Here is a 71,734-nt window from a genome sequence, read left to right as displayed (position 1 = left end):
TGCCCCTGCATAGAGCAGAGGTCAGAAGTAGGAGAGAGTCAAGCTTATGGTTTTGATTTCATATTAAAATGTTTTATTATGGCTTCATTTCATGTCCAGAGATCTACAGTTGAATCACACATCATTCAGCCTCTTAATTTCCTGTAATAAAAATGTAAGTGCTCAGATAAAGAAGTTCAAAGACCTTTTCCTGAAAACCATGGGGGTGAGGGAGAGAAAAATCTTCTCTACACTTCTTCCAGCTCTTAAACTGGTCTACAGTGTTAGATTATTTGTTCGCATGGTGTCCTTCGTTGTCACCATCTTCCAATCAGAAGCTTTTGAAGTCTATACTTTAATATATTTAGTAACTTGACGAACTCCGTTTGCTGAGCTGGCTGGAAGAGGCGCGTACCGCTGTGTTATCCGCACCCGGTGTGAGTGGAGCTGCCTGGTTCAGCGGGTCGGCGCAGGGACGCTGGGAACTGCCCGATCTGGTCACGCTGCATGTCTGCAACCTGCCGGGAAAGCATTCGGTCACCGCCTCGGTGGGACGCACGGACGCTAGGCATTGCCCACGGAGAAAAGGGGAGCTTTATCCTAAACTTGAACGGCTGCAGAACCGAGGCAACGAGGAGCGCCCTGGACAGCCTCGTGCCATACATACGACTGTTTACCTTGCATTCCTGTTTGCGTAACTCTGACTCTTCCGAAGGAGCAAGCCGTTATCGATCTCCATTGACATCAGAGACGCGTGTCATTTTAGAAAGGACCGCGGTGCCTGGCTGCGTTTGCTCTGAGGAGCTTGCTTCCTCCCGCAGAGCGACGCGTTTGCCGTGCCACCGGTAGGCATAAAGGCGTTGTGTGGTTACTGAGAGCCGCGAGGAGCCACCGGAGCCTTTCACTGGATTAGCCTTATTGAGGACAGTCAGTCGTAGGGTTAGTTTAACAGGAATGATAAACAAATTACTAGAAGTCTCTATTTCTACAGCGTTTTCTGCCTCTGTTGTCTAAATCCCGCAGAGGCCCCCGTGAAACACCAACACAGTGACAAGGGAGCGGCAGCAAACACAAAGCACGAATAAAGAGAATGCTAAAGCTGGGCTGCATAACCCTGCTTGATGTGCGGTCTCCTCTGATATCACAAACTTTTTCTATTAGGAAAAAGAAGCCAGAAGCCTTTGCCTACCAAAAAAGAATCTTTGATCTAAGTCTTTTATGTTTCTCTCTCCCCCCCCCCAACCCCCTTTGCTAAAAGGAGCCATGCCAGCATTATAGAAATAGCATCTGCAAAACAATTTGCAAGCTGGTGTTGAATACATCTTGCTTTTCAAAAAGCAAATCTTTCACATAATGTCATGTGGTGATTTTTGTGATGTTGCATTTTTTAATGGCCTATGTGTAGAAGATAGACGTCAAAGACATCAACCCAACAAACAACTGTAAATATTTGCCTTGAGAAAGCATGTGGTATATCCTGTAATTCTTGGCTCAGCCTCTTAATCTGGAGGCAGCTTAATTAGTTGTTAGCGGACTAAAGCAAAGAAAATCTTTTAAAAATAAATTAAATAAACAACATGGGACTTGATTTTTATGAAGTGCTATAGTTCACAGTGGCTTTTGCAGAACCGAAGGGTGCTCACCACTTCGAAAACTGGGCCCTGAGCTCGTGGTTTGAAAGTTAAAATTCTAGCTAAGTTCTTGGCTCTACATAAAATCACCCAGTTAAGGGTTTTCAGAAACAATTAGCAATTGGCGCAGTCTCCTAATTCCATATTTACTTTCCTGAATATGTGGCCATAACTTCAGAAATAGTGAATTTCCTTCAGCTTCCGCTGCTTTTTGGTCCTAAGGAGGGGATAATGTTTTGGAAGACAGAGGCAAGCTGACAAGGTGCTCCAGGAAACAGTTCCCTTGTGTGAAAAACTCGGATGTCTTGATATTTGTTTTCATTCTAACAACAGCTTTAAATATAACTAAGGATAGTGACTATGCTAACAATCCCGTTGACATATGGTTCCAAAGAACAGGTCTATTTCTTCTTTGCAGTGAGTTCTACAGGTGTGAAAAAAAGACCTGAGCGTTATTGAGGGCAGTTTAATGGGATCAGTATTCAGCATTCAGCCAGGATTTCAATTTCTTTTTTAAAATATTAGACCGTATAAGGAGTGCAATAGAAAATAAAGTATAAAATGTTAGTGGTGTGATGTCATCTGGAATACTGTGTTCAATCTTATTTCAGCAAGAAATACTTCATAAATAAAGGTGGCTAAGAGATGAGTGACATGTTTAAAATGGCTAAAGGAAATACTTTTTGCAGTGCAACACAAATATTCCATGGAACTCATTATCACAAGATGTTGTTGAAGCCAAAAAGAGTTAGATGTGTATCAGCAATAGCCATACGTACATTCGATAGGGCAAGAAAAGAAATTATAACTTCTCAGGCTCCAAGGCATAAGACACTATTAACAGATGTGGGTTAGAAAACAACTCTGCTATGGATGGGATCTCCTACGAGATCCTTCAATATCCCAAACATTGAACTGGCCAACGTTAGGGAGAAGATGCTTATCTGCCGAGCCCTTATTCAATGTGGCGATTTCTGTACCTGGATGAAGTAGTAATTTCTTCAGAAAAATAACACAATTAATTTACTGCACTTTGAGCAAATCTACTTTAGATTAGCCGCCCACGTTTCCTGGTTGGGAGCCCAAGACGGCTGCAGGAGGGCAGTGCTGGATGAATTTGTTGTCACAGAAGTTTGTTCTTTACCTAACCAAAAGGGGTTCAGGTCGTCTCTGGTGATTTACGGTGATATTTACACAGAACAAGCCACTTCTGAGCACATGGGTTTTGTGGTGGCTTTTTGTTTCTCTTTTGAAAACAGAGACCATCACATTAAACCCTAATTTAAGAAATTTCACTAGCAGTTTTGCCCGTGCTGTTAACAAACTGGAGATGCAAATATTGTTCCCACTCCCTGGCTCCTGAGGAGAGCGTTTCATTGATATGTTAATATCTTTTCTCTTCTTTCCATGACCTAAGATCTAAACAGCCACAGTATTAGATACAGTACTCGCAGGAAACAAAAGTAACATGTCATTCTTAGTTAGAAACTGAGCTTTTTCTAGAAATGTTTTCTGTAGGGACAGTTGGGCTAAGAAATATTTTCATGTGGGGGAGTTTTTGGACAATAATAAATAACATATTTTTATGCAAAATAATATACTATTTACAGCTGTGATGCTCGTGTTGCTATTTGTCTATTGCCGTTCTTACTGACATTACAATTGAAATAGTTGTAATATAAACCAGGGCATAAATGTTAATTTTTACTATAAGTCTCGTAAGTCTGAAGTGTTAATATGTGGGAAGAAATCAACTATCAGAAAGCAGGTTGCTTATAACTGGAGAGAATTCAGGTGTTATCCTGCAACAAGAAATAGGGTGGATAATTAGAAAGCGGTTGTGAGTCCTAAATGGGACAAAATATTTAGCTGGAATTCAGGAGACCCTGCATTGTTCAGAATATAGAAACCGCACTTGGAATATACCAACTAAAAATTCATTAGAAATAGGCTATTCCACAGGGTTTCTGATCAGAGTTAGAATGTCTGTATTCTGTTCTGTGATACTGAATTAACTCACGATCTCGAGCGAAGCATGTTATCTGTGCCTCGATGTTTTTACCTCGGTCATGCGGACTTTGGTATCTTCCTTGATAGAACTGCTTTATTAACAAATTCTGCATAGCACCTTTTGAGGAACTGGCGTCTGCTGCCTGTGGTCGAAGCAGCTGACGTAGAATAAAAATGCTGAAACTCAGTAGAGCTTCAGCTAAACAGCAACTCCCACCTTTCATGCACGCAGCTGAACAAATTGTAACATCAGTGGGAATTATGAAATTTCCCTTCCGTAGGCAGATGCAGTAGATGACAACATGTTTCAAATTTTCCCAGTGAAAATACCCCAAAATATTTTAGATAACAGGAAGTATTTCTTAGTCAGAAATCTTGCCCAGACACCAAACAGCTTTTAACAAACTATAACGCTACCCATTCTACAGTCATTGACACACACCCTGAGCATTTTTACTGTAAGTCATTGCTTGAGGGGTTTTTGTGTGAGTTTGTGTGCAGGCACTCCAAATGAGTCATTACGATGCAGAATTAAAGAAAAAAACAAAACAAAACAAAACAAAACCTGTTGAATCTTTCTAAATGGTTTCACACGATGTGTATGAATCAAATCCATGAGCGCGGCTCCTGTTTCAAACCTCCTCTAGAGGTAAACAAGTAGAGCGATTGGTATGAAAGAACTTTAAACTATGTAGAGTGAGTGATTCTCTCATCACACACTCCTCTGAAATCAGAATGTGAAATTTCTGCCTTAGATGAGGTTCTGCTTGGTCAGCAGATACAATAATTAAATGCAATTAATCAATTAAGATAAAATAGTCACTGTAGGAGCCTCACGTGGCAGTTGCATGAGCACTTCTGTACTTACATAAACATATAAACGCACTTATATATAATTGCCAAGCTGGGGAATCAATAAAAAGTGTATTTTAGCTGAGGCATAGCCGGTGGGGTGGCGCTGCAGAAGCAGGAGTATTCAGACCCCATCCCGGGATTAGGACAGGCTTTCATTTACGTGCTCTCCGAGCGGCCGGCCTGGGGTAGCAGCGAGCACCACCTGCTCGAAGCACAGGCTGCCCGACACCTCCTTCCCCAGCAGGATCTGATAGATGCCGCTCCATTGATTTCTGAGTAGTAAAAAAATAGCCCGGGACGAATTTGAGTGTGTTTCGCACAATTATGCGGCCGGCGCATCTCTGGGAAGTGGCACGTCGCAGTGTTTCAGTACCAGTGGGAGGGCTCACGAAGCAGGCTGGGTGCGCGTCCCTCCAGTGGGACAGACTTATCGGTGGTGCAATTTCTGTGATTTCATCAAAGCTGTAACAGAGGAACGCGTTGCCATGACTCGAGGCGCGCTTGTGTGTACCTCGGGTTCTCTGTTACACACCTTATTTATTCACGGTTTCAGTTTCTGATGTCCCGGCAGAGAAGAATTTCTTTACTTATCCCAAAACACAATTATCCTTGTTGTAACTGAGAAAAGCGCCCTCAAGAAGCAGCGTATTTTGTTTACGGAGCAGGCTTGCTTTTTTGCTACGGGAGGTATTCCTGAAAATATGCGATCCGAAGGATTACTCTTTTAGAACCAGTGCCAAAAAAATATCACTTAAGCGAACTTCAGGATCCACAGAGCATTGAGAATTGAGGCCCTTACCGTTTTGATCCTCCACTGACCCACATTGTATGAGTATAGCAAATATTTAGTTTATGGGATTCAGGTATGCAAAAAAACCTATGAGCACTTCAGTGTATTAACGCTGGAGGGAAAAGAAAAATAAAAAAGGAAAAGCAGATCTCTGTGGCGATACTATTACAGAGCACAACTGGCCGGACACCTTCCAATGCCTGCGCTGAGCTCTTCTCTTGCTGTGTTTACATGCAGTTATGCTCAAAAAGAAAACAGCAGGGGTTACAGGCCTTTTTTTTTTTCTTTTTTTTTTTTTTTTTGGTGTGCATGTCAGCAGCTTCCATTCCATGGTTCCCACATATGTCATTTTCTAAAATTAACAGAGAATTGCAGCTAGCATTCTCTTGACCAAAGTCTGAGGTTTCCACAGAAATTTTAAAACCACTGAGGCATATTTTAGTCTGTTAGTAAAATACGAGTCATCTCATTCTTTTTTTAAATAAATAAGCCATAATATTATATGAGAATCTATCTGAAGAAGGGCACAATGTCCCTGAAACATCTTTAAGCAGCATTATGGTCCTGTACCAGGCTGCCAAAATGGTTTATAGAGCTGAGTCCTCCAGGCATGGCCCCAACTCCACCGAACGTTCCTGAGGACGAGAGATTTACGTGGGGACACTGTGATGTGCAGATCCACGCAAGAAAGGTCCGATCTGTGTTGTCACCAGCTGCCTAGTGGCTGTACACCTGGGAAGTGAGAGAATATTCACACCCTTGGGCAACTGCTGCTTCTGCAGCAGCCCTGGGGGGCGGGGGGGATCGTTAAATGAAGTTTTGTACTTTAAAAAACGCTCGGTTGCTCCTCTCCGGTTCCTGTGTTTGTCAGGGTCCGATGAACGCGGTGGGACACCAGTAAGCTTCATGGCTGCCCAAGTCCTACCGCCAGCTGTGGGGCGCCTGGGCTGGGGGTCCCCGTGAAGCCGAGCCCGCGTGAGCGTGAGCGTGCTCGAGGTAGCTACGCTGCAGCCCGCTGGCTAGACAAGCTCCGAAATCCACCTGCTCCTCCAAATCTTTTAAAGATAATATTGAATTTGAAAAAAGCTGTGACTTGCTTGGAGTCTGTTATTACAACGAGCACGTGAAGTCATCGCAGCAGGGAGCCGGGACCCATACAAGTAGAGAATATTAATATCCTCCTAACCTTCTTTTCTTTTGACTTTTGCATTTTATCTCATGTTTTGCTCAGTGTTTATAAATAAAAGCCAAGCCCAAGTTCTATTGTTGCTTTTTAAAATTCACAATCCCTTAAATTTAAAACGTTATCGTAAAATAATTGGATTTGTGAATAAATTGTTTGAGGTTTGCTTTACATTTATCTTCCTGAGGAATGGCGTTTATCAGCTCCTCGTGAGCTGTCATCGCCTTCTAGGATCTGCTAAATACACCATGTTCAGGCTGCTGCTTCAGCAGCCTGCTCAAGGCTTGTCCACTGGAATTAACAGATTCCTCGAAGACATTTAAACCTCAGCATTCGAAACGTTTAATGCACCGAGCTGCCCGGCTGGCTGGGGAAAGGGGCCCACGAGAAAAGCAGCAAAATAAAAATTAAAAAAGGGTGTGGGGGGGGGAGCAGCTCTGTTTTCTTCAAGGAAATAGGACAGAGACAGTTTCTTAATTGTTTGCTTGTTTATTTATTTACTTCATACCATTATTTCCTTGAGGGGAAAAAGCTGCTAGGAATGAATTCTTATTCAAACCTCCCAATCAAACATGTGCACTTTATCATCCTCCCTCGGTTGGGTCGATGTGATAGGAAGAACCCTCAGGACAAAGGCACAGAACAAAAAAAGGCATTTGGAGAATCATTAAACCACAATCGAGCCTAATTGCTTCGTATTGGTTGAGAAAACATCCCACGTATTTAACTTTACCAGACAGCTGGTATGTGGAACTGGAAACTGTTCTTCAAGAGGGTTGGGTTTGTTGGGTTGGTTTTTTTTTTCATTACACCTGAGAATTAATATTTTAAAGCCTCCGGAGTAAATTTCTCTCTCAGAAGCAGCAAAATAAATCTGTAGCGAGTGTATTGCAAACTCCTCTAGTTCGTGATTGTGGCTTTCCAGTTCTGCTTGGGGACTTTGTGTTGGGCTAATAAATAATAGTGGAACGACATTTGGCCTTAAATATGTATTTAAATGAGTCACCTTGAATGAACTAGACTGCTCTTGCTTAGAAGGAAGGAACATTTAAGGAGATGTTTTTCGACGTGGCTTGGGCAAGGCTTTCTTCTCTGAACTGTAATTTATGGGTGCAAATTTCAGCAGCCTGAACCTTACTTTATCTGATCTGTATGTACATTCCTGGGGCGGGGGGGGGGGGGGGGGGGGGGGGGGGGGAAGGTGACTACTCAGATTTTTGCATGTACAGGAAAGTGGTCTAAAAGAAAGCAGTAAAGAAAACAGGCATGGGCGGGGGAGGTGGCATGGAGGATGTGCCTGTATTTTATGTTTTAAATCCTTCTCCTTTTCTGGCAGAAGACACTTATGAAATAGGAGATTTTAATGAAAGGGAGACTTCCTCATGCATACCCATGAGCAAAGCATCACTGCCCAGGTGCTGCTCTCTCCATCACAGCGGACACGGCTACTGGGGCCTTCCGTTTGCTTTCGCTCCGGTAAAACTAAGCTTGTTTCCATGAGCCTGGCTATCTCTCTGGGTCCCTGGTACCTCTCCGGAATCTGTTGAATGTTATTATTTAATAACCCACAGTTGTTAGAAGGAAGCCAGGTTTGGGTGTTGCAACAGAGTGCCCTTTTTAATAGTTCATCCCTAGTCCTTTTGGTAATGTTGACATAGCACAGGTGGACCTAACCACGCATGCGCAAGAGAGAGGAGTTTATTTTTCATTCGGTATTCATAAATGTCAAAAGCAAGAATTGTCAAAAAGATGGTTTTAGGGACTCTCTTTCTCTCTCCTTTTTACACCACCTTGCTTCACCAGAAGGCATCACAGCTGGGATATTTTTTTCTGCTGCCACTGCATTAGCAACAGCCACCATTTCACAGCAATCCTAGTGTTAAAACCAAATGGTGGCACAAAGGACTCTGCTCATCATTCATTCCCCAGCTGTCTTTTTGCCTTTGCCACCCTCCTCGTTCTCCTCCTCCAATAAAACCCTTCACTTACAGAAATTCAAAAAAAAGGGCTTAATCCCCCTGTCCCTGCAACATCAGCCCCACAGGTTAATGCACACTTCAATAGTTAAAATCAAAGAAATGGGCCTTCTTACAATGGGGCCTTTTAAAAAAAAATCCTATACATCTATTTATAAGCCATCTAATCTCAAAAATCCTTATTACCTATCGTGTTACTTTAAATCATGAACGTGAAGGAAAGGGAGTCTTGGCATTCAATTATCCTTCTTGCTTTAACAAGGTGTGTATAATAAATGAGCAGTTCTTAATTGACTTCAATGCAATTTGACACTACTGGAGTAGGAGGAAGAGGGAGCCAGAAAGAAAGAAGACATGCAGCTTAAAGATGTTAGACAATGCAGTTAGTTATAACATGAGACATTACTTTATGACATTAAATTAATTAATCGGGATGTAAGTAAACAATATTTAGTGGAAAAATATTTACAAGCAAGGTTTTACACGTAATTATGATTTACAGGTTTTAGTGTTAGCACAGATAACGCTGTATCATTGGTTAACAGGTAAAATTCTCAAGATTTCAACAGTCATTGCTAAAGAAGCGCGCTTGAAACTGTAATTTCCTATTCTGCGAGTTTCCTTCTTTAAATTAGACTTTATAAGAACAGAAAATGCAATAATAAAATCCCTGCTCATAAATATTTTATCTGGGCAATGAATGATGCAGAAACATATTCAACCGGTACCTCTGAATTTAGATGAATTCAGTTAATTTCTATAAGGTGTTTACAAGGTACTGGGCAGGTCTTCAGAAAAAAACACTTGTCAATATAGTCATGCTGAGTCAGGTCATGACATTTTTGGGTGGCATTGTTAATGTAAACATAAGCCTTCGGGCTGTGGTTTTACAGTAGCTTTAATCTGGCATAAACCCTCCCTGTGTCTGCGCTCATCCTCGGCCAGCTCCGTTCCCTGCCCTGGCACCGGTGCAAGCACCAGCAAGGAAGGACGAGGGGAGGCGGCCCCACCGTCCCCAGTGGCAGACCGGGGCCCGGGTGGCGTCGCCGGGAGCAGGGACAGCAGCAGCGTGCTCCACGTCTCCACCGCTCCCTGCGTGAGAACCCCCTCCCCAGCGCGTGCTGGTGATGCCGCATCAGCTTTTCCCCTCGCTGCAGAAGTCTGGTAGCGATGAGCTCCAGTGGCTCCGGCGCGGCGGGACGAACGCCACGGCCACAGCTGAAGAACCGCGTGAAAAACATGTTTGACCCTCAGCGGCAAAGCATCGCCCTGTACAAAAACCTGCCAGCATTGCCTTCAGGAGACAGGGCAGATAGCTAGGATAAATGCCAGGCAGCACAGCGCGGCCGGTGCCGCCCCTGGCCCCCCCATCACGAGCACCCCGAGGGCCCTTTCCCGAGGAGCGGGACAAAACTCGAGTTAATAGCATTGATACAGATGAAGCTTCCTGAACTCCCGCTCCAGTGATTTATCTGTTAAACCATACTGCTTCCTACTAGCTGTGAAAAGCAGCCAGCAAGGGGGTCTGTGTGCGTGCACGCGCGTGCGTTCCAGTTAAAGCGCTTCCCTGCTTCGGCGTAGTAAGCACCGAGCCAAAAAACTCCTGGGAAGGGTAGTTTGCCTGCATTGATTTGCTTTTAAAAATGGTTTTGCTAAACGGTGTTGCTACAGATATTTTCGAAACTAGTGTAATTTTCAGTTAGAACAGGCGGTTTCGCCATTCTCCTCACCCGCAACTAATTTTCTAGCATTGCAACTTAAAATATATCTTTCAGCCTCTGCCCTCAGTCGAACTGGGACAGGAGCCAGAGAGCAGTAATTCTTATCAAAAGATCACTTTAAAACTTTAACCACAGGAGTAAGGTGTTACAGATTCTTAGATCTAATGAAGAATGTACTTCCATCCCCTAACTTGAGTAAAACCAGGCTTGTCACTGCTCAGGAAAAATGAAATGCCACGAGAGCGGAGCGGCGTTGCTCGCAGGACGCATAATAGGCTCTGTCAGCTCTTTCAATCATTTAGGTATGATTTGCATCAACGTTTACAGCTGCTGACTATTTACAGTTACACAGCTATTATGTCTTCCATCAGCTGTTAAATGAACAGGTGTTTACCATTGTACAGGCTGGAAAAGAGAACGAGAGATGTAAACCAACAGCCCTCCGATAGGAAAGCTGTTCCCTTAAGGAAGTAGCAGAGTGCTGAGTATGTATATAAATTTAGCTAAGTTGCCTAACAACCTCTAATTTTAATACTGACTTTTTTTTTTTTGTGTTGGTGGGCGAGAGAGAGGGGTGGCAGAAAGGGAAAGAAACTCAGACTGTGGACAAGTGCCCTTGGGGCCAAGGGGGCCAGCGGTGCCCTGGGGGGCATGGAAAGGAGTGAGGCCAGCAGGGCGAGGGAGGTTCTCCTCCCCCTCTGCTCTGCCCCACTGAGGCCACACCTGCAGGGCTGCGGCCAGTTCTGGGCCCCCCAGTTCAAGAAGGGCAGGGAACTGCTGGAGCAAGGCCAGCGCAGAGCTGCCAAGGGGATCAGGGGCTGGAGCATCTCCCTGGTGAGGAAAGGCTGAGAGACCTGGGCTTGTTCAGCCTGGAGAAGAGAAGCCTGAGGGGGGATCTCATCAGTGCCTATAAATATCTGAAGGGTGGGTGTCAGGGGGATGGGGCCGGGCTCTTTTCAGTGGTGCCCAACGCCAGGCCAAGGGGCCACGGGCACAAGCTGGAACACGGGAAGCTCCCCCTGAACATGAGGACAAACCCCTTCCCTGTGCGGGTGCCAGAGCAGGGGCACAGGCTGCCCAGAGAGGCTGTGGGGTCCCTTCCCTGGAGACATTCACCCCCCGCCTGGACGCGGCCCTGTGCCCCTGCTCTGGGGGTGCCTGCTCCAGCAGGGGTGAGCTCCAGGGGGCCCTGCCAGCCCCACCAGTCTGGGATGCTGGGATTCTGTGACAAGCGTGCCGCTCTGGCTGTGGCCGAGCTGGTGGACGATGCTCCTTATGTCTTGCCTGAGGCTACTTTCTCTCCCCTGGCCAGGCAACAGCACTGCTTTAGTCTTGCTCTTTACTTCTGTGGGGTCAGGTTGGCACACTGGGGCTAGGGAATAGCTGTACGTGCTTGTGTGGCTGTGTGGGCTTGTGCCTGCTCTCTTTTGAAGACCCCCAAAACGCCCTGCTGAGCTTGGACATTGCACCCCGCAAGTCCACCATGTCCTTTAATTTCTCGTTCCTTTATTGCTTTGGCAGGAAAGTAGGGGAGACAGGCAGGTTTGGCCTGAAAACATGGGTCCTCCTTATATTGCTCTTTTAGGGTACCGTGTTTCTCACCCCGTTTCAAGTGTGTTTCCCCATTCACACATACTGTGCTGTCCCTCGGGAACGGGCCGGCACGAAGCTCTGCAGGGCTACTGGTAGGCTGCAGTGGAGAGAATGTGCTGGGACTAGCTGTAGCTTCCCAATTAATAATGTTATTAATAAAGAAATTATTAATCCATGCAGTCACGAATCGGGAGCTTTTGAGCTAGACGCTGTAAAATGCTAAAAGAGAAAGACGAGTCCTTTCCCCCAGAAACCCTGTTTGCCAGCACTAAGGGATTATATGCCGCGACTAAAAGTCATGTGAGCTTGCCTACATGGGCAATTTTTCTAGTTTGCTGAATTACTCTTACACAAGTGTGCTTAGCTGACTGCCTGCTCTCCAAAATGAAGAGTCATCAATGAAGTTATATTAATATAACTGGAATGGTTTAAATTCACCACGTGCTCTGTACCAAGGATCTCAGAATCATATAAAAAAGACTTTATGATTTGTTTTCCAAAGAGCTAACAAAAACGGTATGAGGGCACAGTTAGCGTTTTGGGGGGAAATTTATGTAATATGAATCCAGTTTGCTGGTTACGAAGCCAGAAGTCTTTAGTGTAGACAAAGCTTGTATTATAGCTGTTTTTAGTTCAAAAAAGGTTTTGAATCCATTTTTGCATCAGTTCTGTGGTAAAACTGTAATCTGTCTTATCAACTCTGTCCTTCCAAAGACATACGTTAAGCTATTCCTATTTCCTTAAGCACTTTAAACATGTGCTTAACTTTAAGCACATGGTTCACTGGGTTTTATTAAATAAAAAAGTTTAAAAAAAAATAATTGGCATACTCCTCCCATTTCAGTTCCCAGTGCAAGCACTGATGTCAATCTAATGACAATATAGAGCATGCTCTCAGCTTTAGGTTCGGCTCTCTGTGGGGAACGTATATAGAATTCTATAAGTGGAAAGCTATATTCTTGAGAGTTGTTTCTGGTGCCAAATTTTCAGGGCCCTGAGCAACTGCAGACCAGAAAACAGGACCAATTTAAGCAACAATTTAATGAAAAGTTGTGATCCTATTCCGTTTTTATGCATTTCAAAGCAGGTCTGAGTTAAAATGCTTACAGTTTCACACCGGTATGCCTAGACTAAAATAACTTTCACTTGCTTGCGGTGTTACAGGAACTTTTTTTTTCTTTTCTGACAGCTAGGAGTAGCCTCTCATACGAAGAACAGTTTCCTTAATTATTTTGCAAGGGCTCGATAGTGTCGTTGCCTCTCGCATGAATCCGATGTTCCGGGTAAGGCTGGGCCCCACCTTAATTGGATCCCGCTTCTCCCCGGCGTCCCGCTGCGGCCCTGTGAATGAGGAAGATTCTTAATGTCCCGGCAGAACACGCAGCAAACGCCTGCATCGCCGGGAAGGGGGAGGGAAGGGGCTGGTGGTCTTACAGCTGCCTGAAGACGAGACCGAAAAAACGCGGGTGCCTGCCATCGGGCAGGCAGGACTTGGCACATTTCTGTTTTGTCTGTCCCTGACCTTTTGCAGATTAGTTGTTTGGTTTTTTTTTTTAACTCATCAGGCTTTGTTGCTATCTGCTAGTTTCTCTTAGGTGCGTGCACGCGATGTTTTGCAGGTGACATCCTCTGGGTTTGAGAGCTTGGCTCTTCACCGTGCTCTGTATCCTGGGGAGGTGGGAAATGCTTCTGCCGGGCTGCGGGGCATTGCACCCCCTGGGAAATCAGGGGGGACACCCTCCGGAATGGGCTCGACGGCTGCTCTGTTCCCCTGGCTGTCATGCATCGGGCACTCAGAGTACCCCTCACACTCACTTCTGTTTTAATTTCATACCAGATTGATTTCAGTGGAGTCACACCCAAGATACACCGACATACTTGCGAGCTGAGTCAGGGCTGGTGTACCAGCTTATCGACGGACTGAGTTTCAGTTGGGCAAATTAGATAACAACAAAAAAAACCCCACCAAAACAGCTGAAGAGAAGTTAACCTTCCAAATTATCACCTGTGGGGTGAAGAGGCAGCTTGAAAAAATTCAGCGGAAAACTAGTATTTTTTAGGTTTTTTTAAAAACAAGAATCCATTATAATGAGGCAACAAAAGAATTAGAATAAAAAGTCCCTCGGTGTAACAGCTGGGCTTCAGATATGACACCCCAATCAATAATATATATGAAGGATCTTAATTTCTTAGACCCAAAAGTCTATTACAAGAATTACTTTCATGCATGTGATGAAAGCCAGCGCACGTTAGCGCTGCTTCTTTCCCCTCCCGTGCTTGTGGTTCCACTATAATCATGTAATCATGCTGCAGCGACAAAAGATATTCATCTTAGAAACATCTTTTTCCACTTTTCCAAACAGAGGGCCGAGGCCTGAGAGGGAATAAGGGTCTTTTTCAGTGTTGGGCTTTTGTTACTGTGTAATATCCTCCGTTTCTTTAGGCCGTTATCTGAGTTTACAGAATCAGTGGATGTCATTTATTATTATGAATTATATTTTGGGGTGAACATGTTCTTTTTGTAAACAGCTGGCTTTACAATTAAACTTACTAATTAGCCACCTAATAGGCTTACTACCCTTTTCGTCTGCAAGTAAATCAGTGAGTGTGTCAGAGCACTCTGTTGAGGTGTGATGTTGAAGGCCTCGGTTGTGTGCATTCAGGAAAATTAATAGCAACGAGCAGCAAGTATAGCTAAGAAACTGAGTTATTTTATTTCCTTCTGATAACATCCTGTTAGACAACTTTATTTCCTGCATATGCTGGGATTTGGCTGTTCCACGGAGCAGTTATGCTTAGGTAAATACGTAGCAAGCACAGGCTGAGGTCTTTATGGCCATTTTGTTTACGTATTCTTCTAAACCAAGAACAGCCAGCAGGTCTGGTGTTTGCCCACGGTCTGCAGCCCCTGGCACACTCCTTCCCTGCACTTAGTATTATTGTTCGAATCATTCCTGAAGTTAAAGATTGCACAAACGACGCATCAGGGTGTGAATAAGGCGTGTGTCACCCCTGTTTATTCATTTCAGGGTATACTTGCATTACTCAGCTTAAGACCCCTCAGCGTCACGGCTTGGTCAACGAAGAGCCCACGCTGCAGAAGCTGTGCCCTGTAGGGTTCTCTGTCGCTGGAAGGGACGCTTGCCGTGTCATTTGTCTTGGAGGCGCTGTCCTCCTAACTGGCCCCTAAAGAAAACACACCCCAGTAAGTAGTTCAATATTTAGAGCCCTGTAATCTCTGAACCGTGGTGCCTCTGGGACAGGACCTCTTCCGTCTGCGTTAGGATTCTCGTGAGGTCCCGATCCATCACCGGGCACCCTGAGTACTACCCACCACAAGTCATATAAGATAATAATACTAATATTTTGTTTTCTGTAGGAATTTTCCAGGCTGATTCTGTGTGAGAAAAAATGGTTGTTTACCATTTTTTAAATTTGATCCCTTTTTGATGAAGAAAGCTTAAAAACATCACCGTTTCTTGATACATGAAGCCAACTGCAGATCTGAGCGCACTCAGTTACGATCTGTACAAAATGAGTACTTGATTAATAGTTACTGTAAGCATTCATAAGGAATTTGAGGCATCTGGTTTGAATAAATATCACACAGGGATAAAGATATCAAAATTCAGCCTAATTTTCATTATCCTGAAAATACAGTCTTGAATATGGAACCTGGTAACTCCAGGGATCTGTGGTATAAATATTCGCTCTGTCCTTTTGAAATTAATGAGTTTTGTTACTGATGCCAAAGGATTCAGGATTTCCCCAGAATTTTCCAGATAATGGAATAGTAAAAATGAGAAAATTTGCATACAAGAATTAATTCCTATGAATCACCGGTGGTGTGTGGTTTTGGGCCTCTGCAGTTTAGCCCTGCTACTATTCTGCTGCACTGGGGCCAAATAAAAATGCAAATATTGTTTTAAAATGATAGATGTGTTCTGTTGGCTGCTGCCTTCACTGTTGCTTCTTTCTCTTGGGGTCTGGATGCCCTGAGCGCAAGACGGGCTGGGGGCCTGGATTTCCTGCACAGTTGTAACTTCAGATCGGGACATCCTCAATAGTTTTAAGATACCACACCTGGCAAAACCTCAGCTTGGTCCCTCCAATGGCAGTGCCTGTTTCCTTCCATCTTTTGAACGTTAAGAATTCCACCAGTTCAACTTAAAGCAAACTAGTCATTTTAGGGCTTTTTTCCTATGTTAGGGGCAGTAAATCTTCAGTACCTACAGAAACGAGTCCACCACCTAGGCTGAGCTCTTAATCTTAGTAAAAGAAATCAGCGTGTTCCTATTTATTTAAGTGGAAGCAGGGTTTCTCTTATGATTTCATCTCAGGGTTTTTCTGGGAGGGGAAGGGTTTCTTGCTACTAATTTTTCTTGCCTGATTTCCCTCCACCCTCTTTTGCAAGCATAAAATCCCTAATGAGAATTCAGGTTGCTTCTAAGATCAATTAGTCCACTGATTTTCTTTGCCTTTTCTTAGGTATGGCCGCAAATTGCGGATCTAGCTCTTCAAAAGTTCTGCTTTTCGTTTGAGAACCTTTGTTTTTTTTTCTTCTTCAGGTAATGTTTTGTTTGTTACTTTCCCTTTTTCTATTTATCTATTAATACTTCAGACAGTTCTAGCTCATTTTTAATATGACACGCAACTTCCTTTTTCTGGTCGTCAGATCCTTCTGCTTTGCCATAGCAAGTTAAAGTTTCTGCTGTCTGTAAAACTATCCTGTATTTGAAATACTCCAGAGAAGAAATACTAGGAAATAAAATCCACGACTGTCTTTTCCGTCTTGATAATGTTATTTAACCATTGGCCTTATTGTAAGATATCATTTAATGGAATATCACTGAGTATATTGACCCGCAGAGGTTTCGCTGACGTCCCCGGGGCTGCCGGGCGAGCCGGGACCCAGCGCCTGTTGGTTGCTCCGCGATACGAAAGGTCGCCATCTAATTTCTCAGTTTTGCATCAAGAGGAATATGCGACCAAGAGTTACTCGGTAGCAAGTATTTGGTTTGAACGAGCTGATGCAGGATGTCGCACGGAGCAGTTTGGTCTTGCAAACAGGGAGGAAAGATTAAAAAAAAAAACCCAACCCTTAGGGCGAGTCCTGAGCGGTAATATTGTTCCTTGAATGGGTTAACTACAGTATGCAAGAACACAGAGCTCTTCTTTAAGAGCACAGTCAAGCCTTACTGAATAGATAAAAGCGTTTTGGGGGCAGGTGCCAGCCCATCAGCCCCTCCAGCAGCGCTGGCTGTGGCACAGGGCAAGTCACTTGCAAATGTGCGCTTTCAATAGGTGAGAAATCACCGACTAGAGTAGGCGGCCGCTGGGCTCTGGCTAAATGGCACAAAGGGTAGTTAATACCCAGTTAAATCTGCAGTGTGAAATTTAATTTTGTTTGTTTATTAACTATCTCTGACTTTATTCTACTCCGCCCCCCCCCCCCCCCCCCCGGTTATTTACAGAGTCGGTTCAGAACATTTCGCATTTCTTTGTTCGAGCCCAATCGTTCCGAGAAATGAGATCTCCCCGTGTGGGGATGGAAATGCAGTTTTCTGAGAAGCCGTATAACTGGCCAGGCTTGTTTAGAGCTGGGAGACTTTAACTCTATTGACTTTACTGCTTTGCTTTGCTGTTTGGTTGTACTTGAGTGACTTCATTAAAAAGGAGGGCAGTTACTTAATCGTACAATCCAAACCACTGGTGTCATTTGCAGTTTCCTGTTCTATTCTTACTCAGTGAGCTGAACGAGAGTTCGCCTTTAAACTTCTCCTTCAGGTTTCATCTGAGCAAAAATCTTCTCCTTATGCTGCAAGATTTCCTTCCTATCGTTTTCTTAAGCGAGCGTGTTGGAAAATTATCCTTTCTGCTTTGCCGTAAATGCATTTCTGGTTCGGTTAACGCCACTTTGAAATTCTCCCCACTTGCATCGGCGCACGCTGCCATGCTTTCTGAGGGCTAGATTGTGTCTCAGCATACCCTTGGCAGGAGCTGATTACCTTTGTTTAGTATTTGTAATACAGTAACACCAAGAGGCCCGCTATGCATCCCTCATAAAAGCAGGCATTGTGTACGCAGCCTTCCCAAGGAGTTTCGTCTCCAAGTGTGGGAGACAATTAGTGAATAAAACAAGGGGAAGCGCAACGTGACAGCCAGAGTACTGGGGTGCGTGTTTCTGCAGTCCAGTCGCACAGATGCTGGTGCCTCCCAGTAGAGAGGGTATTTAAGGAGGAACTCGGAGGAGAGTCATGTAGTATCTTTGCTGTTTCTTTTCTTCTCCTTAATCTGGGGAGTTCCCTTTATACATTAGTATTTATTAAGTGATTAAGTACCAGTACTGCCATTACACAGGCATGGCCACTGAGCCAGATATCAGGGCGTCGGTGTCTGACACTGAACTTTTACACAAGTACATGCAAAGCTGCTTTTCAGGCACAAGCTTCAGTGCAAACCCTCTTTTAAGGAATTTCTTTTCCGAGGCGAAGTAATGAACTTCACTTTTGTATGCGTTTGTGTTACGTAGCTCTTAGATCCCTTCATCTTGCCAACATAACACCAGACACCATTCTGATTCCCACTCTGTGCAATAAACCCCCGTCTTCTCCCCATCCAACTGCAATACATCTCTTTTTGTAGCTGTCTTTTTGCCTGCTAGCTGGGCAGGGGCACCAGGATTGGGCTGCTGGCAGGTATGTGCTGATTAGTTACCTGGCGGTTAAATAATTATGGATTTTTACTTGCCTTTCCCTTGGTTTGGGTGCTCTCTTCCCTCTGCCAAGTAATCCATTTGCATAAAAACCAAGGGATTAATCATCACTGTGATGAATTAATCAAGAAATTAATTAAGAAGTTTCAGGAGCTCTGCCAAAAATGGTCTGCGGGTTCTGAAATTGTCAATAAGGAGAAGGAGGGTGCGGAAGAGATTGGTTTCACGAGGGCCCGTCCTCAGGTGGCGAGACTGCGCACGCTCAGGTGTTAGGGCATTTCCAAAGCTTGGTAATGCAGAGGCATTTTGGGAGAGGGAAATTTAATACCCGATCATGTGTAAGGTAAGATTTTTTTAAGAGTGGAAAAAGTGCACCTGTAGTTTCCAAAGTAATAACACAGAAAAGTAGATAATTTTAGAAATACACATAGAATTATATGGTAATATGTTTAAATGCACAAATTTGTGGAAACGAACGGGCAACAGCAGTGGAAAAAAGGTAATTCTAAATTGACTGAGTTTGTACCGAAGCATCCCAGCCCCGTGCTCTGAGGTGGCGTCCCTTAGCCTGCCCAGAACTCCTGAGCAGGGGCAGCACTGTTCAACACATCATTTCCACCTTCTGCTCTGGGCTGTGCGACTGCTTTTTTAGGAAATATCTCTGTAAGTAGTCACACTTTGCTTTTTCCCCAGCATTATTCTTTCTTTTAGGCTCTGTTCTGACAATTAAAAAGTTACATGCGATTACCTCGGACGGCCTCACACACTTTCAGGGGGGGCCTGGCAACAAATGATGCTCCAATCCCGTGAAGATAACCTTAATTTTGTCTTCATATAAATATTGTGGAAAAAAGTTCAGGGTACACGTATGGTTAGGGTGCGAGAGGCCAGGGTGGCCTCATTTTTATTTAATTTAAGCCCCTATTAATGTTTCTGTAAGCTTGAGAAAAATCTCAGCAAAACTTTTCCCTAGTCATTTGAAAATATAATTGCTTGTTTTGTAGGTGTTTAAATGTTATGGAGAAGACTCGTAAATAGAAGGAGGAGGAGGGAGGGGGTATCTATTTGTAAGACGAGAAAAGGAACCACTGCCTATTGTTTGACCTGAACAGCTCCCTGATTGACTGGGAGAAGGAATATCTCCATGGGAACAGATGAATGTCTGGTTTTCATGTGGTGAAATCCCCAATCGAGCTCACAGTGGCTTCACTAACGTGGCACTCTAAATTGGTTGTTTGCATGCTGTTTCTTACCTTTCGCTAAAATAAATAGGAATAGTTCTTCCAAAGTTACTATGCCCCAAAACATAACAACGAAATAAGAATGCAGGGAAAAAATAACAACCTAAATTAATGGGTTTGGGTTTTTTTTGTTTATTTATTTTGGGTTTTAAGTAAAGCAGGCAAAATAATTACATGAGATTAAGCATTTAGTATGGGACAGTCTTTTCAACGTGCTCCTTTTTGCAGATTTGGGTATTGCAGGAGGTATTAACATGCCTCCTCACGACAGAAGAATGCTGTTAGTTTGGCGGAATTTGGAGAACCCCCGAATCTATTGTGTCTACGGGTTTGCTACAGCCATTTACAACGGTCTGTTTTCCCTCCTGTTAGGAGGGAAATGTCAGTTGACTTCAATACTGCTGAATCTAAAAATAATTAAAAATAAAAAGAGCTTAGAGGTAACAAAAGAACCACAGTTAACGTAACCATAAAGAAATCGCAATCCAGGTTGGACGAAGGAGTGATTCCTAAATATTAAAGCCCCAGTGGTCTTATCTGGACCAGCTGCTTATAATGTCTGTGAGGAATGTGGCACATCAAGTGTGTGAACACTGCAGCTATTGTATCCTAACAGGCTGATTGAACCCTGGATAATTGGCATGTAACCTTCTCTATTAATAGTGCAGACAGATATGTGAATTAGCTGAATGCCTCAGACATATGCCATGCATTAACCAAAAGGGTTTACAATTCTCATAACAACTTGGCTAACTATTACACCAGTAATTATTCTTTAGTACTTGATAATATTAGAGGGAAAAAATCAATAAATAATTTGTAGTTTCAGGACAGATTAAGAATAATCAGTTGCACTGTAACGTAATCGCCAAAGGTTGGATCGTAAGGAAGATTCGGGACCGATAGTGTGGCACTTTGATGTTTTTAGAGGGGTCAGGGTGTGATCCTCTGTCTTTGTTTAGCTCTTGTAACTTGAAGGAATCGATAGGCATGTGAACCATTTAGAATAATTTCAGGATTGCTATTCTTTCTGTTGTACAAGAGATGTACAGTCGGGGCCATTGTCTTTGGAAAGACAATAGATTATTTTCCTTTGTGAAATACGAGGTAGAGGGGTAAGTTGGGCTTTTTTTTTTTTGCGTTACATTGTCTTACTGTTCTGAACTACTCATCCTTCCATTTCAGTTGTTCCTCTAGGACGAAATGGAAAAAAAACCACCTTTTGCTTTTTAATTAGCCTATTCTTTTGCTAAAGCGATAGACGCATGGTTCAACTCTGAGTGATCTTGAAAGAATGCAGCATTAACAGACTTTAAAAGCAGAGAAATATCAACTACGGGCAGAGCATATTTAAACATGGGAGCCCCTAGAGCTGCATAACCTGTCTGGGAGCGTGTGTTTGGTGTAACACGCTGCAGCAAACAGAATAATCCGACGGAGCTATGGGGCTTTTTGTTATTTGAGAACCTTTTGCAAAGGTCTTTTCCTTAGAAAACCTCCTTAGAAATTAGCGGGAAATAATTGGATATTTTAGGGTAGAAATTCAAGTTTAGATTTTCCAACACTTATGACAATTGTGCTGTTGTTTGCCTAAAGAAATGGAGATGTATGCAGTCTCTTTTGCAAATGCTTTAGTCATTTAAATGCTACTCTTAGTAATTGCCACGTCAAGTTGGAATCAAATAAACACAGGCATAAAAAGTGTTTTAAGCAGCTACAAATACTGCACAAATAGAGACTCTTTCATTTCTGAGGTAGTTTTATTTACATTTGCCATATCCCACAGGGGCTGAGTTGAAAACAAGGTATTTAGAAGATGTTACAGTATTAGGGCCAGAACTCAAAGAGCTCCACGATAAAAAGGGAGCCCCTCATCTCATATTATTCTTTGGCATTCATCCATCTTTATGCAGACGATAAAACTTCTTCCTTGCCCTCGTCCAATTGTCCCCTGCATGCGAGCTTCCCATCATCAGCTTACAAGGACCGCAACACTTTCTCCCACCTGCTGCACCTCGTTCTCTATTCACCCACCTTCTCTCTTAGGCTCCTACCGGTATCTCTTCTTTATGGGCTTTCCAGCCACGATATAGCAATGAGACCAAGACTCATCTTTCAGGTTTAAGATAAACTTCCTTCTTTTGGATCCCCAACTCTAAACCCCTGCATAATCTCAGCTACTGCCAGCATTAGAGAAAGCCCCTGGTTGACGACGGTGCCCAGCAATGGGATTTGCGCCGAGCAGTTGCAGATGGTTGTCGTACGCGTGGCATCCAGACAAACTGAAAATCCGATCGTTGGGCTGGACTGCGGTGGTTTGGTCTTGCTTGTGCCAGTTCCTCAGTATTTATGAGGAAACTGAGGTAGCATAAACATCATAAAACTAACTTGGCAGCAGTATTATAAAAAGCTGAGGAGCCAGCATGGGAGAGGGCTGAAACACGCTCTTTTGCGCGCATTAATTTTGCTGCTTGTCTTTCTCATTCCCGTTCCTCCCGATGGAAAGATAAAAAGAGGCGAAGCTCTAAGAGGCAACGGTGTGACCGTACAGTCACCAGAGCGAGATCTGAGGCAGCACCGCAGAGCTCAGCGCCTAGTTTTGGGAAGAATCGGGTCTGAGTCGATCTTTGCCCCTCAGCCCCGTCTCTGAGGGCGGCAGCGGTGTTGCCTGCCCACCCCACGGAGGCTTGGCCTAGAGGCCCATCTGCGGCTGTTTTACAAGCAGCTAATTTCCTACCAGCAGTAGGACGTCAGCAAATCAGCACAGTGGAAGCCCTGCTGCCCTTGCAGTTTCCCTTTGGAGCTCTCGGGACACGTGAGAACAAAGCACAAGAAGCAGCCCAAATTATTGCACCCTTTACTCTTGAAAACAGAGGTCAGGCCCACTTTCTGAAGGTGACTTTACAGGGCTTGAACCTCTGCCAAACATGGTAGCCGCAGCCCTAATGTGTAATTCTGATTCAGTGGATTGCCATCTAGTTCAAAAGGCATTTTATTCTGATTTGTTGGGAAGTCAGAACAATTTGGTATGGTCCTTCACTAGCTCTTGTGACCATAGTAATAATTTATATAAAGATATTTTACTCTATATCCTGGCAGATTTTGGGGGAGTGCACATCTAAGAAAACTTTAAATTGCGCTTGCTTGAACTCAGATAGGGTTTTGTTTTTTATCTGATACCTATTTATATTTTCATATGTCTAAACCATGTCATCTATAAAACGCGTATAAACTTGTTTTGTGAGAAACATATATGAAAATGTACATTCATTTCTGTCCTGTCTATATTAGGTACATTTTAACTGTCTCTGTGTACACAAAATATATAACTATATAAGCCTGGATTTATGTCTTCCTCTGCAAGGATGCAGCAAGACATATACGCTGCTTCAGAAGTTCTCTGGCTGCATCCATTTGTCAGGTTTCATATTTTCCTCGGTGGCAGACGTGCCAGAGTCAGCAGCGAGGAAAAGACTAGTAGAAACTGGCAGATAGATGACCTTAACTGGGATCAATACAAAAAGCTTCAGGAGCTTATGAAATAAAATACTTTGAAGTAAAATGCAAAATTGGATTTCACAAGCCATCATTACTGTTTGTCACTTTGGGGAGGGGAGAGAAAGACCTATGTGATGCATTTAAAGTGTTCACATAGGAACAGGACTTGAGTGAGCTGAGTTCAGAGCAAGCTTTAAAGATCACACTGCCCGTGAGCAAATTACTTCAAAGTCCCCTTGCTTAAGGGGGAAAAAAAAAAAGTCTAAGTAATACGCTGGTTGATTTTGTGCATCACCGATGATGGCCGGCATCAAAAGTATACGTTGAACTGAGAACTCATAGGTTTTATAGCTCCGGCTTCCCCAAGATTTAGGGCTGTAATTCATAGCTGGATATGGGTCTAAGCAGGACAGCCGAGGCTCTCGCATCTACTTATGGGCGTCCATCTCCCCTTTGGAGGCTCGTGGCCCCACACCAGGGACGGCTTCGTGGGCATGGATCTGCCCTGCTGCTTCTCCCTCAGCGCCTGATGGGTTGTGGGTGGAAGATCAACCGTGTGGGTCGGGTTTCTCTAGATGAGAACTTGCGTTAGGACTCGGCATCATAAAAGGCGTCTGTACCATCTTTCAGCCCTACCAACGTTAATTATTTCCAAATCGCACCTCAGTTATGGCTGCCCCGTTGTTGCTGTTCTGAGGTGATCAGATCTATTGGGGCCATCTTCACTTGATTATTAAATCAAAGTATATATTATCATCGAGGGCTTTGAAGGACTGATAAGCGTTGACTTCTGAGATGAGAAGCCTTTACTTCTAAGATGAGGGAAGGTTTGGTTTTCTCAGCTGTACTTAGCATCTAGGAGGGCTGGCTTCACCGGGCTGGGTTAACCTGATGGGACTCAACTGTTTGAAGTTGTTGGAACTTTCTTGGCTGGCGGGTGAGGAAGCGTTTGACTGAGGGTCTTGCAAGGCACGGAGCTGCTAAATCAAATCTTTTTGACATTTATCCGGCAAAGTAGGAAAATATGTTTCTGTTTTGGTCCTTAATGCCCACCCACCATCACATTTTTCTCTCCTGCTCCTGAGAAGGATTAGGTGAGGGGAACAGGAATCTGTCTTTGATTTAGAGTCCTTAGGCATAATTTTCTCTCTCTTTAAAGTACTGAGCAACGATTTTCAGCTTTTCTTAATCCTGAAAACACCTAACCTTGCGGGGAAAGAAGTCCAAACCTGGTAAAAGTTAAAATAAACTTATATATCTTTTTTTTTCTTTTTTTTTTTTTTGTAATATATTTTCTACCTGTGGTTTGCACTCATGGGGAAGGTTTGCTTTGTTTCATTTGGCAACAGCTTTGTGAACTGCTGCCTTCTTGATGTTTAAAAGAGCGGAAGCAGCGTGTAGCCCTGTGGCTTGAGAAAAATGGAATTGGTGCTACTGAAACTGCCTGCTTGGATAATGCAGATGGCTTATCCCCGGTGGAAAGGGCTATTACTGCAGATTTGGCTTCTGCATTTAATCCAGGTGGTAATAGTTTATAGAGGCCACTGCAATTAGCCACAATGCAGAGTAAGTGTTGCGATTTCATGTTGACATAGAAAAAAAGCACAAGCTTGCACAAGCTGTGGATCTGTCTCAATTCAGCTAAAAAGATGGTGAGACGCTGATGCCAAAATACTTGCACTGCGCGTGGGAGCTCCGTGAACTAACCAGAGAGCGGGGTAGAATTTCTGCCCCAGACGATGTTCGGTGAGCGTATACTGTTTAATGAGAAGGTACCGCCTGCAGAGTAAACTGATGACTTTGTGGCTAAGGGTCTTCTCAGGATGGGGGAGCAGCAAGTTTTGAGCCTCTGATTTGGATTTCTCTGGGATGGAACATTGCTCAGAAGCAGGCAGGAAGCTGAACCCACATGTCAAGTCAGTATTAGGACATTATGTAGAGTGGTAGCATCCAGTTGGCTTAGATCCTGTCCGGGAGCTATTTCATATCCAATTTCCTCCTAAAAATAAGGAACCACAACAATGAGGGATAATCAAGACCTTGTCTTTTTAATTCAGCATCAAAATCAGAAGGGAGACCCGGAATTCTCGCTATTAGCTTCTTAGAGTAGAAATCCCAATGTTTATGGAGATTAAGAAAGGTATTGATTTGTCACAGGCCATAAGGTTTCCTGTGTGCCTGACTTTTTCTTTAATTCCCCTGGGTTTGACAACATTGACTTTATTTAAGGACCTATGATGAAGGATAAAACATCACCATCTGCTAAGGCAAACACTTATAACTTACAAAAACCCCATCAACTTAAGACAGTGGGATAGAGAATAAAACTTTCATGTACCTATTTAATGTGACGAAAGAAAAAATAATTCAGAGCTCTTTCAGAGCGTATACAGGATTAGCTGAGGAAGAAGATCAGTGGATAGAGAGCATCTCCCTGATTACAAACAGATTTTGCTTTATGATGAAATGATAGAACTTGGTAGGCAACAGGATGTAGTGTGTTTAAACTATGTGTTTTGGTTAAGATGACTCTGTCGGTGTTGTTGAAATCGATATTCCACATACGGACACAGACACACAGACAGACACAAGAGCTGCACTCACCTTTCCTCACAGACACGATGAGTCACAGAGCAGTTTGTGCTTCCTCCACACAGACAGCGGAGCAATAGCAACGTTTTGTAGAATGACAAAGAAATGAATCACTAGACGGCTTAGTTTCATCAGAGATAAGACTCTGGACCCTTAGACTTAGTGATTTGGTCTGGTACGTTTTGGAAATGGATTCCTTTGATGTGTTTTGCGTAACAGCTGCCACCACAATTCCTGCAAATCCCAATAAACGAGGTATTCTCTCAGCCTCTGTTTGTACCAACGCGATGGCTAGGCAACGCCTAACGAATATTGCTGCCAACATTTAAAAATATGCTCCCGCAGCTGAAATTAGTATGCTGAAAGAGATGCCCCTTTCACAGCCTTCCAGTGGTTTAGCTTAAGCCCACCTTAACTGGTAGCCCTATCTCAAACTGGACACGCGAAGCACGGACGTACATCGCTCCAGCTGTGCGGCAGCGATGTCCCATGGAAGACACCCCCCGTGGAGCTGATGCTGCTGAGACACCTGCACCCTTTCTCCCTGGCTTGCTGGGAGGGGGGGCCCTTGTACGCCGGGCAGTACCCAACAGCTGGAGGCAGTAACTTCTTAAACTGCTACAGCTGTACCTGCCTTGAACATCAGCCCACAGCCTATGTCTATATTGCAGTCGAAGGCACGATTGCAGGCTGTGTTGACATATCTAACCCTCACTTAAATTAGCTAATTTAGGTACCGATAACTGTAAAGCTCTGAAACATGGACTTGAGGCACTTGTACAGTCTGAGCTTGAAGCAGTGCTGCTACAGCTGCTTGTTATCTGCTATCTTGATTTCCCATTGTGTTGCACAGACTAAAATATGCAGCAAGTAAAGTGCAATTTAACTTTACACTTAAGCTAGCCTAATGGCTAGCTGGCATGAAAATGAATAGTCTGGTAGACTATTAGTCTGTAGACTAACTGCTACATCAGACTGCACAGCTTAACTGTTTGGTTTAAATGTCCCCGATTTTGTAAACCCAGCATCACTTACACTTCCTGAAGCTCACTGTCACAAATGTGCAAACACAGCTCTGTTGCTCGACTGTAATACTTGTGAAACTCCGATTTACGGCTTTCAGGGTCCAGCCAATTTAGATCCTGTTCAGAAAGTTGTTTTGTGTGTAGCCTGTGAGTAGCAGGCAGGAATTGTTTACACTGATAACCATGATTAACACCGTCCTCTTTGCTATGAATAAGTATGTGTGAAGGCTGAGCCATGCTGAGTTTATTAGGCACGTTGGTGAAAGAGCACAGTCCCACTTAAACCTCTGGTTTTTGAGGCTATGATTTTTAATAAAGAAAATGTTTTTGTCAGAGGAAGACGTATTGCAGCATATTCCTTTTTTCAGCATCTCTCGGTGTACACAGGGCACAGCCTCAAAATCATTGAGGCCGACGGGAGTTTTTCTTTTGATTTCAGTGGACGTGGATCGCGCGTACGGCAAGCTGCGCGTGAGAGCCCGGGAAAGGGCAGTGTATCCAAATGAGAGGTTTGTTAACGTAGTGTAGACGTAAAGCCCAGATTTAAGCAGTTCACTAGCAGAAGCCGTGGTGTAACTGCAGGAATTCTTGATACCTTTACTTCCTGCGCCTCTTAAACACACGACAAAGCAGGAGGGAAATCATTCATGATAATTAACTGGTTAAAATAAGAGCGAAGAAATCTAATATCATCAGGGATCAGCAGTTATTGAATAGCGCATAGACCTCACGCTGATTCTACAAAAAGAAATTAATTTCAGCTGAAGAAAATAGCCATTTTCTAATTCAATACGGACTGGGGCCTCCTTATGTAGAGGGATGGTTAGCAACGTTGGGGGGGATTCTCAGGGCATAGTTTGATGATATATTTGCTTCAGGGGCGAAATTTACTTTAAAGGGTTATTTTGATGATCTGGGTTACAACACAATCTTACAGACGTTTTAATCTGTATAAATTAGAGTGGTGAAGTCTGGCCATGGCAGCAAAGGGTGGAGGGGAGGGGGTGGGAAAGGGTTAGGAAAGTCTTCAGCCAAGCCACTGCTGAAGAAACCATACTCTCTGTAACTCTCTATATCAAACATACTGATATGAAAGTGTCATTTAACCCAGGCAAGTTTTTTTGGTTTTGGTTTGGGTTTTTTTTGACAGAAAGAGAATTTTAGTATAACATTGCGTTACCTTCCATAAGATAAAGATTAACATAATATAGTGTAAGAACATGGGCTACCCTTCTCCTGCGCTTTGGAGGAAAAGTAGTTTTATTGGTGATTCAATATCTGCAAAGCTGAAGATTTGGTAATAGGCGGGTACGTGGAAAGAAGAAAAGCAGGAGTGAGCACACGTGGTTGTGCTTCCTTTGGGTAAATCTTAAGGAAAGGCCTAGCAAAGGAGGGGAAAATACTGAAACAGAATTTACAAAGTCAAACAATAAAAATACATTTAAGATTTGGAACGGATTGTCAGCTGGTACAATTCAGTCCTCTGCGGGCTGAGAGCGAGCAGCGTTACCAGATGAGTGTGTTTCTCACACAGTATATAAAGGGTGCTTTACCCAAATGTTTTTTTAATCAGTCCATTTTTAATCAATGTAAGCTGACAGCAGCCCTTTAATATGCATCGCCAAGGCTTTCTGAATCGCAAGTAGAAAGGACGAGTAGATTTCCCTGAATTTAGGGGCATGGTCTGGAATTTCATAGGTGGAGAGAAAAGGCTGCTTTGCTTTGAAGTTTTCTGCTTTATATGCTAAACAGTGCTGTTGACTGATTTACTGCAATTTCACATTCAGGGGGCGGGGAAAAAGGAAAGCAGTGACTTTTTGTTGAGTGTGATGAGGAATTATTGACAGATAGGGATACAAGTTCCACTTGCTTGCAAATTTGCTTTCAAACACAACAAGTTAACACAAGCAAGGGCTCGTAACAGTGCAATGCAACATTTAGTAAAGACCTGCCACATCTGGCAAACTCAAAACATCGCCTGCTTTTCCACAGGGCTTAGGAAAGGCTGTGCTACGGAGGGAAATGCATAGTTTGGAGTTAGCAGAAACATATTTTTTATTTTACTGGAAATGCCTAGTGTACCACACTCTTTCACTGGTATTAGAAAAACTCTTTTACTATCTTTCCACTGAGTGCTTAAGATTCCTGGAATATTTTGTTTCCACTAGAACGTTTAACCAGCCTGATTATGCATCGGTGATAGGGATGCGTCCTCAATAATAAATTCATATGCATGTGGTGAAATGAACTCTAGCGTATGTGGAGTTCCAAGACCAAAAATCTTTATAACAAAGGAATTCCTACTAAGAAGTGACCTACCAACTCGTGCTCTGAACACTTCGGTTAGAAATTCTTTCTCCTCAGTTTTCAGGAATACATGTCAGAGTTAATGTGAAAATACTAAAGCACGCTGTACAATCTCGCGTCAGCGTGTGCAGTTTTAAGCGTGGTAAAAAAGAGCAATGATATGAAGCTATGAGCAAGAATTCAATAGAGGTTTTGTTTTAGTGTCTCTGAAAGGAAACTGTCTCCTCTAGGAGAACGCTTCTTCCTCGATAGCATATCATTAGTTACTTCTTTACGTGCTATGGAAAGATGTTTCTTTGAGTCTTTATGCGTGGAAAGAGGCAGAAAAGAGTGTGTGATAAAGGAGTCTGCTAAATATAGCACAAGCATCTGAATGCACAAACGCCGCGCACACTTACATGCAAAACGTGTAGCAAAGGGAAACAGGCCTTACCGCATCAAAATATTAGGTTTTGTTAGTGTGTATTTGTGTTCTGTAATGACATTTATATTGGGAAGGAAATGCTTCCTCCTCCTTTGGCAGTAACCAAGAGGACAAATTTCAGCAACTTAATTCTCAAAAGTGGCGTTCGCTCGTGCAGAGTCCTGCCTAACTGAACCCTCCTGTGCCTTGGTTTCCTGTCTATTAATTACACTTGTTGAATTCTCAAGCATATTATTAAGTCATTTATATGTTTTTAAAGCACTCGGATATCTCATAAAAACGATTGCATAAAAGTGCATTTATATTAGTACACCTTAATAAAAACAGATCATGCCAGGCACAATTAAACTCTTTTTTATGTCCCACCATGCAAATCTTCCTGTATAGCTTGAAGTTTAACTTTCAAAGCTCAGCTGAGTTTATTCAACTGATTACTATCTAATCCACCCACCCATCAACCCACACTCCCTCAAAAAAATGTTGAAATCCTGCCCAGAGTGATATCTTTATTTTTAAACTTGAATGTCTAAGCATTCCTCACAGATGTGAGAAAACTTGAGCCTTAATCATTACAGTAAACCCATGCTGTCGTTAGACAGAACACAGTCTTTAGCAAAAACCTGGATTTTCATGAATAAATTGGCTGGTATCTACCAGTCAGTACTGCAGAAAGCCGCATTTGAATACCTGGCAGCCTTACATCTGCAAATAGCGTACGTCACCGCGATGCATTGCTTGCTTATTACGCTGGGAAACAGGAGTCACCGTCCTCTCTTCCTGCTCCAGCTCCAGCTGTTGCAACACACTGAATCATTTCCTAACTTTCCAAAATGAAAGCAGGTATTGCAATCAAATGAAAGCTCATTTGCACATATGCCTCTGCTTAGACGATTGTTTCTGGGTTAAAATAATAGGCACAACAGGTCCTTGTGATCTGGCCTGTGCTGAAGCAGGGGAGCAGAGGTGCACTGGAGGCAGAGGACTTGGGGTGGGGGGGTACAAGATGTACGTGCCATTGCTTGTTGGTTCACTCTGTACGCCCAGGTGACCCTCCTGGCTCCTGTTCTTCCCTTTACTGTCCTTGCCAGCTTCTTACTCTGGGAGTAAAACCATTTGGCTCTTGTTTGACTCGTAACTGTCCTCGTCCGGTGCCCTTTGGGAGCTTGCTTGGTCGCTCAACGCTAAAAAGCGGATTCCCAAAAGAGGAGAAATTTCTTTCTGCCTAAAATGTCTGGTCTAGCTTGTCGAAACACCAGCCTTACGGAAAAGCGCACTTTCTTGGCAGTGGAGGAAAGGGCTGGCTTTATTCCTGGTGGAGGTCGCGCTAGGATCTGTTGGAGGTTTTGCTGTACATGCTTTCTCCCTGCTCTCTGCTGTGCTCTACAGTACTCGCATCAAGCTGGTTTGTAGGAAATATTTTATTACATTGAACTGTTTCATTCCCTGGGCTGGTGTAAACAAGTATAACTTGTCGGTACTCAGTGAAGCCATGAATATTTATGCCTGCAGAGTATCTTCTCCACTATTTTTAATCTAACTACATTAATAATACTAATTAAATATTAGACTTGACGCTATATAGCAAGTCTGACCAATTCCTTTTGCAAAGAGTCGGTACCTGTCAAAGTGAGGCGCTGTATTGATATCCAGACTGCTACTGCGTGTGTGAGGTTTTAGTTATAGTTGCGTCATTCTGGGGTTCAATCAGAGCGACGTTTATTGCGCACAGCACAGGCCTGCACGATAGCAGCAAGACACGGCAGCCGAGCAGGCCTAACCATAAGGAAATACGCAATTTGGTCTGTCTCGAAAATTTTAGCACCTTGCCGGGTGATCACGGAGGGCTCAGGGAGGCAGTTCAGGGCTCCTGAGCACCCTTACACCTCTTGAGTTTTGTGGTTTGTCAGGTTCAAAGACTCTTGTGGGTTTTAGCATGAGGAAAGGATGATTCCTGAGAAGATAAACCGAGAAGGAATTCTTTAGGGCAGGGTTCAGTGGAAAATCCTACTCACAAAGCCACAGCAAGTACTCCTTAGACAAAACACCTATTTTGATGCGTAGATGCAGCTGTGGGCGAGACTATCCCTCTCTGGGCCCATTAGAGTCTGATCTATTTTATATGAAAGAGGCTAATTTGCACAGGCCGGGGAGAAGGAAACCTCCTCCAAATGATCAATGCTTTGTTATTCGTAATAACATTGACCAGGTTATCATTAGCCCTCAGATACTGCACACACGGGTGTATCAAAAGAAGGTTAATCGCATCTGATTATACACAACTTTAGGATCAGTTCCAATAAACCCAATTACAGTGCTTCATAACTAATAAGACCTCTCTGAACACAGCAGACCCCTCTTAGGATGCAGGCTTGCACGGTGCTGAGCTCCTCTGGTGAGATAGGGAACGGTCTCGGTTAAATCCTGAAGTCTAAGAAAATCAGGCCTCCCATGAGTTAATTATGGGGGATTAACGACCTGTATGAAAAATAACAGATGTGGCTAAACAAGAAGTGTGCAAGCAGCAATATGACCAATCAATATAAAGCTGTGTTTAGCAGGCGATTATGCACCAAACACGGCAGGAAGATTTAAAAAAAGCAAAACTCTTCATACTTAAAACCACATTTGAAACGCTGGGAGTATGCAAAACATCCAGCTACGAGAACAACCCGAACTGCTGAATTAACTTCTCATTCTTTTTATTCTACCCGGTGATTTTTTAAAGGTTTGCTTATTGTCACAGTTTCTTTTCACTCAAACTACAACAAAATGGAGCGCAGGTGATAGAACTGCCTTAAATAGTTACTTTGTTGGCAAAGCATCACTTAAAGTCCATTTTAAATCTATATACTAGAGCGATTAACCTAAGCTGGAAAGGATGGGAAAAAATAAACACGACGATAAGTAGATATGATATCAGGAGCTGGCTGAGCTTGAAATTTCTCTTGATTATTGCTGCTAATGCTCGAGACAGGAACTGCAAATAAATAAATACGTTCTGTTAATATTTGCTGAAATTTTTGAACACATTCCCTCTGGCTCTACTTGTATCCCGTCTCTCTTCTGCTTTCTGAGAACATATGTGTGCTTGAGTCAGGGAACAAATGTTTGGAGAAAAAGTTCAAAGTTTCTAAAACTGGCACACATTAGTATTTGTGTCAGGGAGATTTGTGCTCTTTAACCCCAACTCAGAAAAACCATCCTGTTCAGGATAGCGGTAGCACATCAGGTAAAACCCCGTCTGCACCAAAGCCCGAGGGTATTTGGATGGGGACAGGACTTCTCCCATGACCCTGAAACTTCTGTGCATATATGGGGTTTTAATCCTCCCCCAAAGTCCAGAAAAGTCAATGAAATCGGTCCCTTTGGATTTTAATGGACTTTGGATGAGGCTCCCAGAGAGCAAACAGAAAAGGTTTTATGTGACTTTGTTCCAGCACTGCAAACTCAAGGATTCAAAATTTCTAAGTCAGACCCTGCAGAATTGTGGCCAAATTATGTTTAAAATTATAAATTTGGGATCTTTTTATTGTTTTGTTTTGTTTTTTTTTTATCTTGAACAATATGCGGCTCATCTTTTCCAGCTGCCCTGCTATCAGGGCTGGAGACTTGCTTTATATTATACAGGGAAACTGAAAGTCTCGGGTGATCACATGGCTCCTGAAGCATGGGGCTTACCAAAGTCACCAACTGCCACAGTGATTTATCAAAATAACTAACTGTATTTCAAATAACAAACGCTGCAGATTATGACCACTTGGCAAAAATCTGATTTTTTTGATGCGAGTTTTCCAGACCACCTTAGTAAATCGCGTCCAACTAGCGAATCAAAACATTGTAGGAAAACTTGACTCCAGATTCATATTTTGCCAAGAACAAAGAGATTAATGTGAATTTATGTCTATACTTAAGGATATTCTCCACCCCACAGCTGGGAGGTGTGATGTGAAAGCTCCTGAATAAGTGTCCATCGTGCTCCTACCTGCAGACGGGAAACTCTCTGAATTTTATGCCACCTTAGCTTTGCTCTTTACTGGGGCTCGCTAAAATATATATCCACTACGGTCTCACCTGTGAGCTCAGTTCTTACATGTGTCAGCCCATAACGCGCTCTCCTTGCTCCAGGTTTGCTTTTAGAGCAGGGCACCAGTAGCTATAATAAAGGGCAAAATTTGGCTTTGTGTAGATAGACTGTACGGCCATCGGGGCAATATCACCGCTCTTTAGACTACTTTACCTGACGTGCAGCCACGCTCTGGGATTTTGTGTCTATTTTTACCCTCAGAACTCCCGATCTGAAGGATGCGGCGGTGCTTTTTCTGGAAGCCCAACCTAGAGATCAAGGGGGCGCAGAGCACCCGCTTCCCCCACAGCCTGTGTCATTTCTTCTACATGCCTTGAGCTTCAAGGATGCCCCCATCGCCCACAGCCACCCGCGTTCACGCTGCCTGTAGTTCTCGTCTGCTTCTGCTTTAGGGAATGACCGTGGAAAGGAGGGATGGCCTGTGGATAGAAACTGGATTAGGTGCAGCCCATCCACACGAGAAACCGGAGCATCTTTGGGTCTGTTTAAGTGCAGATCCAGAGGGGAGAGTAGGAAACTTTGAACAGCCTTGAGCATATCCTTGCTGACTCAGGAGAACCAATGAAAAAGTCCTTCCAGTTAAGGAGATGCATCTTACGTTGCATTCAGAAGGTCACAAAGTTCCCGAGTAAGCTATCTGCTTGTCATAAACTAGGCTCAGGTTTTAGGTATGTTCCAAGAGGCCAAAACTGTAATTCTGGCTTGTGAGGATAAACCGTGTTTCTACGAGTAGCTCCGATTCCGTGACTGAAAAACAACAGATCGGCCATTAAGTTACTCACCTATAACGAAATGTTTTCCTCAGGAGCAGGAAAAAAACCAAAACAAACAATCAAAACCCGTGCCATAGTTTCAGTGAGTTTCAGAGCTATTATGGCCTTTGATTTACGAGTTTTAGCAGGTTCTGGAACAATGTCAGAAGAAAAACTGGCAGAAGCTTGCTGTTGCAGCATAAGAGCACTAGAGTATTCTGAAGTTTTATTTCAGATGATTTAGTTTTTTATTTTGTGGCTTTATGACACCAATGGGTTGCGTTATTTGCTATTTGCAGACTCACAAAACTGTAAAATACAGTGTGCTTACATTTTGGAATTAAAAACTTTTTCACAAATAAAGCTAAGCAGATTGGAAATAATACAAAAATCTGTTCATTTTACTAGAAGAATTTGAACAGAAACTGGGCACGGTTTCAAAGTCAAAGCACAATGCAAAACTTATTTGGGTTTGCAGTGCTCCAGAGATGCAACCAGTTGTCATTTATTCACTGATCATTAAATCAGAGCAGATTGGTATTACTTAAGGGGCAAGATGAAAGCAGCATTCCTCTCCTGTGGTCCATTTTCTGTTTATTGTTCTTATCTTCTCTACAAGTGGATAAGGGAAAAAACTAGAGCCAGAACATAAGCAATTACGAGGTCCAAATGCTCTTGTTTGCCAGTGTTAAGCTCGATCTATTCTGCATGGAAAGAGACACTGAATGAGAGAAAACTACATTTTTCTTCATATGAATCACCCTATTTAGTTCCAATAAAATTCCCATGGAAACTCCAGGGCCATCCAGCAGATCCTGCACTATTTGTTAAAGGGAAATAATGTGGTTTCAGATTTGCCTTGGGTTCCTATTGTGCCATCCATGCTCTTTAGCAGTACAACGCCAATAAATACAGTAAGTTCTGTGGTCCACTCTCTCCAGCATGGAAAACAGCCCAAAACGTTGCATTTCTCAGTGTAATGGTGGCTGGTTCCCTCCTGAAAGACTAGCGGGGACATGAGATGCAGAAGCTAAAATGCTGATAATAACAGCATTGGCTGCATAAACCCTGCTAGGTTCAAACGTTACTTCCCAGGTTCCCAGGATCTACCAATACCCTGGCCATCCTACTAAGTATTTTTCTGAATTAGCATATATATTGACTTCGATGGGATCAGCTCTGCCCCACACGCCGCTTTCATACCAGCACAACAAGCATATCAGTTTATCAGGTTGATTTGTCTGTACTGCTGGGAGCTCTACGGGGATCGGCACTGGGGTAAAGGCGCTCTGCATCGGTCCCGTACTGAGATTCTCCTTCCTACCGAGCTATTATACGTCGCAGCGAGGCTGAGTCGTTACTATATCAGCTTTCGCTGCTACAGCTGCTGTTTTTGCTAGTATAGCTGCTATAGCTACTGACTCATCAGTGACATAGCCGTGCTGCCAGCGGACAGCAGGATGGACGCAGTTTCTTGGAGTCAACCAGGTCTTTGTCTGATTATGACTTGCATTTTTTTTTTTCCCCAGTAGGTTTTGGCAAGAAAAAACCAGAGCATTTCACTGGTAGCCCTTGCCCGAGCAGGGCTGGGTCTCCTGCCATGAAGTTTGTTGGCTGGCTCAAGGATTTTGATTAATTTTGATACAGTAGAAAAAAAAATAAAAAGGCTTCCCAGAGATTTTCTGACTAATTCTGTTTCTGTAATAGGGCGGTAGTAAATATGCTGTTGAACTCTGAGCTACATGGAGAGTAACACCAGTCACCAAGCAACTAACTTAGGAAAAAGGATGAACGTTAGTAGGAAAACAAGGATATTAGTAAAGCCAAACAAAGCAAACACATAAAAATCCAGGACGCCAGCTAGTGCTGGTTGTTCCAAAAAAAAAAAAAAAATCCCTTCAAAACAAATTCCAAAACAAACAACATTTTTCACTTAAAAAATCCAAAACAACACATCAGCATTCTAGTAATTCCTGCCATTGAATGTTTGACTCTTAAACAGCACATATTTTAGGAGGAAATATTTGAACTATATAAATAAAAGGCATCCAAGAATCTTTGTTTTCCTCTGAAATGCAAGGCCAATAACTTATCTCTTATTAACAAGTTCATCTTTTGTTTCCCCAAGGTGCTTTTTTTTTTTTTTTCTGGTCTGTGTGTGTGCTCTTGGCAAAATTGTTTGGAACAAAAAGAAAGCAGCTTCCCCTCCTGTTGTTTTGCTGCCTTTGCAAGCATTTATTTTCATGGAGACAAAGCTGGGTTTCCTCCGTGGCGACGTTGTGTTGCCGTCCCAACATTCCTATGAATGGAGGCTTCTAAAGGCAGGCTGTGCTGTTTTGAACTTGTTATGACAAAAATAGCCAAAAAAAAAAAAAAAAAGAAAGCGCCGGCTCGTCAAATTAGGAATTACATGAGGTCAGCAAATTTGGGAACAACCGCAAGTGGAGGAGAGAGAAAGAGAGAGACCTAATTATGACTTGGGGGGAGGGGGAAAGGGTGGACCTTTCTGAAGCACACCCAGAGCTGCTTTAATCTCCGAGCGCGGTGGGGCTCTCGGGACAAGGCTCCCACTAATTTTGGTGGCAAACGATCGGGTCTTAATATGCCTAAAAATAGTATTAATGCAGGCCAACATTCCGGCTTGCCCTCTGCACACCATACAATTATTTCTGCCAGATGCATAAATGATTTGAACTGTGAGGTTTAGCAGGGCCCTAAAATCCTGTGCCCTCTTCTGACTTCCTTGGGTTTTTATATAATTCCTGTCACTGTGACATCGAAAGCTAGCTTCTGCACAAGTCCGGCTCTGAGAAATCTCTGGAAAGTGAACTCAGCTCATTTTGGAGAAGTTTGGCATCACAGCACAGTAATTTTCCCGCTTGGACCTTTGTCCGGCCTCAGATGTCATCAGGCACAGGGGTTCCTTTTGACTTGGTACAGGAATAGGGATGAACTGTAAAATTCCCATCCAGACCCAAGTAGAAAGTCCAGAAGCGGTTTTGATTTGTGCCAAAGTCTAGTTTTATTTGTATCTGTAATTATAGGAAGCAGCAGATAGCCTAGCAGAGTCTAAGGGACTGCAGATATAGCAGTAAGCCAAAACTCCTGTATTCTGATCTTAACACAGTGACTCAGTTTGCTTATCTTGTACAATGCAGATAATAACCTGATAGCGATGCTGACGGCAGTGGCACAGGCAGGCGTCAGCGGGCATCCAGCTCGGTGCTGGCAGAGGCCAGGGGAAGCTGCTGGGAGATGCTCTCCCTCCACCTGTCAATTTTGCAGTGCTTGATGAATTGCTGGATTTTCTTTTTTCTTTTTTTTTTTCCCAAGCTCCGTCTCTCCTATGAGCCGAGTCCCAGGATTAAGCGTCAAATTTTACATCCCTAATAAAAACGGGCTATCTGCATTTGTTATTTCAGAGGGAAGTTAAAATTGAGATTTGTAGGCAGCCAAACAGCTTTAAAACCAATTAATAATTGTATTTTCTAAGAACCTTATGATTCCTAAGCCAGCTGGGCGGGTGAGGGTAAAGGACGTCCTGACTTCTGAACACTTGGGAACGGCATTCCCGATTGTTTAGGCTAATGCAGATAGAGCACATGGAAACGTGAGGCAGGAGGTTGTTTAGCCCTCTGCCTCGGCTCCCAGAGGGGCATCACAGAGGAGCGCTGTTCTGCCTTCTTTCCTTCGGTCGTATGCAGATGCAGAACCCAAACCACCATCTAGACATCAACCCACTATTTATTCAAACCAAACTCAACCAACTAATTGTTCCCAAGCTTTTCCCCTCGCTATTCATTATTTGGTATGTACAATCGGTGCCCTAGGACCTAGGTCATATGACATGCCTCTTTCTTGGGCCTGTTTGGATAATTGGAGGACAAAAGTGTGATAAATGGTAAATACCAAACTTACTTGGCAGCAGTCGGTGATAGATACAACCGCCCTCTCTCCCCATCCCCTAATATCTCTGCTAATAAAATCCCATTCATGCCAGTGCTCACCAACAGCAAATGAACTGGGGCACGACGCCGAACGCAAAAAGCAAACGTTCTCTGCAAGCGTTTGCAAATCCTCCCTTGAAGACTGCATTAGTGCTGTTAGCCGTGTGCAATACCCGGGATGTGGAGGTGACACATATCTCACCGGTGTTTGCAGGAGGCCGTAAGTCAACTATAATAAATGTGGCATCTTTTCAGCGTACCGTCAGGAAGTGGCTAGCGTATTTTGACATACATTTTCAATCTTGTAGTTAAAATCTATTCCAACCTTACGCTGTCTTTGACTAGCGAGTTAGAAGTTCAGCATTCTGAAAAGTTAATTTTTAACCTGGGGATGTAAAAATGTTCTGATTTTTTAAAATGAAGATGTAAAATTAGCAAACCTTCCCCCCCCCCCCCCCCCCCCCGCATTTCTACACTTGAATGTAAAACACACGGTTAAGCACCACTTGAACAATACAGTAATAACTAAACTAGATAACCTATCTGGATTTAATCCAGCCTGAACAAAGACAGCAGTTCAAGTTGAAACTGAAAGCCAATATTTAATATGTGAACTGGTACAGGCAGCATTCAATGTAACTTTAACAGAATCACAAAAGTTTAACAATTATGTGGGGGTTGTTTGTGAATTTTAACCTTCTATTTATTGCAAACAGAAAAGAAACATTTTCAAATAGCAGCTGAGGAAGCTTACAAATTAAATTACAAGAATGTGTCTAATCTAGGAAGAAGGAAGTTCTGCCTCAGATACATATGTTTTATGCAACAGAACTGTTTACTTTATTTGTAAACCCTTCAAAATACTGTCCAAAGTTCATTCTCTGTTCAAGGTAAGAACGTAATTGCACTGCCTGAAAAGCAATATAAGTAATAAAGTTAGGATTCACTACTGAAAGACAAGTTGGAATTAAGAACAAGCAATTTAAACAACCTTCATGCCTCTCCTCCCTCCCCTCCTTCTTAATGACTCTCTCTCGTCCCTTTAAGAAATCTTTGAAGTAAGCCAAAAAGCACGAGCGAGTCTGTTTAAAGGTCATGAGTATCTCTGCTCTGCTTCCCCTCGGTGCAATACGCCTCTGATAATCCCAGGAGTGCTCCCTGTTGTTTTACATTTTCATCCAAGTTTCATTTTTTGGGAAGACACAGCAATGTCCAACCTTTATATACAACCTTTGATATGTGTTTAATATTGTTAATTACACCCTTGTTCAGACTTTCAGAAGCAAAGCCTATCAGCAGAAGCTCAATAGAGATTTATTTGCAAGCACAGAGCTATTTACAGAGAAATAAAATTAGGGAAATAGGAAGGCATATTGAATATAGGCGCTCCTTCTGCAAAGATAAATGATTTAGTAATGAATAGATTCTTCAGGCCATAAAAAATCCATTTATTTTCTTTTGAATTTCAACTAGAGGTCTTGCACTTTCCCACTCAGTTATAATCAGTTAAAATTAGAATACAGAGAATGAAACCAGTGTACAGGCGGAGCAGACAACAACCACAATGTACAATAATAGACGTTAATTTAACAGACATTTTAAGAGGCAGCGTTTCCACAGAAAGGTACTCGTTTATTACCATTCAACACGGAATGAAGATGTGATCTAAAACACACACTGCTTTTACAAATTATCTGCCTCACAACAACGTGCTGCCAGATTTTAGTCAACTCATTAAAATGAAGGATCCACTTGACCTCTTCTGTAATTGTGGAAATGAACCAGAAATATGATTAGTCCAATAACTTCAAGGGTTGCTCCACACTAAGCTTGCCTTACCGAGGAATCGGATCTTGCGGCAGAGGGAATGCACTGAGTGCCGGCTTCCGCTCCGCTCGCGTCTTCCTGCGTTTTATCTGCACGGGGAGAGGGAAGCTGGCGGACGCCTGGCCGCGGAGCTCCGCTGACTCCCCGCGTTGTGCCACGCTTCGTCCCTCCTTTTCAGAGGGGACGGACACAGCAGAGGTGGAGTCGTGGGGGCTTGTCCAGGTTGTAGCCCCACGACAGGATTTGTGCCGGGGGCGGGTGAGGCTGGGCATTAGGGAAAGGTCCTTCCCCCAGAGGGTGGTGGGGCCCTGGCACAGGCTCCCCAGGGAGGCATCGCGGCACCAGCCTGGCGATGTTCCAGAAGCCCTTGGACACGGCCCTCAGAGACACGGTGTGAATTTGGGGTGTCCTGTGCGGGGACGGGAGCTGGGCTCGATGGTCCTCGTGGGTCCCTCCCAGCTCGGGACATTCTATGTTTCTACAGTTCTGGCCCCAGGAGCAGCGATGGCCACGAGGCTGCTCGAAGGCAGAGTCCTTGGGGCAGGTCTGCTGGGACAGTCCAGTGGCCCAAAAGCTAAACTCAGCCTGGGCAAGCAAAGCGGTCTTCTTAGGACTGAAACAGCATTGACTCACTGGCTGGAATGAAAATGGACTAAGCAGTGATCAGCTACTGTTGTAGCACCATTTCCCCTTCCACCTTTCATTTCTGTGGTTCCCAGGGTCTCGCTGAATGAGATTTTTTTTTTTTTTCTTTTTAAACGTGAACTGGAAGCAGGTCCAGTATTGCTACCTCTGGGCTCATGGGGACTTTTACTGCTGGAAAGGTCCCACCGAGGTCAATAGCCAGCGCTGTTTGCATGACTAAGGGCTTACTGAAACAAAGGAGAGAGACTGGAGAAATGTAAGGACAACTGGCTGTTTAATTTTTGTGTTACCTGTAGCCTTCATATTTTGGTGTTAAGATGGGTGAATGTGTCAGGAGTTGGGTAAATGTGTTGAAATTAGCTCCACGATTACAGCGCAGTGAGACGGGAGCCGGTTCTGCAATAGCTCCGTTCCCAACACTGCCGCTGTTTCTCCTTGATATGAAGAGATAGAACACAGTTGCCTCCAGGTCTGGTCAGCCCTTACCACCTCCTGCCTGCTCCGATTGCTGAATTTACTGCACTGCATTCATTAGAAAACATGATTTTCCTTAAAACATCCTTCCGAACACCGGGGTGGCTCAGGAATTAGCAGGTGCCGAGATTCTTGTGTGGCTGGACAGGCACGTGGCTGGGAGCGGTGGCTGGATCTGCCAGTCCAGGCTTAGTCCTCCTTGCTCATCTTCAGGCTCAGAGTGTGCAGTGAAGTGAAGGGACTCTGCTGTAAACACCAGACCGACAGTTCCAGTGGTTTTTAACAAACACAAGCCAGGCAAAAAGAAGTGGGGTTTGATCTTCAAAGTATTTTTTAACTTGATGCCTATAAAAGTTATGAACAGTTGTATGATGCTTTGAAAACATACAGGTTTTAGCATTTCTGTCTGTGCAGATCAATAACTGGAAAAGTCTGTGTTCCAATCAACTGCCCGGAACACTGAAATCTCTGGATCCCACTTCTCTAACGATAATCCATATAGCTCAGAATGTAGAACAGAAGCAGAAATAGAAGGGAATAGAAATTAGCTTGAATAAAGGCTAAACAAAAACTTTAGTCCTATTTTATCCCGTTATTGTTTTCCTTTTCCTCACGCTGCTCATCAGAGCTGCCAGCGAGCTTCGTCCCCAGACCCAGACAGACACTGCACACATCTGGGAGCCGAGAGCTGCAGGAGGCACCCTGCGTGTTTATTACAGCTGTGCTTGAAAAACACATTCGAGCCAAAAGGATCTCAGGGTTTGATTCGTACTTATTATCTATAATTTGACCCATGGAATTTCTGTATATCCTGAAGCTCAGGAATTTTAATCTAACAGTTTCCATGTTTAAGAGACAAGAGCTTTTGGTTACACACTGTAGCTGCTCAGTAGATGACTATAAATCTAAGCAAATTGCTAAAGACTGAAACTCCAGAAGGCAGGAGGAATGATGCAAACAGAAGGTCCTGTTCTGACTCAGTCACTTACCAACTTGTGTTACATTTTTATTGCAGGTCAAAAGTCGACAGAGTATGCAAATTAAATAAAAAAAAGTTCTTGTTTTGGAAAAATACACCATTTTAGTATTTATAATTACACACTAAGGGGCTTTTATGCCCAGCCTCATTTATCTTGGATTTTTGCATAATTTGAACTAAAAGTGGCAATATATATAGGGCTCATTTATTCAAATTATACAGGGTTAGTGTTTTCCCTCTCTTAAACACGGTGTACATTTTGGGAGAAGTGCCAGATTCAAGGAGGGAGGAGGAGTGTAAAAAGAAGAGACTGGAAAGAGACTACAGAGATTCTTGTTCCACTTTTAAAATGGCTTCTAAACCCTCATGAAAAATTAGATGTGTAAGTGAAATCTCCTTCCCTTTGTAAGACAAATATATTCTCTGCAGATCTCAATAAATCCAACTGACATTTGCAGTATTACTCATGCCATCTAAGGTGTACAGAAAATTGCTGTTCTCACCTGTGTAATTTAATAGAAGGCAGCTTTTCTGCGTCCTCAGACATCAAGTCTTCCCTTTCCACTTGCCATTCTTTAAAAATGACATATGTCAAATATATTAGCTGAAGAATTGACTTACCTTGGCTGTGCGCACGACGTTACAGGTTTCAGTGCGAGGATTACTCACTGGGCATCCTGTTGTAAATAATGCTGTGAATAGATCTTATCATCCATCACAACCCAGGCAAAACATGTTTACAGTGTGGTTATCCAGTAAACGAGGTGTTTTGTATTCAGGTTTGCGCTACACTAATGAACACTTAACATGGTTCAAATTAAAGGTATGAAATTCCTGCTGAACTAAAACCTCCGATGCAGAACTACTGTGCCGGACAGGCCGGTGGCAGCCCGTAAAGGAAGGAGGTATAGGGCAGTCTGTAAGAAAATTATTCCCCAACGTAAGGACTGTAGCTTGTATTGAAGTGGTTCTGTCCCCTCATGTTCAAAGCGTGATCTTCCCTACCTTCCTGCAGGTCACCTGGAGGGGCTTTTGCACAAATATGTCTAATGAGCAAACTGAAATGAAAATGCGTGTTTGCCGTGAGCACTCGGGCAGCTCAGAGCCAAGGGGGAAGCAGGTTCTTCGCTCCCAAACGCAAACTGGGTGCAGAATATTTTAATATATTTGGAGACCTTAATGATTCATACTTAAAAAGTGAATTTGCCGTATTCTCCAATGGTGTAAACCAACATTCTCCCATTAAGTGCAGCGTAATTTGACGCCAACATGGCGATCTACTTTGAAAGCCATAAAAAAGCACATCCCATCAGCACATAAAAAGAGGACTTGTGTTTCTGTGGGCACAACACAGCTTGCATACATGGAGCCACCTTTGTGAGCCTAAATTTCCAAAATGTCCTTCTGTGAGCAGGGACAGAGGCAGCCCAGACGTGAGCTGGACATTTGAACATCATTCCAGCCTTCCTTGCCCCCAGTCGCCGCGGCTCACGTGCCTGGGAGACACGTCCTCCTCACCGCCCTGCCCCGGGCAGCAGAGGATGTGGGTCCCAAGGGTGCTCCGGGCAGGGTGCACCGGAGCCCGACCCAGCGGTGGCTCAGCCCGGGGAGAGCCCGGTCCCACCACCACCACGGAACGGGCCTCCAGGCGCCCCTGGTCGCTCCCGCGTCCCGCTCCTTTCTCAAAGATCCAGCCCTGTTCACGGTCTTGCTCCCATTCATAGAATCACAGAACGGTTTGGGCTGGGAGGGGCCTTTAGAGCCCACCCAGTCCAACCCCCTGCAGCGAGCAGGGACATCTGCCACTAGATCAGGTTGCTCAGAGCCCCGTCCAGCCTGGCCTTGAATGTCTCCAGGGATGGGGCATCGACCACCTCTGTGGGCAACCTGGGCCAGGGTTTCATCACCCTCATTGTAAAAAAATTTTTCTTATATCCAGCCTAAATCTCCCTTTCTTTAGTTCAAAACCATCCCCCCTTGTCCTGTCACAACAGGCCTTGCTAAAGAGGTCGTCCCCACCCTTCCCACAGCCCCCCTTTAAGCACCGAAAGGCCACAATAAGGTCTCCCCGCAGCCTCCCCTTCTCCAGCTGCACAACCCCAGCTCTCCCAGCCCGGCCTCGCAGCAGGGGGGCTCCAGCCCCCGGAGCATTCCTGTGCCCCCTCTGGCCCCGCTCCAGCAGCCCCGTGCCCTTGTGCCGAGGGCTCCCGGGTCCGTGCCGGCGACCGAATCCTCCTCGAAATACAAAGTGTAATTGTCGCTACTGTGGTTTTTACGCAAAACAGTAGTTTCCAAGCTTTCAGCCTGCGATTCCTGTTCCAGGCTTGTGTGCCCATTTCCTCCTGCACTTCCAGGTCGTGAACCCAGCTGAGTCACAAGCTCATCTTTGGGAACTGCCAATTTAAGGTATCCTCTAACTCCATTGCCAAGCTCCAGTGAAGTGCTGTGATTAGCAGGATTTATTTTTCTTTTCTAATAATACATTTGTTATGGAAAGGACTGCAGTCGATCTTCCATTCCTTAGGAAACAAAGATGCAGTGTTCCTTTAGTAATGAGATAGCCTCGAGAAACGAGTAATAGGGGAGAAAAAGAAAAAAAAACAAAGCAGACATCCACTTTTTAAGACATCAAACACTAAATTGTGCTGTACAGAAAATCTTTTAACAGCCCCTGCTATGCCTGTTCCATCTCCGTGATGGCCCATATTGTTGCCCCAGGAAGGAAATCTGCAAAAAACTCCCATTAGAAAGTTGCTTTAGCGCTGCTGAAGGGCAAGTGCCGTATCTCCCTGTGTTATGTTCTGAACCATTCTTTCTCCGTAGCTTGAAAAAGAGCGTCACTGCTTCCACATGTAAAATATGAACTCCCAGTGATACTCTTCCCAAATGCTAATGCACAGCTGTGGAGTTTGGATATTCCAGAGCTGACTCATTCTGCAACACAGCAGATTCACAGAGATGAAGTGGAGGAGGGGCAGTGCAAAATAGCTCTTTCAGGAATTAAAAGAACTCCTAAACCCCAAAGTATTACTATTCCATTACAGTATTTCTTTCATTGAAAAGTTTGGGTTTTAATGACCCCTAATTGATTTTTTTTTTTTGCCTTTGCTTTGTTTCAACATAAAATCTGTGTCACTCCGGCGCAGCTTGCCAGGCTTTTGTCTGATGTTACAAACAAATCCAGCCAAACATTAAGATTCATAAGGGGGATGGGGGGGGAAGCACAGCTTCTTAAAGCCACATCAAGTATGTTAGAGACAAAACATTTAATTTAAATGGTAGAAACTAACACAACCCAGCTTCAAACCTAGTAAGCAGAGTTAGCTAAGTAAAAACACATGTTCTTTTGACATTTGTTTTCATGACAATTAGAAGCAACTAGTTTTCAGCTAACATTCTTGTTCATCCTTTTGAGGTTTTGGCTAATACATTAATTCAGAATTACTGCAGAACAGGTGCCGATTGGAACAGTATAGGTAATTACAAGCAACTTCGTAGTACGTAAGGCAAATAAGCCAAGCCTGGTTCAGGCACGTACATACCCATATATTCAATGAGTCAAGCAAATGAGGAACACAGAATGCTTTCATTTTTATGTTGCTTTGACCTCAGTGTATATTTTGTTCTAATGTGTCATCCTGATCACATTCATGTGTCTTATTCACTTGCAGACCGTATAGTTTCTTCCCCCCATCTGAAGACAAAGCCCTGTCACAGCCTGCAAAGACGAGAACAGGTTTTTAACTTGGTGCCATTGGCTGGTTGGGTTTGGCTGCGACAGTTTAATGGCAGCCCAGAACCACTGGAAAGACTAACTTGCCAAAAGGCTCTTCGTACCTTTTTTTATTAAAATTATTTTCCCTTAGCCAAGAAGTGAATCCTCGCTTTATTGAAGTCAGTGGAAGGTTCAAGGCTGATTTCAACAGGGACAAGATTTCACACGCAGTTACAGACACGGCTGAGGTTCTAAAAGCGCAGAAGGCGCTGACGTGCCCTGCTGGGAGGCGATGGGGGACAGGGACGGTGCCCTCTCGGGTAACCCTCAGTCTTGTATTCTGGGATAACTGTGAAAGTCCAAAAGAACCAAAATTGCCTCAAAGCCGGTCAGCAGCGTGTGCTACCCTGAAATGTGTTGCTCCAGGAATAAAGGACCACAGTTCGGCCAAGGCCAGGCTGCTTTTCTTGCAAATAAGGGTGGAACCGGATTGAGGAGACAAGGGGAGAGCCACGAATGATTTGGCTTGCTATTCCTGGGTGCTGAAAGAGGGGAGGAAGAACACTGCCAGTGGAAAGGACAAGACATTCACACCCCAGTCCCTCCTGGGGTGGGGCGGCGTCGGTGCGCCTTCCCTTTGACACAGGCGCAGTCCTACAGGCTATCTTCCTTGTTTTGCACCCCATTCCTTCCTGTCGTCCTCGGCACCTGCCTTACCGATGCTGGTATCGTATCGGTCCTAAGCGGCGTGACTTGGTAAGGCTCTGACGGCTAGAGAAGCATTAGCAGGTTGTGTCCCAGAGCATATGGAACAGGGAGACATCACCGGGAACATTAACAGAAATTGCATTAGCACCTCTGAATCCAATTTTCGGAAGAGCTACGAGAACTAGAAACATACGCTGCTGTTGCTATCAAGGGATTTGTGCTAGTGAGCTTTTCAAGGAATCCAAGTGACCTGTTATTGTTAGCCAACTAATATAATTATTTTCTTTTTGATTGTTTAAACAGGTTTACCATGCTATTGAAAGACAGGAGTGATCTTAAAACTCTTGCTAATGAGTTAGGAAATGCAGAAACACCACACCCTGCACTTGATTTATTTCAAACAACGGATTTGTATGTGATGAAGAACCCAGATGGTGTCACATGACAAACCCTGTATGACGTAGCCTGCATTAAATGGATATATATGTGACCTTGGCCTTCACGAAAGGCCAGCAAAAAAGCTTGGCTTATTATCCTGAAATTTTCAAAATGCCATTTCAGCATCCACGTACGCTCTTGGCATGCATGCGCCTGTACGTGCAGAGCTGGGTTTTCTCCCATATAGCCTTAAAAACTTTACAGCAGCACGTCCCAGTCTTCCCAATACCGCTGTCCCTGCGGCAGGGCTCCTGCGAGCGCGGCAGGTGGGCGAGGACCGCATCCCTCCTCGATTCTCACCCATGCCGCTGCAAACCCGGGCAAACCGGCGCGTTGGTGCCGGCGTCAGCGGCTGCCCTGCCTCCCCGTCGGAGGTGTGCGCTCGCAGGGGTGTGCGTAAATTTTAATACTAGCACGGATTTAATACAACTAGGTTAATGAGTTTCACTTCGCGTAGTAAAACAGGTAAAACCTCACTAGAAGTGTAGGACTGAACTACAGCGTCATAAATTGATTTAGCGCAAGTATGGGTTCACAGGCACGAAGGCGCTCCTCTTCAGTCTGTGTTGGGACTCCAGCAACCGCTCTCCCTCTGACCTGATCGACTCTTACCATGGTTAGAATGGTTTTGGGTTCATTTCTCTGTCTTTGTTCTTGCTTCTCCACATTACTTATACATTACCTGTATTATTTATTTAAATACAGCAGTACTTTTCCCCCTGTGGGAGAAGAGGAGTCTGGCGCCGCCCAGCCAAGCTCTGCCCATCTCGGGAGGGGTTCGCCGCCATACGCGGCGCGGCGACATGGCAGACGGCTCCTCCGTGCTACGGCCCCGGCCCGAGGTGGGGCAGGAAGCGTGAGCGGCGCGGCGGCCGGCTCCCTCCCCAGCGGCAGCGAGCAGCCAGCTTTTGGGGTCAGAGCGTTGTCGCTGCCACGAAACGGAAAGCTGAGCTCAGCCCAGTCTGCTCGTCAGAGTCCCAGCAACAGTTTTTGCAACGGCGGGGGGTTCATATCACAATCAAATATTTTACTTCGACGACCTTTACCTCCAGTTGGATCTGGCCTGGTATAAAGTCACCAGGAGGAGCGTTTTTTTAGACCAGCACAGAAGCTGTCCCTTAATTCCAGTTTTGCTAAGCCTGCGAAACACTTCAGGACCAGCCAGAGTGAATCTCAGTATATATAAGTGCTATTATGACGCTGTTAAATTATACCTTTCTATCTGACGATGCCAAGCAGTTTATCAACAGTGAGTGATGCCCTCACAACATCGCTGTGAATCCCGTGAATAACTGAGACAAGATAATGCAAAAGAATAGAAGGAGCTTTATACCAACTCTGTGCTTTTTAACAAGCTGCAATAAATTATGTATCAGAGGGTGCAAAAACGCTACATAAATTCCTCTTCTTTGCCAGTTCTATATTTTGTGCATATGATTTTGATTTAATCTCACTTATTTCTGAAGTCTATTAAACCAATTGTCTTAATCCCACTTATTCTGCAGTGTATTTGCTCTGTGTAGCAACAGTATTAATAAAAATCCCTCTATAAACACACGCCAGCTGGAGCGAGCACCACAAGAACCGAGAAGGCTGACCCACATGGGCAGCATTTATCCATATTCTTTTTATTACAGATAAAACATTTTGTCTGGTCCTTCTCAGGAATGCCTCCTCCTGGATGCCCTGCTCTCCCCTCCTGTCCTACAGAGAGCCAGCAGCTGCAGCAAATCAGGCTGTTTTCATCATATCCCCACCCCATGGGGAAGCAGAAATTTCTCTTCCCCTCCCCTTTTCTCTCTGTTCAGCCGGAGGTGATAATCCCCTTGGAATGCAGCATTTAGCACTTGTCAGGTATATGGTAATTGCTACATTCCCAGGGGATTAAATCCGTGGAATCTAATTACAGTGGACTGAAACCTCCCTATAAGAGAGGAGCTCTGCTGCATAAGAGGAGTGAAAGTAACCTGTAACAGGGATCTGAGGGAAGGTGAGGTCTTTGCCTCTTTCCTGCCCAACAAAAGGGGCTATGGTGGTTCTTCTGGCTGTCCTTTTTGGGGTGAGTATGGGCACTGAGAACTGTGCGAGCAGAGAAGCCTGTGGGAAAGGCTGTGGGTAGTGCTGAGCTCTGGCTGCAATTCCTGTAATGGTCTGTGAGTCAGGGTACCCCTGTATCAGAGTCTGGAAGACCCTACAGACCAGGGCTTCATCTTATGGCTATGGAAATGCACGGAATAGGAAGGAGAAGGTTCTCGTTGCCCTGGACAGGAATAAGAGGGCCAGGCTGCTCCGGGCAGCCAGGAGTGGGATGAGGTGGAGGGGCAGGAGCAGCCCTTCAGGCAACTTACACAGCAGCAGAGCCTCACCCGAGAGCAGCGCGTCCCCCCCTGCACCCACAGGCGCCAGGCCACGTGCAGCCACCTCACAGCTTCCCTTGCAAGCCTCTTCCAGGCGGCCCGCGGGACTACACGCTGCTTTATGTCTCCTCAAGTATACCTATCATGATCATTTTTTATCTCCCCTTGCTCTCATGAGGACTCTGGATGATGCTTAACTAAACTCGTGCTTAATTGTGTGACTTCTTGTGTGTGTTCACCCTCGCATTTAAGGCGGGCAGTAGCTCTTCGGTTTGGCCTTGCTAGTGAGGTTTTTCATTCCTTGAATAATGCGGATGGACTCCAAACCTGCCTCAAGTCAACTGTAATTTTACAGTTGACTCATAGGCCTTCATCGAACACGATTTTACCAAAATCAGATTTTTACTAAATTCTGATTTTAATCAGATTGCAGAATACATCCACAACCGCACCCATATGCACTCATCTCTATATATGTCTACGAAAATTGTTATTATGGATAATCTAAACCAGCCTCAGCTGCTGCTAATGTGTCACCTAGAAGCGTTTTAGTTCATTTCAGTTTGAAGTCAGCTGAGCATATTGCAGAGGAGGAAAAGAAAATTCTAATGCAATACAAATATGCTGATCTGTAGATGATATCACTAGAAAATGAAGGAGACAGGAAGAGGTTTGTTTATAAGAGGAAGGATCTCACTACGTATACAAAGATGAAGTGAGTTATGTCAAGATACCAAGTGAGATTCTCGCTGGTTTATTTAGATCAAAAAAGAACAGATGCGCTGCAAACTCATCTATATAAACTATTTTGTTGCCTTCAGTTTTCCAGTGGATAGTTATATTTGGAGAGGGAAAATAGAGATCTACAACACCTTGATACCTGAAATCAAAGCCCTTTGCAATTGTATGTCTGCAAAGTCTGAAGAAAGGGCTCTGTCTTTGATTACCCAGCCTAATCTTCTGAAAACACGAGTTTCAAGGAGCCGAGTTTCTCCTCGGTTAAAATCTACACCTGCCGACTCTGTAACTGACAAAACCCAAGCGGGAAGATCTTAAAATGTTACTGCCTGTCTGCATTACGGGTATAATACCACCAAGACTGTGTTGCCAAACAAATAAATAGAAACGAAGAAATAAACTAGTAGAACTGACTTTCCAAAGCCTTAGGTTTTAAAAATATTGGCTCCATATTATTGGTTTGTGATTTTGGAGACTTTATGTATTCCCAGCTCATGTTTTCAAGCTTTTGTTTTCATTCAGAAAGACTAAAAGAAATAAAGACATAACTTCGAGAAAGTACTTACAGTTCTCATGGAAACACATGAGAACATTTCTGCCTCCCAGAACTGAATCTTAAATAAACCCCAATATTGTAAAGCTTAGTGACATTGCTGGCGTTGACACACGACGCAAAACGTCGCTTCTGTTGTCTTTGAATCGCTATTTATAGCATAGATCTCTATGTACAAACAGTTCTGCACTGAAAATATTAAAAAAATCCTGTACAAAATATTTTAAATTTTATACAGGAAAATCTGCGCTGCGAGTTAGGAGACCTGGCTCCTTGCTAGCTCAGCCACTGAATTTCCATATGACTCAATTTTATCAGTTCTTTGCATCTTTGCTTTCTGCATATATGAAGTTGACTTGAAATCCTTAATAAATGAATCCTTAAAAATGTGCTCTGAAAGTCTTGGGTGGAGGTCATACACATGCATAGAGTATTAATCTGTGTTATTAATGCTGTGACTAAGAAGCACGCATAGTCAGAACTGGGAAACATAACTGGACAGTATGTGTATAGGCTACTATAGAAATCTCACCAGCAGGGAAATGATTTCTAACTATGCCGCTGATTTATTTTCTCACTTGGGGTAAATTACCTCTGATGCTTGATAGTTTGATCAAAAAGAAATAGGGAATACTAATTCCTCCTGTCCTTTCTGGAAATGCTTTTCTTCTGATTTGGGAAATGTTGGGTGTTGCAGTCCCAGTAATCATAGTTAAATGCAGTATCTATAAAATAAGCGTATGAGAAATGGACGGATAAAATAATTCTTTATTCGCTTCTTCATAAATCACAAAAAACCGTGATTGACCCTGGCATACCTATCAGCTCTGCAGCACAAATAATTTTCTATCCATTTGCTCCACCTTCTTTTTGCAATTTTGTTCCATCTTTCTTCATTTTGCCTGAGTATATTTGGAACGACGTTTTGCTCTGCAGTAGTGTCCTTCTGTGGTTTCTTTTCTCATATTTTCTCTTTTCCATTTTTCTGTGGTCATCCTCTATTACAGCGTACAATGATTTTAGACAAGAGGATGCACGCAAACCAAAGATGTTCATTCAAAGACAGACAGAAAAGCAAAAGCACGTTACAACCCAATCTCCATTAGTCCGCAACTGACAAATTACATTGCAGTCACCTAAAATTTCCTCTGCTTTTGCACTGAGTTTTTGCATGTTATTTACGAGCTGTTGCATTCGACTCCAGAAGCGGCTGCGCTTCCCTCAATGAAAAATTCACCTTACAGTTTTGAAAAACTCATTAAGTTAGCTCACGTTTAATTTAATCTTCGCTCAGAATTTGACCGGGTGTAAAGAACAAGCGCGGAGCTGAAGAGCTAGCCCAATATCTGCAAAGCGTCAAGTGTTGCTTTGTCAAGAAAAATGCCTGTGCAAAGAGAGAACAGGCTCTTTGTGGTGACGCCTGCCAGTTAACATAAAATCACGTGTCCTAGGGAGGGCTAAACGTGGCTGGCACAGGGGGGAACATACCGCAGGTGAGAAGACCGATCTGATGGGCTAAAGCAAGAGTCCAGAGGTGTTTCTGTCTGACGACGGAGCATCGTGCTCGCAGGAGGCCTGTCGGGTGCTGCGGTAAACCTGCGGAAGAAGCCGGGCGGCGGCTGGTGGCATCGCGGGAGGTTTCAGAGGAAGGCGGAGATAAGGAAAGACACGTGCCACTTTCTCTCCATCAGCCTCTCTCTGTTCTGCAGGCCAAATCTCCCCCCTCACGCACTGTAAAGTTTTCACAGAATGCCAGGTGGGATGGGACCTCAGGGATCATCTAGTCCAGCCTTTCTGGGAAGAGCCCAGCCTAGACAAGATGGCCCAGCACCCTGTCCAGATGACTCTTGAAGGTGCCCAACGTGGCCGAGCCAACCCCTTCCCTGGGGAGATTATTCCAACGGTGACTGTCCTCACTGTGAAAAATGTCCCCCTTGCGTCCAGTCGGAATCTCCCCAAGAGCAACTTGTGTCCATCCCCCTTGTCCTCTCCATGGGACTCCATGTAAAAAGGGGGTCTCCACCTTCTCTGTAGCTACCCCTTAAGTACTGGTACATGGGGATGAGATCCCCTCTGAGCCTCCTTTTCTCAAGGCTGGACAAACCCAGCTCTCCCAGCCTATCCTCGTACGGCAGCTTCCCAGTCCTCTGATCATCTTGGTGGCCCTTCTCTGGACCCCTTCCAGCCTGTCCACGTCCTTTTTGTACAGCGGGGACCAGAACTGCACAGAGCACTCCAGGTGTGGCCTGACCAGTGCTGAGTAGAGCGGGATGGTGACTTCTTTATCTCTGCTGGCGATGCCCTTTTTGATGCAACCCAGCACCCTGTTGGCCTTCTTGGCCACAGCAGCCACTGTTCGCTCATGTTGAGCTTCTCCCCACCAGGACCCCCAGGTCCCTTCCCACAGAGCTGCTCTCCAGCCAGGTGGATCCCAGTCTGTGCCGCACTCCTGGATTATGTTTCCCCAGGTGCGTGACCTTACACTTGTCCTTGTTGACCTCCATAAGGGTCTTGCTGGCCCGCTCTTCCAGCCTATCCAGATCTCCCTGCAGAGCAGCTCTCCCTGCTGGAGTGTCTGCTTCCCCACTCAACTTGGTGTCATCAGCAAACTCCACCAGGATACACTTGATGCCGTTATCCAGATCACTTATGAAGATGTTAATAACATTGGGCCCAATAGCGATCCCTGGGGGACCCCGCTTGTGTCAGGCTGCCACTGAGAAAGAGCTACTCACCACCACCCTTTGGGTGCAGCCTGTCAGCCGCACTGTTTTAATGCAGTATCGATATCCCTCTTGCTGCTCCTCTCCGCGCTGCCCAGGCTCCCACTGGGCGTGCTGCGCTCTGCCTCGCCAGCCACCCGTCCCCCTCCCGGGAGGGACCCCGTGCTTAGCGCGACTGTTCTGTTTTACGGACCTGTTCCTCCGATCGCTACTGACTCGCTCTGCTTCCCAGGTACGACGAGGTTCACTGTTCTCAGATCCACACGTTAAAAAAACCTATTTCATCTTGCTCTTCTGTCAGAAGCCAGATTAGATACGCTGATTTGGGGACCTTCAAAATACAGCATTAAAAACTCCCAGTGAAACAGGCACTGAAACTCGCTCTTCACCCTGACACCACGTCTAACCTGTGTCCTCACCCCCGTAATCTCTGTAGGGCTCAAACCAGAGCAGGGAGTACTCCTTTTGTCTGTTTCTTTGAACCTGTATATTGTTTTTTTTTCATTACTTGGAATTTATTATAAGGAAGGTTAATACTTAGTAACTTTGTGAATAGCTTTACTCATTTTTTTTCAGTAGCTCCACAGATACTAAAAACAGGGTGGTTTTTATTCAGCCGAATAATAAGGGAAAATAACATTCTGAGAAATGACCATGTGACCTTCTCGTAAAACCTTTTTACAAGTATCTGATTTTCTTATTTTTATTAACTACTAAGCTATTGGATTTCACTTTTTTTTTTTTCCTCCTTTAAATCTGAGTCATTACATTTATGTAACAAGCGCAGCAGAGCCTACTAGTGAAAAACAACTGCGTGTGAATCCAACCCAGATTAATTTTGATGGAAAATTGTCACCGATTGATGCAATTGGCCTATTAACTTCGTGGCTCCAGGTGCTCGAGCCCCCACCTGAAGGCCCTCGGTGTGGCCGCGGCGTTCGCGCCCGGTGAGGAGGGGATCTCAGCGAGGTGACCCAGGTGATGCCATCGCTCTCTCCAGAGCTGCTCTTTCAGGTCAAAGCTGAGCTTCTGGCTGCATTTGAGCGGTCGGGGCGTCTTAGAAGGCATTTCCTCCTTGCTCTATTTTTAGAGGAAGAATAACTTTATTTCTTAGGGTTGTGATGTTTTAACAATTAGTATTTTTTCTTCTTTCTTTGATTCCCAGAGGATTAGAGTTAACTCGAGCAATAATGCCGTATCTGATTCCAGATAACTGGAAAACATGACTCAAAATCTTGAGCCTGATTGCCAGAGAAATTTGGAGAAGTCCTACCTCAGATGCACACTTTGTCTTTCTCGATGAAACACTGCCAACAGGAGGTATATTTCTGATGGATATTGGGAACACGTATAGATGAAATTGCCAACTGTCTCCACACATAAAATGAATTCGCTAAGGATGAAATTAGCAGCTTGCTACTGAGCTCAGGGCTGCTGCAAATTTAGAAGGCAAAAACCACAGCAAACCTTGGTTTAATCCTCAACCTCTCATTTACGTTGAAAACATGCGCGCGCCAGCCTACCGGGAAACCCCTTCCGAAGTCGGCAGTTTAGGGCCGATTCGCAATGCGCTACGTGATTTCTCTCAGCGAGGCTGCGAGATGACCGGCGATGGCACGGCCGCGTCTTGCAGCCGCGGGGCGACCCGCCCCGGCACTCCCCCTGCCTTACGCCCCCCCTTAGGCTTTAACGCGGCCACGCGAGGGGCGAGCGGGAGGAGCGACGGGAAGGCCCCGCCGTCCCGCCTCTCACAGCCGCACGTGGGCAAACACGCCGGGCTTTTTTTGCAAAATCAGCGCAGGCATCGGGACTATGGGGTTTATAGACACGATTGCTTTATAGGGCCGGTTAAAAACATATATTTTCTTAAACGCTCCCTCAGAGACGCGCTAATGCGAGTGATTGGAGCCCTCTGGATACGCAGAATTAGCGGGCTTTTAAAGGGAAAATGACATTTGATGAGCAAGAAACGTACCTGTTGTTACAGGTGCTTCATGAACTTTGCTCGTGGTGAGACCGGTGAATGCGATGGAGACTTGGGCACGGTTATTCTTAGGAGCATCGAACTGGTGTCACTGCGACGCTGCGTTTATGGCCTTTTATGCTGCTTTCCTGAAGAGCTCACCAATTTCTTCACCTCATCAAGACAAACTATCAGAAGCATTTAGAAAACAGAACAATGGATAAATCACTCTCTGCTATCGCCAAATCATTCTACACCCTTGCCAAATTGTAGGACTTTTTTTTTTTATTTGCTCAAAACATTATTCACAACTATTTTTTGATTTAAATTGAGTGGGGGAGGCAGGAGACGAAGGGAAAGGGAAGAAATATTTTATTTGTCAAAATGACTGACGTTCAGGTAGTGAAAAAGAACAACACATTTCTGGACCCTGGTTATAAAACCTATATTTTAATAGATTAATTTGCAGCTACATGGCTATTGTCAGGCTAAAAAAATAATTTAATAGAATTTGTTGTCTTCTTTTTTTCCCTAAACCGCCCCCACCGCCAGCTATTCTGCCATTATTTCTAATCACTCCGTACAAGTGCTTTGCTAGGAATACATTATCTCCGTTCGCAGGCTGCAAACTTGTATTCCTGATGATAAATCTGCTGAGACATTGGCTTAGTTATGAGCACAATGCATGGGTAGCTGGATGATATTTTATGTCCTGTTTTCTATCTAAATTCAGGCAACACGAACCTTATGTTCCCAACATTGGCAATTCTGAAAATGTTTCACAAATGTTAATATTATACCTGAAATGGAGTTCATGGAAAAAGGAGGGAAACCCTCAAGTTGAAAGCAGGCCTATCCTGGACAAAAAGTATGTATATGCTTCATTTTAGGTATATATTGAGGTCCTGTTACACTTCTTTTTTTAACCGATGTCTTAATGGAATTATAATTTAATGTCTTCTTACCATTAAAAGAACAGATATTTTTAGCTTCTCCATGCACTTCCGAAGGCAAGGTACCTTTGCACCAGCGATAATCAGTCAGAGCAGTGGGTATCCACAGCTGCAGTGATAGTAGATGCGGTGTCCTGTGCGTTCCAGCGATCTCGGCGCAGGTACAGCAGTTAATTAGTCCCCTAGTGTGAAGTTTGCAATCAGGTGTTGAAGCAGTTTCAGTTACAGTGTTGTGGTGAATCATTTCCTTCTGATGCTTGTGGTGATCAATCATGTGGGGCCCTCTTCTAGATTTTCACACTAGCTTTAAGACAAAAGACGTTCACAACGAAAAACAAAATATTATCCATCTGGGTACCCAGCATGTATCTCGCATCGCTTTGATTATTTTCAAACCACAAGGTTATACAAACATTTTACTTTTTAAAATTTACATGCTAGTCTGAAACAGAGAAGGAAACATTCTAGAAAAAATATCAGTCTAAAATATAAAAACTCTATATCTATTTGAAATGCCTTTTTTTTTTTTTTTTAATTGCGGGTCTTCTTTCCGAGCATTAAATATCTAACCAACGCTCAGGAAAATATCCTGCTTTTCCAGAGGCAGCTTTTAAACCGCATAGCGCAGAAAACGAAATACTTTTTATTTCCCTGAAATAAACGGCGATACAGGCCTGTGCTTGTACGACCACGCGGATCTCATGACGTACACAGAAGGCACGTATGAAGAATTTTCACCTGCAGCTATTTCGATCGATTGGTTTGGATTCAGGAATGCTTCTCTACTTGAGACCACGCTTAAGCGTGCGGTTAACACCACGCACAAGGTAATGCTCAAAGTTGGTCACGCAGTTAAATGTGGTCTTGAGGAGGGCGGGATTTGAGCTTGTGCGAAAGCGATTTCTTGACTCGTGGCCTTTGTCATTGCAACACAAAAATGTGCACGGGGGGATCCGGCCAGCCGCGCGCAGCGATTACGACAGCCTAACCTCCTGTCCTCAGTCCTGTTTTAATATATAAAATCATTGTGTGATGATGAAGACCTTCGGCTCTTAGAGGTTTCAGTGGGAATTAAGGATCAATGGAGGTGGCGAAACTAACAATATTTGCATAAAAATGCACATGGGAAAAAGAGAACATCAACGGGATGATAATATTCCAGGCCCTATTTTCAGTGTCTCCCGTATCTTTTTAGCTGGCTGCTGAGCTCAGGACGGATTTTGCTAGAAATGTAAATGACCGTGCGTTTCCAAAGATACATTTTTTTTTTTTCTTTACCTGACGGTAATAAATTATGGAAAACAATTTTTAACTTTTCCCCATTGTTTCCTCCGTTTTCCAGATCTGTACCCTGGGGTCTGGGAAGGTTATTAACTGTGAAGATTGCTTGCTTTCCATTGCTACTTATAATTATAAAACGGTTAAATGAATAAAGAATAAGGAACGTGACCTTGTCACCCTAACTCGTGAGTGATTGTCAATGGAGGTATCCCAATAGGTCAAACACTGAAGTCTTCATTTATTTTTTCATTTTATCACGAACTGAAAATGGAAATCCCGATCTCCCGACAACTTCTGCGCATACCTTAAAGCATCAGAAAGAAAAGCCTGCACCTTAAATACACACGTTACCGAAGTGAGACATAAGGAAATCAGAAGTCAACCCCACTGACTTCAACAGAGGGTTTCCCAGGAAGGACTGCGGGATCGGATTCCTGGGTGATACAACGGGAGGTTTACAGAAAGTGCTGGGGGTGGGGGAGCCGTTACTGAAGATATAATTAAGGTTGCAACAGTAGTTACTAACGATCACATCCGATGAAAGAAGCAACCTACGCGCCAAGTAAACCTGAAGGTCTCTGCTCTCTTCTCAGTTTAATCTCTAACAATAAGGATCCTCCCGGAAAGCAAGAGGAGGGCAGCTCTGGGGGATGGGTGCATTTGCATTTTCGTAAGAGATGGGGGATATCACTCGGGTAGGGAGAGTACGGAACAGCGATTATGTGGAGACACTGGCACTTGAATGTTATTGCCCCTGCTACAGTATTTTCGATAGCTGGATCAATATAACATTGGCTGCCCTTGCAAAACACAACAGGTCAATAAATAAATTTGTCGGCATTTTTCTAGCTTGCCACGCTGGGAAATAATACAGGTTACTAAAGAATTGTCACCTTTGATTTATAAAGCTAATTAAACGTAGGTGGTTCGGTTTCTCTCAAATCGTTTAGCAAATTAAAAGATACAGGGGAAGAAAATTCTACAAGTGAACCAGAGGAACACAGTACATCTGAGTACTTCTCAGCTTGGGGAGACATCTGACCTCGATTCCTATGACTGCTTTTAACACAGCACTTCAGTGTTGCTTACCCTTTGTCTATTGACAAGATATGATATTCAAAATAAATCTGCAGTGAAGCAATTTTAAATTAGCGTTTAAGATTCTAGGAATTCATTCCAACTTAAGTCTTGGGGCAACAGACGTTTTCCCTAGTGATTTCCTACTTTTGCAGCGCTTACTGTTTTTTATTGCTTTGCATGGTATTATATTAATAATACTTGAGTTTACTCATTTCATTGGGATTCATTTCATGTGCAAACTGGCTTTACTCTTGTAATAGCAAATAGTTCAAGACACCATCCTTCCAGCAGACTTTGGAAATACTACACACTATTTTATCCTGTTGTGTTATTTATAACGTGGCTCCTGCAAACTAAAGGAGCAGTTTCAGGGATTTTTTTTTTTCTCTTTAAAATCACAGACTTTTCCTAATCACCTTTGGCTTGCAAACAATGAGAGTCCCAGATGAGAGTCTCTAATATTCCATCTCATTAGGATTCCTTTGTTTCCTTTTTTTTAAAAAAACCCTTGGATTAAGATCCTCTGCATCTGACTGCAGTGGCCCAAACCGTGCTCGCAGTTACGCTGTGCAGCCTTTCTCCAGGAAAACAGAGCCTGGCTGGTCCTTCCTGAGTATTGTGGGGTGAAACGGGGTTTGGGTAGATTCAATCCTAAGAAACCTACAGCAATGAACGGGGGGGGGGGGAAATGAAGCTGACTCGTTAATGGAAATTTCCCATATTTCCCCTTGGGATTTGCATTGGGGATGATGGGTATTGTCTCCAAAGCCATGAGTCAATATATTCCTCACAGCCAGCGGCTCCCTAATCCACTCAGCCCTTCCTTGACTATGAAGAGCTAATCTGGGGCTGATGCATTTCTGTTGGGGATTTCCTGGCCAGAAATATGTGCACATGTGCAGTGTAATGGCATGCAGAATAAACCCGATATATCCAGGATGCATCAAACTTATTGCACATGTGAATCAACCGTACATCACATGCTCAATAAATCCAGCACTTCTGAGAAAGGCAGTAGGAGAGCTGCACATCCACTACACAGATCCTGGGAATTTGGGATGCATGAAAATTCATCTGATGCTACTGCACAAATTGTAATTGTGCTGCCCTTTTAGGTAGAAAACCCAGATGAAGGGCAAATCCAGCCCTCGAATTTTTCTTGAACAAAGAAGAAAAGGCTAAAATATTCTTTCTCCATCTTGTTGGTGATAAAAAAGGATGTGCTTGCAAGTATCTAAGCGTAGAGTAGCCCTAGCTAATCCCACTGCATTGCATCTTCCCATCCTGTCCCTCCTCTGGCTCATTACTGACAGGTACGTGGGTTTGGTTCGTTAGAAGATGTCATATGGCTATTGTGTGGTGTTCCTTAAAGGTTTTATACACTTGGTTCAGCAGCTGTGTCTCACCCTTGAGTATCTAGGGGAAAATACTGTGCCTCCCTAAGCCTCAGTTTCTCCATCTATAAAATGGGTATAGTGGTGCCTACCACTAGTCGTAAAGTACTTGTACCAGTACCCAGCAGTGGGTCTCTTGTTCCTGGGGCCATCTATGACTTTTAAGTAAACAGTGGACAGTTTTAACTACGGCTTGTGCTACCTATGCAGATTGTGCCTCTGTAAGTCACTCACTCCTACACAAGGCATTCTTTTAAAAGCCCCACAAAACTTAACATTACCTTTGACCTATTCCTGTTTCAGAGACACAAGATGTGAAATTTTAGGATATTAACATAGTGCTTGACCCTCTCTGAGCGAGCTTCAAAAATTTTAAACAGTCATCTTTTTCCCCCCTTGAAATATGATCAAGTGGAAACAAAGGCTGTAGAGATGACCAATATTTCTTACTAAGAATAATTTAAATCAATGAAAGTCTTTATAAAATTAAGTGGTAGGTGAGTATAGTGAGTCTGTTGACTTTATGTAACTGGTTATTATTATATTAAATACAAGGCATACCGTTACTACAAATCCATTATCATTCAGTATGTGGCTTCTTGTTCAAAGCAGTTAATGCAGTTATGAACCTTTAAAAAGGATCAGTGACTTTCCTGCTTTAGAAAAGAATTCTTTTTCCCTATATTTTACAAGTTGTGATTTTATTTGCAAAGCCGAAACAAAGGAAAGGCTGTACTCTGGCAAGGAGACGCACTGCTTAAGGCTGACAGCTGGAGTACTGTATATAGGATGGCAGTTCTTGATTTGTCAGCATGTTGCTAGGGGTAGGGAAACTGAGAGTATAGTAAAATGCCTATTGAGATATTCCTGTATCTCGTGGTACATATGCACACTCGCTCTTTCCCTCGCCTATCTATATTCACTGCAACTTCTAAAAAAAAAAAACAAACCTCTTGACAAACCCAGAAAGACACATCCTGCCTTTCCTTTCTTCTCGCTGCCTTTGTGCACAGGTCTAAAAAGTAACAGAATGCGGGGCAGCACAGAAACCGAGCCTGAAAAAAAAGTCAGAGCGGAGCCCTGGGATGGAGGAAGAGCGCGGCAAAGCTGTGCTCCCGGGGGGCAGCGTGAAGGGGGGGCAGCAGGCTGACGTGGCCGGGGGCGCTGGAAGCTACACGGCCTCGTCACTTCAAAGACAGTTGCGTGTGGGGACCCGTAGCAGGATACAGAACCTTCGAGCTCTTTGGTGCTGGTGCAGGTAGAAAATGCAGAGGGCACGTATTCGCAGTGGGCTCGTCCGATTTCTCCTCAGTGTCTGTACAGGTAAAGGGAAATGAAAATGTGCCCAATTAGCTCTTTCCATGTGCAATTACCTGGTTTACATACCTGAATTAAAATAATTGCGTGCCTAAAGCAGCCATCCAGCTTCACGCACATTTGCAATACTCCACCGAGTTCCTAATTTCTCTTGCAAACCCACCTTTGATGACGAATGTCTAAAACCATTTTGGTCTCTAGCCCAGCAGAAGAGCTTATGGAGCTTTTCTTCCACTGTATTAAAAGATCCCATTCACTATTCCCTTCCAACATTTGCTGAAGGCGTTTATCTAAATCTGCACATGCAACACCAGAGGACACAGCGCTGGCACTTCACCCATTGTTCCAAACTTCTGCGTTAGAGGCTTTAATTCACCACGCAGCCTGACAAAGCTATAACGTCTGAAACAAACTGGTTTGTGCTGTTCCTGCAGCAGAAGCAGGAAGTCTGCAGCAGGAAGCATTTTTTCACTCTTATGGTTTATAGTGTCACCAGAAGTCCTTGATAAAGCTATGGTTGCATCTGTTGGGCAAGGATTTTGTCAGCACCAAAAGCTGCTACTAGGAGACCTGGGAGAGAGGTCTGCTTCTCTGCAACATTAATAGCTAGCTTCTGCAGTACACTTCAGACAAGCATGCTTCTTTTTTCCTGTAAGTATGCATGCACATGTACTTTCCAGTTATTATATATAGTCTGTACCGAATGTCCTGCTTTTTAATCACAGAAACAAGCTGCCTTCTCCCAAGCTGTGTCAATAGAAACTACGTTATTATAAAACTATAATATCCTCTAACTTTGGAAGAACAGTCATATTATGAAAGTCCCGTACAAAAATTTTCTCCTATTTAATCTGCGGTGACACCATTTCAGATGAATAAACTGAGAGGGGCTTACATTTCAATTCCAGTCATCGTTTAATTTCTGATGGTTTAGTTTTTGCATTTGCTTCCACAGAACAAGTCACCTTCCTCTTTGTCTAATGTCAGTAGTTCATGCTTTAAATGTCTTCAGCCGCATGTGTTCCTGCGAGGCTTCACGGTGTCTTGTTTGAACACAGGGACTTAAAACTGTAGAACAATTTCCAGTTGTGTTAATTTTTGTTTAAAAAGTCCTCTCAAAACCTTCAGTGTGAAGTAATAGCTAATTTCTTTTGAGGAAAAAAAAAAAAAAAGTCATACAGGAAATACTGTAACAATGGCAAAAATGAAGCAAAAATCTGATGATTTACTTTGAACAATATCCTGACACAAACAGACTGCAGGGAAGGTCTTACTCTGTCCCATATACAATACTTCCATTGTCGCAAAAACACCACTGTCAAATTTTGAATTTCCACGTGCGGGTGGAAACCCTGCTTGCTGAGGGGCAGACTTCGGTGTCCGTGCGACAGCCTGCCCATCACCGCCGGATTAGGCCTCGCAGAACAGTAGGTTTGAAAATCAAAACTCCTCTTAAGCATGGTAAAATGCTGCAGTGAAGGCACAGCTGCTGGAAATTATTGTGGCCCCATTAAAGGCAATAGTGTGATATTGATACGCACCAGCTGAAGCCCTGCTCCGAGCAGCCCCTCGCTGGCACCGGCAGCAGATAGAGCAGCAGCCCCAGCCTCCTCCAGCTGCATCCCCGCAGCACGCCAAGTAGGGAAGGCACGTTAGGTAAGCAGGAGCTCGGAATTTCTCTTATGTGTATTTTAATTTGGCCTGGTTTTGTTGCTGGCTATCGAGAGTTGCCTGTATCGGAGCTGGGGCACTGACAGCGCTTCCCTCGCGGGATGGTTTGGGAAGTTCTGGCACGACTGAGCGCGGCGGGAGCTGCGCAAAGAGGCTGCGCTTTGGGCTCGGTTTCCAAAGTCACTTGAAAGTGTCCTGGGTCTGGGAAGTGTATGTTTTTCTGTGCCCCCCCTCCCCCTTTAACCCAGAACAGAAATGGCAAATGTTCATCACCTGTTTGTCAGAGCAGCGACCGCGTCCTCCCGCACGCTTGCAGGAATGTTATCTTGCAAGAGGAGGGAAGCAGAAAAATGTAAATCAAATAAACACAACATGGAAGGACAGGGATCAGGTTACTGGTCAGTTGTGAAAGGGGGGAAAAAAGCTAATGTGTTCTGAAGTAAACCGATATCGATGTCTTCTCATGGCGCTGGAACAATAATTCTGAAATCCGCTGTGTGTGCGAGAGCATGTGAGGCAACTCTCGCTCAGATCAAGGAATCCTTGTTCTCATTAACCAGCATTAGAAACCGGTGAGATCTGGCAACATACCATGCCTTTGTCAACTGTCATGCTAATACCTCATTTTGAACAATTGCTTGTCTTTTTTTCTTTTATAACCTTTCAAATGTGCATTTTTGTCATACCAGCTCTATGGCATTCGCAATGTTAAGAAGCCTCAGATTTTTTTTTTTCCCCCTGCATTTCTGATACAAGGAGGAAGTGTTAAGGAAGGTACAATAGCAGTCCTAGGAAGAAACAAATAATGATAACAAAGAGCCAAGCTCAGGGAATTCTTCTGTTATCAGGTTAGGAAGAAGAAAAAAAAAACAACGTTGTATTCCTCCAAGAATGGTAAAACCACTTCAGGATTGATCAATATTAGCTTTCTATTTATAGAGCGCCTTTCATTCTGAGGCTGTGTGGTGTTTATAAATTAATAAACACATGTGCAAGAATCCCATCATCCATTATTAATGTATCGGCACTTCCAGTTTATGAGATAACATTAGTGTTTTTAACACTGTGAAAGTTTTGGAAATTACTTTTTGTATCCCATTCCCTCCGCCCTACAATTTGGGCACTTAAGCGCTGGAGCAGCGCCTCAGCCGAGCGCGAGGACTTACTCGAAGGTAAATACTCTTGCAAAACCATGCCTCAAAAAAATTAATTGAAGCCACCACGTTGTTCCCAGGGGTTACACCTGACAGTCTGGGGTAGTCTTACATTAAAAACCTCTACAAAATGAATACTTCCTTAACTCTGAATTAATATGCGTAGATGTCTTCTGTCTCCCTGCTATTTTAAGGCAGATAATTTTGTTTCCTTGCCCGTGGTTCGGTTCCTAGGAATCTGCCTCCACGGCACCACTGCAAGCAGCAGTAACCGCCACCCTCTCGGGCAGTTTTGGTCTTTGAATGCACTTTGAATACGCTGTAGGAAGTAAGGGAATTAATCTAGAAATGCCTTCTTCAGTTTGGGAGCATCTTGTGAAACAGTGACAGGCTCCCATTGTTTTGACGATACAGGAAATGTTACTGGTGTGCCTGAAATTTTGATTCAATTTGTTTAAGATCAAAACAAAGAGGCGGTAGGCTTCTTTAATGGAAGGCAAAGTGGAAAATGGCCGCCAAAAGGAGAAGTGGCGAAAAAGGTGACGTTTGAATTACACCTACAGCACAGCGCGAGCGTCAGAGCCGAAACGGGGCCGTAAAATCTTTTTTACAGACTTGTGGGCTCTGCGGGACCTTAGATTCTTGGTGTAGACCACCTTATTTTGTAACAAGCGTGAACAAAACTCACGTTAGTGAGGAAATTGTATTAACAAATACAGGATTTAAGCATGTCATCGTGTCAAAACAATACATTTAGGCTTCAATTTTAGGACCAGTTCAGTGTACACCTTCCCCTGTATGTGTGAGCGCGTATGTGCGCGCTCAGGGTTGGGCTTTTAGTATTAGATATTTTTTTTCCCTAATTGCAGAATGGTGTCAGGTGCTAATTAGCATGGGCAAATAGGCTTTTACTTTGCCACATCCAAGCCGCGGAAAGAAGTAGTTTATAAACTGAGAGTGAGAAGACTGGAAGCTCAAACTAATCAAGGAAGAGAGAGGATTAATAGCCAGTCTCTAGAGCCGACTCTCGATATTCAGAGTAAAGGCCATGTGATACCGGGAAAGACAACTTGGAAAGTTACAACAGAAGTTTAGGGCCTCTGGTGCTGATAACTGAGCCTTTCTGGGCAGAGGGGGTATGACTTCATTATCTCCAGTTTGTTTATCTTCTCAAGCAGCCTTTTTTACATCATTTATATTTCACTGCTGTATTTGTCTTCATTCACCGCACAAACGTATGCATGCTTGAAGCTTGTTTCTGCTTTCCGTCCAGAGGAAGGGCTTGCATGCCTGAAAGCTCTTCTCTCTCTTCCAACTATGTCTAATAAAAGATATCGCTTCTTCATGCAAATCTTTATTCTCCTTCTATCACCGCGGTAGCAACAACGCTGCTGTTATTACTGCTGTGATGTACCCCACCAAACAACCAGCATGCGCCTGAGTAAGTAACAGTAAGATCCCACAGATCTTTCAGACCATGAGTTATAAGAAAAGAGAACATACACATCCTGGTGTGCCGTCATTTCGAAAAGGATCCATTTGCAGAACAAAGTACAGGAACAAAACCGTAGATTGAGCAAAATGAGCTTCGAGAAAGGGATATATTTTCTTTGAGAAAGCTACATGCTTTGAACAAGCTTCTGTTTTCGTGGCTTTTCCTATGCTACATGCACCATGATAAGTAAAAAGAAAAGACATGTCATGCTTCAAGTCTGTTAAAGTTCAGACGCAGCGAAAACAAAATCAAGGTCAAACAGAAAATCTTTAATAGCTGCACTGTCAATGTGCCTCACAGGATTTGAAATCTATGAGTTTATACAGACAGGATGTATAAAACAGTAAAAGAAAAACCCTGCAATTTCTTTCTCGCTATAAACTGTTGTATGTTAAATGCGCTGCTTAGAAAGTAACTAAACCTTCAAATTTTAGCTGAGCCTAAAAATACCTACGGATGCATTTTTCAAGAATGCAGCACTTTGGTCTAGAATGCAAAGAGGGGGAGAGGAAAAAAAAAAATAAAAGAGCTGCTGTTGGTGCGAGGGAGCCTGGTAACTGAATATGGGCCGAGGAGATAGTTACTAATGCAACAGCCAGGCACATTCTTGGGGGGGAGGGCGCGGGGAGCCTTCTGCATGGTTACTGCACAAAGTCGCTTCATGGATTATCTGATGTTGCAAGAACCTGATTGCTTGCAGCTTTCTCATCACCGTCTCATCTGTGTCTTCATTTAGTAAACCTAATCATGTGAGCATGTTAGTCAAATCTGAGACCGTGTCTAACTACCAGAGTGCCTCTGCAGCAGGCGTTTCCTGTAAACATACTACTGCGGGTGCTTCTGCAGAGGCAAAACCAGGAGAATCATCTGACACGATGGGATTTTCTTTTACTCGTTGCTGAAATAATGCTGAAAGAAGTAATTTGTGCAAAGGGGAAATTCAAAAAAACAAGCCACAGAACACTGATAAAGTCTTTCTCATAAGAGATTCTGTTTTCTAGTCTCAGTCTCATCTGAACATCACATAATTTATGAACAACTTTGTAAGCAAAGGAACGAAACGATCCTGACTTTACAAATAGAAATCGTTATGCAGAAATGAAGACTGTAGAACTTTCTATTCCAACCCGTGGCCCAGACACCCATTTTGAAAAGGACTTCTAAAATTTGTTCTCTGACTTTGAGCCATTAGGTTACACTCTGATCGTGGTTTCAAGCTTATCTCCTTAAAAGCTAAAACACTGCCTATTTACTTTATTTATCTATTCATGCCAGCGAACGGAGAATTTCATGTAATGACTTGACTGCTAGAGCGGGGGCTTAAAAAAAAAAAAAGGCAAACCAAAACCCAACCTGCTGAATTTTGTGAGCCTGGTGAGAAGACTTGCCCAAGATCACGCAGGAAGTCTGTGGCAGAGCTGGGACTGAACCCAGATCCTCTAAATCCCATTTGTGCCTTAACCGCAACGGCGGGCCAGATTTAATAGCTGCCTAAATACGAATTTAAAATGAGAGAGTCCCTGTGCAAAGAATGAAACCTGGCCAATCTCCAGCTGCCAGGTATAGGCTGGCTATTTTGCTATCCAGGTCAGTTGTCTGAGACAAACATCCACACTAACCCTCGAAAGACTTTAAATTTAGGTAAAGGCTTCCTGTTGCCTGATCAGCTCTGTTTTCATTCTCTCCGACACGAGGGTTTTCTCATGCGCACGCTGCAGAAGGGCAGGACTCGAGCTGGTTTGCAAGACTTTTAGTATGGATTTCTATAGAATGTAAATGTATGTAATGTAATTTAAAAGAACTTCTACATGTAAGTACATTAGGAGTTTGGGGACTGAAATCAAACCTTCCAGCTTTCGGCAATGTTGTTTTATTTTTTTTTTTCTGTTGTTATGGAGGAGATTATCACAATTTTGGGCATGCTGCCTGGTTCCAAAGTCTAGTTTCGGGCTAGGTTTAATATTGCAAGACTGTGTAGTAACATATAGTGCAGAACAGTAAACACAGGTCTGTCAGTCTTTCCTGTGCGTTTGTTGTAGGGGTTTTTACTTCATACATAATACATTGATTGCTGAAGCTTCTCCAGAAAGGCAGCGAATGTCCTCAATGCAAGGCAAAACAGGGGGAGAAGAAAATATAAGATTTATTTTTACAAGTTGCCCCTTGTCTCCTATCAAACACTTCCAATGCCATGAGCATAAATCACAGAGGATATTGTGGCTAATCTGTAAAAATAAATTGGATTTTTTTAATTTCAGTCATGTAATGTGATGCATTTTGAGAAAAAAGGAAAAAAGAAGAGAAGTTTTAAGATATACGAGCCTTTTTTTCCCCCCCCCGAAACAGTCTTTTTACTTTCTTATGTTATCCACAGAGGTACCATATCTCAGTGGATAAAAACCATACGGCTTCTACGTTCTCTGTTAAATCACGCTTACAGTCACCCAGAGTCCTGGCTCCAGTGAAATGCCCCTTGTGACCAAGGTCGGTGTATTTCACCTGAAAAAGTACAATCTTCAAAAAGGGGTAAAAAATGAAAGGGGGAGGGGGGAATAATGGGGTTTGGTATGTCATGAGAACATGAAATATTGCAAAACCTGACCCTGTGAGTCTAAGGAGACATAGTTAAGAGCAAAAGCGCAAGTTTAGTATTGTTTTTTTGAAGTTTGTGGGCCCCAAAGTTGTTTGCGAGTCTTCAATATAATGACTTTAAAAATATTAAAATCAGGAGACAATAAGGAGACTAATACTTTAACAGTCATGATTTTTGAGAGTCATGTGACTCAGGCCACTGGGTGTAGCAAGACTGGTAACTCCCACACCCATTTCTAGCAAAATTCGGCTTTGTTCTTATTGCCCTGCTGGCATTTGTAGATATCGATACCTAAACTTCCAGGTCCCGCTGAAGCGTCCTGGCCTACTCCTGTGCTTAAACCTGGGAGTGTCTGTGGTATCAGGTTTGGTCACGCAGTACAAATTAGCGTAGAGCAAGTTAGAAAGGAAGGAGAAGCTCTTGCGGTACAGTGGAATATCTTGCATGCATGTGTGAACACCTCGCTCGGATACATCATACTCCAAAAAAAATCACACTTAAAAAACACAACTGAAATTGCTCACTGTGCAACAAGCCCCGCATCAGTTTCCTCCTGTATCATCTCAAAACTCTCGGACCATTCAGAGCAGCGGGAGGACCAAGACCTAATGCCTGAAACCTGTAAAGAAGCAGACTGAGGCAAAACCCTGTGGTCTTGGCTCACACAGCTGATTCACGCAGAGGTGTTTTAACTTGCAGGGAACTAGGAAGGGCGCACCATGCACTTATGTGACCAGCTGAAGGGCCAGGTCTTAAACATACGGATTTTAAAAGTCTGGCCTTCTCAGGTTTGACCTTCTGTTCATGAAAAGAACTCCGCTTCAGGTTAGTGTGATCCAAATTTGCCAATAAAGATATTTCACCTTCCAGAATTACCTGGTGAATGAGTACATTACCACATTCTGTAATGTTTTTTGATTAATCTTTATTTCCCATATAAGTGACCTGAATTTCAGCCTGAGTAACGTTGCTTGTTTTAGACGGGGAGAACATTTTCAGAACACTTCAAAAAAGCACATAAAAAAACCCTCACAAAATTTTAGTTGCAATTATTTTAGAAATGTCCTCCACTCAGTCAGGATGATTTTTATATTGAAGCAAATAAGCCCCTGGGTGCAATCTAGACCTCCTGATGTAAACTAAACTGACTTTAACAGGTCTCAGTGTGTCTTTGGGGGAAAAACAAGAGGAGGGACCACACGGAAATGTGCATCTTTCTTATCCCTTTACTTGAGAAAGGTGCTAGCCTCAGAGTCTAGCATAGATTAAGCGCTTTGCCGACAGTGTTATAACAGTATTGCAGGTTGGCTTTAACTCCTAAAAAGCTCCTCAGTTCCAAGTGGAACAGCTGAAAACAAAATATTTCAAGTTTTTGCCTGCTTAATTCCGCTGTAGCGCCCAGCCCTCTCCCAGTCATGCTCTGCCAGGCCAACACCTGAGCGCTCAGGACCGGCAAAAGAAAGGCAAGACGTACGAAGGGCCTGGCCATTTTGGGGCCATTTCTAGAGCAGGTTTGCCTTATTTCTGTGGCGGCCCCGCTCCCCTCCAGGCCGCGCCCCGCCGTGCTGGGCGCCGGTCTCAGGGGAGCCCCGGCAGGCGGCGGGGGCCGCTCTGCCCCGCGGCCATGCGCCGGAGGGACCCGAGGGGCAGCGCTCCCGCCGGGCACGGGCTTTATTTGCATTTGCAAGGGGAGGCTGGGGGGCGCAGCCCGGCCCGTGATGGCCCCAGCCGGGCGCAGGCTTTATGTCGGGCCGAGACAAGGCTTTCCGTGATGCCCCTCGCTGCGTTTTGTTATTCAGGGCGATAACCATCGCCCCGTCCCCCCGAGGCACCGCACAAAGGCCGCCCGGGCCTCGACCCGCCGCCCGGGCCCGCACGCCGCCGCGGCCTCCCGCGCTCCCCGGCGGCACAAAGGCGACGGCCGCCCGGCGAGCCCCGGCCCGCGGGACACCCCCCCCGCCCCCCCCCGCCCCCCCCGCCCCCCCCGCCCCGGGGGACCCCCGGACCCCTCCCCCGCTCCGGGCCCGGCGTCGGTGACCAGGCCCGGGCCGGCCCCGCGCCTCACGGGCCGCCCGCCCCGCCCCGCCCCGCCGAGGGGGCGTGGCCTGATCCGCCCGGGGGAGGGGCCTAGGCGGGGAGGGGCGTGGCCGGCGCTGCCCGAGCAACAGCTGCGGCGGGAGCGGTTTACAAACAGTGCCCCGAGCGCCAGCGCCGCCGAGTCCGGGCTCCGGCGGCACCGCGGGCGGCCGCCCCCGCTCCCCTCCTCCCTCTGCCCCCGCCTCAGGATGCCGGCCGGGGAGGCGGCTCAGGCACAGGTGAGGGAGGGCCGGGGGTCACCTTCCCGGGGAGCTCTGCCCCCTCTCCCTCCCCCCCCCGCCCCCCCCCCCCACCCCAAGGGGGCACCTGAGGGAGGCGCAGCCCCTTCCCGTCCCCTCGGGGCGGCCTCTGCCGTGAGGGGCCGGTTGTGTGACTGACCGCGGGGCGGGAGGGGGGGGCAGCCGCCCTCCGGGACGCTTAGAGGAGATCAGGGGGTAGAGCCCCCCCATTGTGAGGTGGGGGCCCGCCCCTCAGAGCAGGGCCGCCCATCCCCGCGCTGCCCGGCGCCCGGGGGGCTGGCGAGGCGCGCTGGCCGCCCCGGGAGGAGGAAGAGAAGGAGGAGGAGGAGGAGGAAGGGCAGGTGTGTGAGGGGACGCGGCTCCCGGGGGCTGGGGGGGGAGAAGGGCCGTGGAGGGGGCCAGGTGAGCGGCAGCCGGGCCGCCTCAGCCTCGCCCCCCCGCGGCGGCAGGTAACGAACCCCCGGGGCCCCCTCCCCGGGGCCGGCCGGAGGCAGAGCAACCCTTCCTCCTCCTCCTCCTCCTCCTCCTTCTTCTTCCCTCCCTCAAACTTCTCGCTGTCCCCGGCTCCCTCCTCCCGCCCGGGATCGCCTCCCCTGCCCCCCCCGCACAAGGAGGTGTCTCAAACTTCCCTCGTACACCTGGGTGTTCGCTTTCAAACACCCCAGGCGGCGGGGCCGGGGGGCGGGGGGGCTCTGCGGCCGGCCGGGGGGTGCTGGAGCGGGAAGAGGCTATTTCTTTGTGAGTCAAAGATGTTCCTGGAAGCAGGATTTGTAGTAAGTGGCTCATGGGGCGTGTGTGTGGGGGGGTTGTTAATGAAAAGTTTATTGATCCGTTTTGCCAGGTTTTGTTTCGTTTACCTTTGTCTTCAAGACCGAACCCTTCCTGGTAATTTCTTTGGCATCGTGTTTCTCCTTTTTTTTTTTTTTTAGTGGAATAGGAAGTTTAGAAAATAAATAAATAAGCCTCAACTGACTTCTTAAGCAACAAAAGACGTTGCCAGGCGAGGACAATAAAATT

At 44.5% G+C, this 71,734-nt stretch overlaps 1 protein-coding gene and 2 long non-coding RNA genes across 9 annotated transcripts in view; 1 reads left to right on the top strand and 2 right to left on the bottom strand.

Moving 5' to 3' along the window:
* Nucleotides 1–39,615: 39,615 nt before the first annotated feature.
* On the bottom strand, nt 39,616–44,285 carry LOC135315692 (uncharacterized). The gene is made up of 2 exons (XR_010375185.1): nt 42,870–44,285; nt 39,616–41,752 (listed from the first exon to the last, which is right to left on the bottom strand). It is a non-coding gene; the product is annotated as an uncharacterized LOC135315692 (long non-coding RNA).
* Nucleotides 44,286–51,507: 7,222 nt separating this feature from the next.
* LOC135315691 (uncharacterized) lies at nt 51,508–63,466 on the bottom strand. 6 transcript variants are annotated; one of them, XR_010375183.1, is made up of 5 exons: nt 63,413–63,466; nt 61,384–61,466; nt 56,463–56,700; nt 55,456–55,631; nt 51,508–54,560 (listed from the first exon to the last, which is right to left on the bottom strand). It is a non-coding gene; the product is annotated as an uncharacterized LOC135315691 (long non-coding RNA). The 6 variants fall into 6 exon arrangements; XR_010375181.1 differs by adding an exon at nt 62,364–62,536 and having other exon boundaries at nt 56,463–61,466; nt 63,413–63,464; XR_010375182.1 differs by having other exon boundaries at nt 56,409–61,466.
* Nucleotides 63,467–70,543: 7,077 nt separating this feature from the next.
* The window catches only part of ZNF217 (zinc finger protein 217), a 28,709-nt gene continuing 27,518 nt past the window's right edge, over nt 70,544–71,734 (top strand). The window contains exon 1 of one of the 2 annotated variants that reach the window (XM_064465250.1): nt 70,544–70,696. The gene's annotated coding sequence lies outside the window, so the exon portion shown is untranslated. Of the gene's footprint in view, nt 70,697–70,853; nt 71,491–71,734 lie in introns of those variants that run through there. The other variant, XM_064465251.1, reaches the window with a different exon arrangement.

The sequence above is a fragment of the Phalacrocorax carbo genome, chromosome 14, assembly GCF_963921805.1.
Source record: "Phalacrocorax carbo chromosome 14, bPhaCar2.1, whole genome shotgun sequence".
NCBI classification, from domain to species: domain Eukaryota; kingdom Metazoa; phylum Chordata; class Aves; order Suliformes; family Phalacrocoracidae; genus Phalacrocorax; species Phalacrocorax carbo.
The sequence above is the reverse complement of the archived record's forward strand: the minus strand, read 5'-3'. Positions and strand labels throughout refer to the sequence as shown.